The 72,089-nt window shown below is 42.3% G+C and overlaps 1 pseudogene; it reads left to right on the forward strand.

Annotated features, from left to right (window-relative positions):
* Window positions 1–15,650: 15,650 nt before the first annotated feature.
* On the forward strand, window positions 15,651–36,620 carry LOC133785143 (protein TIC 214-like; annotated as a pseudogene).
* The last annotated feature ends 35,469 nt before the right edge of the window (window positions 36,621–72,089 follow it).

Below are 72,089 nucleotides of genomic sequence, written 5' to 3' on the forward strand. Positions count from 1 at the left end.
ACTTTTGAAAGTTGTAAATTTTTTCTTTAAACCCTGTTTTTGGGATCCCATGTACTAACCACTTATTTAAATGAAAAATTATCTGTTTATGACCAAAATCTTTTAACCCTAGCTTGATTAGGACTTTAGGGTCATTTTAAACTAAACGACTTGATTAGCGAGTCCTGCACAATTATAAACACACAATGTAATGATCTTGGTTATCTAGGGCGTTACAACCCCCCTCGCCTCAAGCTCATAGGAAAGAAAAAGTTGAACCCACTCATAAGAGAAAGATGACTCACCAAGCTTCCGAGCTCATTCATGTCTCGAGGATGGACAACGATTTTGAGTGTCACGGTGCTCGAGGACACTGCTAGGTCGCTAGCATCTACGGAGCGCAGGGCCTTCCGCCCAGGATTGTTGTGACAGATCACGCCACGCTTAGAGGTGGTATCCCACCAATGCCTAGACGACCCCAAAGGAACCTCGAACAATGGGATAACAAGAGAAACGTCTCTGCTAACCAAGGACAAGGAATTAGCATCTCAGTTAATAATGAATATGGTGATTCTGAGGGAGAAACATAAGTTGGATTCCCCAAGGATTGTTGTCCTTGCAATGCACAACCCGACCTGCGAGATGACTTGAACGCTCATAGGAACAGAGCAACTCCCGAGGACCTCCCCGGGAGACAACTGCAACTGGACCTTCGAGACAATCTTAATGCTCGACCAAATGGGCATATCTGACACAGAGCGCCAACCAAGACTACCTGTAACGACCCAAAATCACTAATAAGGCTTAAGGGCCTTGATTAGTGTGCCAGGAGGGCATAATTAGTTTATGTGTGATTTAAATGATTAAATGCATGATTATGTGATAAGCATACTTATATGATTATATGGGTATGTGAAATGCATGTTTATGAGTATTAATATGCATGTGGGCACTGTTTAGCTTATAAGGGCATATTTGTAATTTTTGCCCGTTGATGGCATAAATGTGATTATTTGTGGTAAATTGTTGAGACCACATTATTATGTGGATATATTTGCAGCATATGGCTCGAGACGGTCCTAGTGAGCAGTTTGGTGAAATAGTCACAACGGGGATTTATACCCGGCTTGGGGGAGCCTGGGGGTATTTTCAGGAATTTAGGAGATATATTGAGGATTATTAGACATTGGGTAAATAATTGATGATTAATTGAATGACAGGATTTAGGTGGTAAATATTATAAACACTTGAGGAATTAGTGGGAATTGGGAACAAATGACTATTATACCCCTAGATTAAGTTATATGTTAGTTTTATTTTGGGAGGGTAAAAAGGTCATTTCCTAAGACTAAGGGTATACTCAGCCTTTTTGTTAGAAACAAAACAGAAGATTATAGAGTAATCTAAGAAAATAAAGAAGGGAAAAGACTCAACTCACTCACTCTCCCATTCCCCACGTTTTCTCTCTCTCACTCCACCTCATTGAAGTTGAAGCTAAGCTTGGGCTGGGGAATTTTCAAAGGAAAACATAAGGAATTGAAGAGGAATTAAGCTGGGACTTGGAGGAAATTCAGCTGGGATATTGAGCTGTAAATTGAGGTAAGAATCTGGCTTTAATTTCTGTGTTTTGTTGCTGAGTAGGTTAGGTTGATTTTGAGTTTTTGAGTATAGATTGAGTGTTGAATTTGGCTGATGGTTTGAGTAGGAAATTTCAGTGGTTATTACTGTGATTCTTGTGGCTGAATTGAGGTGTTGGTTTATGTTTATATTGCTGGGAATTATAGGATGAAAATATGTGATAATGGGTCCAAATTTGTGGTTGGTTTAGTGTTGAATTGAGGGGAAAATTTTGGGTATGTTTGAATGTTCTTGGCTAGGAGAAGGAGGAGGAAACCCAAGTTTTCTCTGGGTTCGCAGGGCGCGCCACGACCCAGCCTGGGGGCGCCCCGGTGCGTGTGGCCCTTCTGGCTGAGGTAGCTCTCTGACTTGGGGGTGCGCCGCGACTTTCTTGGACAAGTCGCGACCCGCCTCCCCTTTCGCTTGGGAGGTTGCTCTCTGACTTGGGGCAAGTCACGACTTCCTTGGCCAAGTTGCGACCCGCTTGGAAAGTTTGGTCTTGGAGGTTTTCAAGTGTTCATAGGGCTCAGGGGTTCGGCACAATTTATACTACCAGGTTTAGTAGAAATTGAGGTCTCGGAGGCTAGTTTTGTTCTCTAGGTATTTTATTTCTGATTTGAAGTTGATGGATATCAATGGCCCTTGTGACTAGGTTTATCGCCAAGGCTCGAGGCTAAGGACCGTGCTCGGAACCTGTGCACCATCTCCGCTCAGAATCAAAGGTAAGAAAACTGCACCCGTTTATGTGGCTATGTTGGGACTAAGGGTTCCCTATACTTGTATACAATGTTGTATGATTGTATTATGCCATGTGAGCATGAAATAAATGGCCTAAGAGTGCCAAAATTGATATTTGTGAACAGGACGCGACTCGGCCATTGGTAGTTGAGGTTAACTATATAATCACTAAGCTCGACCTAAGTGAGCCGGAGTCAGTGGGACAAACAGAGGGTGCAGCTATGGGCGCCGACCCTGGATATTGTATGATATGTTTACTATTGTTAATCTGATGGTTATGACATGTTGATTACCTGGATGATAGATTGTTGGTTTGTTGATTGATATCATTGATTATGTGAACGTTGCAGTCTGTTGAGTATCTGGTTAAGGTTTTGTGAATTATTTGATTACTGTATTGGTTATACTCTATATTATAGTTTTCTTGATGGGCCTTGGCTCACGGGTGCTACGTGGTGCAGGTAAAGGAAAGGGTAAGCTGGACCAACCTTGAATTGGAGAGCTCTAGGGGCGGAATGTACATAGTCGGCTGCTCGGTCACCACGGCCGATGGATGGTACAGGGACAAGAGAACCTAAAATGCTTATTTTGCCATTAGAGTGGCTTGTGGTTGTACATAACCTTTAAAAATTTTGTAAATTGTTCCTTAACCCTATTTTTTTGGGATCCCATGTATCAAACGTTTATTTAAATGAAATTTATCTTTTATGACCAAAATCTTTTAACCCTAGTTTGATTATGGTTTTAGTGTAACATTTTTAACTAAATGACTTGATTAACAAGTCTTGCACCTTTATAAATACACAGTGTAACAGTCTTGGTTATCTAGGGTGTTACACTACGACCCTCTCCGCACAGAGTTATATAGTTTAAAAAAGATAGTGTTGAAGATAGCCCAGAGACAAGGCCACGACTCAGAATCGAAGGATGAAGATGGGGAACTGTATGCCCCACACATTATTGATGTCCCAATACCTTGAGGCTTTAAGATGGCATATATCACTCCATACATCGGGGTCACAGACCCTTCCGACCATCTCTCTAAGTTCAACAGATTGATGTCAGTCTCGTTAACCTTGATGGGACTAGCAAATGAGTGGTTTATGAAGCATCGGCCAGGATCCATCCATTCTTGGCCCTAACTCTCCCCCGCCTTTCGAAGACAATTCATAGCTGCTCATTAGGTACACTTCGAGGTAATCCTTTGGCCAATATAAAGAAAGGACCTCTCGAGACCCTTAAGGCGTACATTAAGTGCTTTAAAGAGGAAGCATCTAGGACCAAGAGGGTTGATGATGGCCAACAGTTGATGGCCTTACATGCTGGCATCCGGGAAGGTCATTTGCTATGGGACGACCTTCAGCGGAGAGGATTCCATAGGCTTGATGACTTCATACGTTGGGCCCAAGAGTATATTCACTAGGAAGATGCTCAAATTGAAGCATTCAGAGGACCGATTTCCTTCTCGGCTCCAACAGTCCCAGCTGCTGTAGCTCTAGGATCACAGTTCACACCATACACTCCCGTACATACAAGTGTTATGAGTGCCCCGCAATACAGCCCAGCTGTTCCCCAGGATAGTTTTAGTGTTGCTCCTTCCGGGTATGGAGCAGCTCCCACTGGGTAGAGTGATTTTTAGCCTGCGTTCAGTGTTGGAATAGTGGTTCCAACCCAGTCAACAACACTCTACGAAGGCCCAGCAGGAGCAAACACGAGGGGGAAAGGCAAGGGCAAAAAGCCCAAGAGAACTGGCGCTCCAGAAGAAAAGTATACTCCTTAGTACTATGAGTACACATATTTGTTCGACACTTGGGAAAACATTTTCCTTGCCACGGAGCAGAAAATCCACTATTGGAAACGTAGCTCATCCGGAGGGACTAGGAGCAAAAAGACTCAATGAAGTTATGAAGATTCCACACCAACGAGTGCAAAAAGCTTCGAGATGATATTGAGAATCTCATTAAGTTGAGACATCTTCACCAGTATGCAAGGGCTGGAGCACGCCCTACTCAAGCTCCGGCCATGGCCATGCCTCCTCCGCAACAGGTGGCACCTCCTAAGGCCCCAAGCTAAGTACCTGCTGCCCCGTAGCAAGCAGCCCATGGACCTCATCCGGTGAACGGAAGAGTAGGGAAAATATCTGGAAGACCCCACTTGGGTGACACATCAAGGGGCTTGCATAAATTGTTATGCGTGGGCCCTAAATCATGAGGATGAAGTGTTGGCGCTGGCCTAACTCTCAGCACAGATGCCTCGAATGACAGACCAGGTCATCAACTTCTCTGAGCATAATGCTTGGAGAGTGAATTTCCCCCACCATGATTCATTTGTGATCGAGAGCCAAATTTACAATAAGATGGTAGCTCAGATCCTGGTGGACAATGAGAGTTTTGTGAACATCCTGTACAAGCCACCCTTCGAGAAGATTAGGTTGACTACAAGAGACTTTTCCCCGTGCACCTCCACACTCTATGGGTTCTCAGATGAAGGTTTGATTCCAATGGGGAAGATCACATTTCCAGTGACACTTGAAAAAGTGCCTCGCCAGGCCTTCAAGTATTGCACCTTTGTGGTGGTGGACTGATCCTCCGCCTATAACACCATCTTGGAACGTCCAACTCTGGTGGAGTTTGGAGCAGTCACTTCTATTCGCCATTTTTGCATAAAGTTTCCCACGGAGGCGGGAATAGGCACTGTCCGCGGGGACCAGAAAAAGACATGCCAGTGCTACAAGGTGTCACTAAAGCATCCAGTGATGGTTGTTGAAGCGGTGGCCCCCGAGCAGCCTCCTCCAGTAGAGATAAAGGTCCAGGATGTTCAACAAGAGAGGGAGTCCAATGAGTTGGACCCCAGTGTCGGAGATGAGAGGGCTATCGAGCCCATGGAGGAAGCTGAAGAAGTCATCCTTGACAGCTCCAACCTCGAAAGAAAGACGAAAATTGGGAAGAATCTCAAGGCGGAGGTCCAAGAAGCTTTGGAAAGCTTTCTTAGGGAGAACGAGGACGTCTTTGCCTAGTCTAATGTAGACATGACAGGTATTGACCCCAAAATTATCTGCCTCACCTTGAATGTAGATTTGAATGTTGCCCCGGTGCAACAGAAGAGGAGGAAAATAGACCCAACTAGGGTAGATGCATTAAAGGCGGAAGTTGACAAGCTTCTCGCGAATGGTATCATCTGAGAAGCCCATTACTTGAAGTGGTTGGCAAACCCAGTGTTGGTGCCAAAGCCTAACAGCATCTGAAGAACATGTATCGACTTCTCTGACCTCAACAAGGCCTACCCAAAGGATTGCTTTTGTTTGCCAAAAATTGATCAGAAAGTCAACGCTACCTCTGGGTATGAGCTATTGTCATTCATGGATGCCTACTCGGGATATAATCAAATCTCCATGCATGTCGCAAACCAAGAACACACCAGCTTTCGAATAGACAAAGGTTTCTTCTGTTATAGGGTGATGCCTTTTGGTCTCAAGAATGCGGGTGCCACGTACCAAAGGTTGGTAAACAAGATGTTCAAAAACCAACTGGGCCGAAACATGGAGGTATATGTTGACGACATGCTGGTAAAGTCTATAACGGCCCCCTACCTAAACGATTTGGCAGAAGCATTTTCAGTCCTAAGTAAGTTCATAATGAAGTTGAATTCCCAAAAGTACACGTTTGGGGTAGCCTTTGGGAAATTCCTAGGATTTATTGTCAGTGCCCAATGAATAGAGGAAAATCCCGAGAAGATCAGAGCCTTAATTGAGATGCCATCCCCCAGGAAGCACAAGGACATGTAGAGCTTAACTGGTAAGACAACAACTCTCAGCCGCTTTGTCTCCAAGGCAACCGATAAGTGCATTCCCTTCTTTAACACCCTCCAAGGAGGTCAGAGGTTTGAATGGATAGAGGAGTGCAAACAGACATTCCAGTAGTTAAAAGCGAACATGGCGAACCCTTTGATTCTGTCAAAGCCCGTAGACGGAGAACCACTCCTCCTCTACATGGCTATCTCTGAGAATGCCATCAATGCTGTTTTAGTTCGCGAGGAAGGCCACGTCCAGCACCCCATCTATTATGTAAGTAAGAGACTCCTTGGAGCAGATTCCATATACTCGTTTATGGGGAAGGTAACTTTTTGCCTGAGGGTAGCTTCTGGGAAGCTCAGGCCCAGGGTCCTCACCAACCAGCCTTTAAGGCAAGTCCTCCAGAAGCCGGAGTCCTCCGAGAGACTCCTCAAGTGGGCAGTCAAGATGAGCCAGTTTGACATCACTTATCACTCGAGGACTTCCATAACAGGACAGGCGTTGGCAAACTTCATTGCCGAGTGCACGGGAACACATGAGAGACCCAAGGAAGCATAGATTCTTGGGTCCATATGGAAGTTGTTTGTAGATGGGTCCTCCAACGAGAATGGAGCCGAAGCAGGCCTTATTTTGGTATCCCCGAGGGGCATAAGGTTCATAGTACCTTAAGGTTTGGCTTTGATGCCTCAAAAAATGAAGCTGAGTATGAGGCTTTGATTGCCAGTCTCCGAGCTGCCTTGGAGCTCAAAGCTGAGGGCCTCATGATTTTTAGCGATTGTCAGCTTGTCATGAACCAAGTCCTCGGAGAGTATCAGGCTCGAGGAATAAAGATGGTTGTGTACCTGGCCAAGACCCAAGAAATGTTGCACAACTTCAAGAGATTCACCATCTGACAAGTGCCACAGGAGCAAAATTCCACTACTGACGCCCTGACCAAACTTGCCACCACTAATGTAATGCCCCAAAATCTCTAATGTGGTTTAATGGTTGGATTAGTAGGCCTGGAGGGCCATAATTGATTTATTATGCCATCAAACTAGTATATGCATGTTTATGTGAATTATATTATAATATGATGTTAAATGCATGCATGTGGGTCCACATTTCATACAGGGGTATTTTGGTAATTTGGCCCATTAAGGGCGTAATTGTATATTTGTATGCATGTTGGTGATATATTGTTGAGGCCACATTATAATGTGGATTTGTTCGAGCTATTCGGCATGAGACGATCTTTGAGAGCAGATTAGCGGTTTAGTCATAACGGGATTAAGTTCGAGGCTCGGGGTGAGTCTCGGAGTAATTTGGTGATTAGAGCGTTGCCGGGAATTAAAGGGTAACAGGATGTGAATTATTGGTATTTGAGAATAACGGGAATTGGAGGGTGTTATTTTCAATTAACGAAATAGGTGGAAAAGGACGGTTTTACCCTTGGGAGTCTTTAGAAACCTTTAAATGACCTAGGGGGAAAATAGTCTTTTCACCCCTAAGATATATATCAAGCATGTAGACTATAGAAGCTTACCAAAAAACAGAGCTTCCTCATCCCTTCTCATGATCATCATCCTCCTCCTTCCTCCTTTGGAATTTTTGACCCCAATTTGAAGAACCAAGCTAGGAAATCAAAGTTTGGAGCTTAGGACTTTAGTTCATCCATTGAAGAGGACTTAAATCTAGCTTGAGGTAAGAATTCATCCATGAAACTTTAGCTATACTCTATTTTTCTAATGAATTTCAGTTGAGAAATTTGAAGTGTTTAGTTGAGAATCAATGGAAGTTTTTGAGGAAATTTACTTAGGTTTTGATGTTTGCATGGTGGGTAAATTGTAGTAACAATTGGTGGCTTTTCTTGGTGATGTTGGGGGAGTTTTAATGAGGTTTTAGAATGAGTTCCAAGGGGAAAAAACAAGGGTTTTGGCTGAGTTTCAGATGGGGTCACAGCTCTGTTCTAGAGCGTCGCGGCCCAAGTTCATTGAAGAGGAAGGGTGGTGTTGGTGGGTGCCTCTGTTTTGGCTGAGGGTTGCGACGCTTGGGGAGGCGGGCCGCAGCGCTTGAGGGAATTTGTGGCCAAAATATTGTTTTGATCATGGGAACTCAAATCTTAGGCCTCAGGATCGTTCCTACTACCTGGTTTAGTAGGGTTCGATGTCCCGGAGGCTAGGTCTTGGTCCGGGAACCTTTTATTACTTATTTATTGATGGATTCCAATTGGTTATGACTAGGTGACCGCTAAGGAACTAAAAGACAGATCTTTCTCAAGGGTCGTTCTTTTACTAATTCTCGCTCGAACCAGAGGTAAGAAAACTGCACCCTGTGTTTATGACATGCGTGGTTATTATAGAGGCATGTTGATTGTTAAATGTGGACATTGATTTCATATTAAATGCTTAGCAAATCTTACTTACTTGTGTATGGCACTGACTAGTCAGAATCGATATTGGTTGCGTGTTACTGACCTAAGAGTCAGAAACGGCATAAGCGTCATAAACGCAGAGCCGATAAAAGATTAGATCTAATCGACATCTGCATTGAATGACTCATATGGAGCATTAATGCTGGACCGACCCTAAGTTTGATGAAAAATTATAAGCGCTTGTCTAGTCTATGACTAGTTACTCAGAGCCAAGGCCAAAGGCCTAGGTGACTGCTTTGTCACATGGCTAAGGGAACAAAATCCCACGTTAGGTGACTCTATGGTCACTCGGTAGGTTTATGTTGGTGACTATTTCATCAGATACCTATCTTGTTTAAGCTAGTGAAAGGATCACTTATTTGTAAAGGGAACGGAACCCACCTTAGTGACTTTTGCAACTGTCACCTCTATTTTGGACTAAAAGTCCCGGATGGTTATTATGACCATCATTTGATATTATATTCTTGCAGTATTGAGTTTTCTTGCTGGGCTTTGGCTCATGGGTGCTATGTGGTGCAGGTAAAGGGAAAGAAAAGCTCACCGAGCCTTGAGTGGAGAGCTTAGGTGGTGATGTATACATATGTGGTCGCTTGACCACCACAGCCAAGGAGTTCTCAGGGGAACTTGGGGGTTTACCCTATTTTTGCTGCTTAGATTGGCGGGTTGTAAATTTTATACTGTAATGACCACTTTGCATTGTAAATAACTTGTAAACATTTTGATGGGCCCATGAACAATTTTATGTTTTAAATAAAATATATCATTTCCTTTTGATTGGTTTTCCACCTCAACCTATTAATAACACCTAGAAGCACGTTTTTAACCAAAGTACCCGGTTAGCGAGTTAAATCACGGTTCAAAGTTCACCATAACTGTCTTGGGGTAACCAGGGCGTTACAACCAAAGACGCAAAGTTGCTTAACATGGTCTCCATTGACTACTTGGATTCTCTAAGCATCACAACTCTTGAGGAGGTAGAAGTGGTCCAGCCCCAGGACAATTGGATAGGACCAATTGTGAATTATCTTGTCTTCGGAGAGTTATCACATGACAAAAAAGTGGCTCGGAAGCTACTTTACCAGGTGCCTCGATACATAATCATGGAAAACATGCTGTACATACGAGGATATTCGTTGCCCCTACTTCAATGTGTGTCCAACCAGGAAGCCAGACTCATCCTCCGAGAAGTGCATAAGGGTTTCATGGTGACCACGCTGGGTGTAGAGCCTCGCCATGAAAATTCTAAGACAAGGGTACTTCTGGCCTTCAATGAATGGCGATTCGATGGATTATGTCAAGAAGTGTGACAAATTCCAATGTTACGCCAACATCCCCCGAGCTCCACCAAATGAACCCACTCAGATGATAAGTCCTTGGCTTTTCACAGTATAGGGCATTAACTTAATTGAAGCCTTACCCATGGGAAAGAGATGAGTAAAGTATGTTATTATGGAAGTCAAATACTTCACAAAGTGGGTTGAGGCCGAACTTCTCGCTACGATCATTTCCAAGAAGGCACTGGGGTTCGTCATCAAAAACATCGTTTATCATTACAGGCTCCCGAGGAAGATAGTCTTCGACAACAACCTGCAGTTTGAAAGTGAATTGTTTAATGTATTTTGTGAAAGGCATGGAGTCATGAATAATTTCTCCTCCGTAGCTCATTCTCTGGAAAACAGACAAGTGGAAGAGGTCAATAAGACTTTTAAGGCCACTTTGAAGAAAAGGTTGGAACAGACAAAAGGTGCCTGGCCCGAGGAGCTGCCTAAGGCATTGTGGAGCTACCGTACCATTGCCAGGACTTCCACTGGACATTCGCCATTCTCCATGGCCTACGGGTATGAAGCCATGCACCTAATTGAGGCAGCAATCTCCACACACCGAAGAGATACTTATGACCCAACCATGAATCATGCTTTACTTCAAGAATCACTAGACTTTGTTGAGGAGCTCTGAGAAGCTTCATAGCCATGTGTAGCATCCTACCAACAAAGGTCTCCAGATACTTGAATTCCAAAGTGAAAGACAAAAAATTTGAGGTCGGAGACTTGGTGTTGCGAAGAGTTTTCTTGGCAACCCGAGATCCAGGGGCTGGAGTGTTGACTGGGCAGGCCCGTACCAAGTCGAGACATCGTGTGTCCCAGGACATACAAACTGGCCCGATTGAATGGGGAGCTAGTGCCCCACGCTTGGAATGTCGAGCATCTTCGCTAGTATTACTAGTGACATGAACAATTTTATTTTCTATGTTTTGTAATCATTTCTAGTCCCCGGGCACATTAATTGAAATCATGTCTACAGAAAACACGATAGATGAAATTCAAAGAATTTGCTTGTATTATTAATTTTTTAATTTTTATTTATTTAAGCTTCACTACCCAAGGAGACACCTGCTCGATGGCCTGGACAAGTGAATGCAGACTAGTCTCCGATCACTTAGGGGACATAGCTGGGTCACCTCGAAAGGTAACCACTCGTGGAGCATGACCTAGGGAACTAAGCTTATTATGAGCGGAATAAACATAGAGTCGAGGCTTGCAAGAATGAGAAAAATGACTTAGGGAACTAAGCTTGTTAAGAGGGAGTAAACCTAGTGTCATAAGAACCTAAGTAGCATGAGGACAGAGAACTTGACTTATCTCCCAAGGAATGTGTGCCTGCGGAGCAATAATAAGTTCCCAACTTCCAAAGGGTGAAGAGTAAGAAACCCGAGTCACATGTACCTGTGTAATGTCCTACTAATCCAGGACCGTTACACTGTGTGGTTAAAATAGTTCTTAACTCGTCAAGTGAGTCATTTGGACTTAAACACGTGATTAAAGTTAATTAATGTCTTAGGTATTAAAAATTTTGGTAAAAAAAGTAACACTTTTTATTAAAAAGTTTGAGAACATACACGGGACCCCAAAAGGGTTTATAAGTAAAATACAAATGTGAAAAAAATACAAAATTCCATTTCTATTTCCAAACAAATATATACCTCATATAACATCAAAACACCACAACCAAACATCCAATCTCAGTCTCTAACTCAAAACCCAAGTCTTAGGTCAATTTTCCCTAATTTCCTAAAATATGAAATTCAATCCAAATCCCTGGTTTTTAATCAAAGTTTAAGGCTTGAAATCATTACTTAACACATATATAACCCCCATATGTCCACACAAATCAACTAGAATCATAAATTACAAACATTTAACTCAAAACTTCAAAATTCCTCAAGAGCAATGAAAGAGCCAATGAAGAATAGAAAGATAAGAGTTCATACCTCTTGAATTTGAAATTTCCTAGGGATTAAGGTTGGTTGGTAGCTGCTATCACTCCTCTTGATGCTCAAATCCTCAAAATCTTCAAACTCCAGTGCTTAGTTTAAGCTAAAACCTTAGTGTGCTCCCTTGTGTTCAAGAAGGCTTTCCTAAGGAGAAATAGTATAAAGACTTAGAATGTACAAGAGTCTTCACCATTGGGTTTACTCTAATCTTTTGATCAAATGACCAATATACTAAAGCGATCTTGCGTAATAGCTTACTAATCGAGTGCTCTTGCGCTGAAGATGAATGGGGTTAAGCGATCTTCTGAAGCTATGGGATGTAAAAATGCATTGGTAGGGGAGCATTCTGCCTAGAGGGAAGCACCCGTACGAATAGTGGTAGATGAAGCGGAAGCGAGAATGTCAGCTTGAGTAATGCAAACATTGGTGAGAATCCAATGGCCTAAAAACCTGAGGGTTCCTCTGTAAGTTTCATCCATGGAGGGTGAGTCACGAATTAAGATTAGACTGAAAGGCGTAGTTGATGGAAAATAGGTGAATATTCCTGTACTACCCCTTGTTGGTCCCGAGGGACAAAGGAGGCTAGGTTATTCAAAAAATGGTTATTAGTTCAAGGATGCAAGGTGCCCCTATTTTTTCAGGGTAAGAATGGGTAGAGAAAATGTCTCGAGCCAATGTTCGAGTACCAAGGCGCTACAGTGCTGAAGTAACCCATGCCATACTCTCAATAAAAGCTCGAACGACCTTCAACAAAAGGGTACTTGTACCCGAAACTGACACATGTAGGTAGGTAGAGAATACCTAGGGGCACAAGACAACTATCTCTAAGGAACTTAGCAAAATAGCCCCGTAACTTCGGAAGAAGGGTCACCTCCTCACAAAGGGGGTCCCAGTGACCAGGCCTGGGCGACTGTTTACCAAAAAAACAGGTCTACCCAAAGTCGTAAAACAATGTATGGGGGCTGACGCCTGGCAGTGTCGGAAGGTCACGGAAGTTGGTGATCTGATGATAAGGGAGTCGGTGACCGAAGCCCCAGTGAACGACAACGGTAACTATAATGGTCCTAAGGTAGCGAAATTCCTTATCGGTTAAGTTTCAACCTGCACGAAAGGAATAACATTCTAAGTACTGTCTCAGAGAGAGGCTCAGTGAAATAGATATGTCTGTGAAGATGCAGACTACCTGCACCTGGACAGAAAGACCCTATGAAGCTTCACTATTCTTTGGGATTGGCTTGGGCTTTTCCTTTGCAGCTTAGGTGGAAGGCAAAGAAGGCCTCCTTCCGGGGAGCGTGAGCCATCGATGAGATACCACTTTGGAAGAGTTAGAATTTTAACCTTGTGTCAGGACCAACGAGCCAAGGGACAGTCTCGAGTAGATAGTTTCTATGGGGCATAGGCCCCCAAAAGGTAACAGAGGTGTGCAAAGGTTTCCTCGGGCTAGACGAAGATTGGCCCTCAATTTCAAAGGAAAAAAGGGAGCTTGACTGCAAGACCCACCCGTCAAGCAGGGATGAAATTTGGCTTTAGTGATCCAACGGTGCTAAGTGGAAGGGTCATCGCTCAAGAGATAAAAGTTACCCTAGGGATAACAATTTGATCTTCCTCAAGAGCTCACATCGACGGGAAGGTTTGGCACCTTGATGTCGACTCTTCGCCACCTGGGGTTGTAGTCTGTTCCAAGGGTTGGGCTGTTCACCCATTAAAGTGGTATGTGAGCTGGGTTCAAAACGTCGTGAGACAGTTCGGTCCATATCCGGTGTGGGAGTTAGAGCATTGAGAGAACCTTTCCCTAGTACGAGATGACCAGGAAGGATGCACCTCTGGTGTACTGGTTATCGTGCCCACGGTAAATGCTGGGTAGCCAAGTGCAGAGCGAATAACTGCTGAAAGCATCTAAGTAGTAAGCCCACCCTAAGATGAGTGCTCTCATATTCTGACTTCCTTAGAGTCTTTGGTAGCGTAGCCAAGACAATAATGGCTTTCTACCCTTACAGGGTGGAGTGACAGAAGTTTTGAGAATTCAAGAGAAGGTCATGGAAAGACGAGCCATTTATCATTACGATAGGTGTCAAGTGGAAGTGTAGTGATGTATGCAGCTGTGGCATCCTAACAGACTGGTACACTTGAACCTTGTTTCTACATGACCCGATCAATTCAATCAGGCACTCACCATCTATTTTCATTGTTCTACTCTTTGACAAAAAAAAAAAAATTGTTCAACTCTTTGACAACATGAAAAAACCAAAATCTTGGCCTCCCTCTCTATCTATCCAAGGGATGGAAGGGTCGTGGCCCTTGGTGTCCCCACTAGTCAAGAATTGGGGTGGGGCCTCACAATCACTAGTCGATATGATTTTCTCTCATGCATTTCTTTGTTCATGTTTTGATATTCTGGTGTCCTAGGTATAGAGGATCCACACCAATCCATCTCGAACTTGGTGGTTAAACTCTACTGCGGTGACGATACTGTAGGGGAGGTCCTGCGGAAAAATAGCTTGATGCCAGGATGATAAAAAGGTTAACACCTCTCATTCTTATTAATTTATTTTTTAACCATGAAAAAGAAAAAAAAATGAAAAATGAAAAGGTTTTCTTATTCAAAACCCCAATTATGAAATACCTTCTCTCCCACTTCACACCCCAAAACGCACCGTTCTTATATAGAGAGAGAGATGCGCTTTCACATATTCTTAAACTGAAATGTCTGGGCAAAGGAAAGTTTCTCTTATTTAGGGTACTCCCGGGAACAGATCTAGTGGAGATGGGGTGTGTCCTGTAGCTCAGAGGATTAGAGCATGTGGCTACGAACCACGGTGTCGGGGGTTCGAATCCCTCCTCGCCCACAACTGGCCAAAAGGGGAAGGAACTTTCCCTTTGGGGTAGGAAAATCATGATCAAGATTGCGGACCCAAAGCTATAGAATTTGGGCGTGGGTCTTTTGTCGAAATGGAATGGCCTTACTCTTTCTTTTTCCTTCTTTAATCTTTAAAGGTTGAAAATGAAAATCAAGTATGCCCGACCCGAATCAGCATATTTTTTTTTTGTTTTACACCCCGTAATTCTTCCTCAGCTAGGTGCGAGCAGAATAGTGGTGCAAGTACAAGTATTAGTAGCATAGCCAAAATGCTTTCCTCGTCATTAATATGTTTGCTCGCTGTAAATGTGGCCTCTCGGGCGAATCGATGACTGCATCTTTGATGCACTTGCTAGTACTAGTACATCTAAGAAATCTTAATTGGATAGTTGTAAATAGCCCCAGAATGGGGAACAAAGGATTATCCCAGACCTACGCCGATGGATTGATGAAGATTCTCAAATATCGCAGAACAGAATGTGATACGATGAGATATAATGCAATAGAAACAAAGACACAGGGAACGGGTTACCAACTCTCTTAACGGTCAAAGTGAATCCTTCCATTTTGAATTTTTTAATTCGGAATGAATCAAATCTCCCCAAGTAGGATTTGAACCTATGACCAGTCAGCTAACAAACGATCACTCTAACACTGAGCTACTGAGGAACAACAGGAGGTTAGATCTCATAAAGTTCAATTTCCGCTCTCAACACATGACCCATATGAGCTCAAAGTTTCCTTTGTAACTCTCGAAACTTCTTCTTCGTCGCTCTGTTCCATGCCTCATTTCATAGGGAACCTCAAAGTGGCTCTATTTCATTATATTCCATCCCTATCCCAATTCCATTCATTTAAGATCCCTTTGGTGACATTGAGATAAGAGATGTCATTTCTAGTTTATCTCTTTCTATATATGGAAAGTTAAAAATCATCATATAATAATCCAGAAATAGAAATAGAAAAGAACAAGGGGAGGTTTGGGATGATTTTTGAACTAGGTAATCTAGTATCCTTATGCATGAGGATAATAAATTCGGTCGTTGTGGTCGGACTCTATTATGGATTTTTGACCACATTATCCATAGGGCCCTCTTATCTCTTCCTTCTTCGAGCTTGCGTTATGGAAGAAGGAACCCAGAAGAAAGTATCAACGAAAACTAGTTTTATTATGGGAAAGCTCATGATGTTCATATCAATCTATTATGTGCTTCTGCATCTAACATTGGGTGGACCTCATACAATAATTGTCCTAGCTCTACCTTATCTTTTGTTTCATTTCTTCTAGAACAATCACAATCACTTATTTGATTATGGTTCTACTAACAAAAATTCTATGCATAATCTTAGCATTCAATGTGTATTCCTGAATAATTTCATTTTTCAACCATTCAACCATTTCATTTTACCAAGTTCAATGTTAGTCAAATTAGTCAACATTTATATGTTTCGATGGAAAAACAAGATGTTATTTGTAACAAGTAGTTTTGTTGATAGGTTAATTGGTCACATTTTACTCATGAAATGGGTTAGATTTGTATTAGTCAGGATTCATAAAAATAATTCTATTAGATCTAATGTACTTATTAGATCTAATAAGTACCTTGTGGATACAACAAAACAATTCTTTAGTATTCTTTTATTTATTATCTGTATCTACTATTTAGGCAAAATACTGTCACCCATTGTAACTAAGAAATTGAAAGAAATCTTAGAAATGGAAGAAACATATGTAGAAATAAAAACAACTTCATAAATGAAGGGGACTAAACAGGAACAAGGGGGGTCCACCGAAGAAGATCCTTCTCCTTCCCTTTTTTCGAAAGAAATCGAGGATCTGGACAAAATCGATGAAACGGAAGAGATACGAGTGAATGGAAAGGAAAAAACAAAAGTGCATGAGAATCAAGAAAATTATAAGGTAGAAATATTGAACGAAAAAAGGAGTAAATTAATAAAAATATTAATACATAAGATACATACACTAAAAGATAAGAAGAAAGTCGACTGCCCCCTACATATTTTATACCTTCTCCTACAAAAAAAAAAACTTGAAATACCGACCCCATTCGTAATTCCATCAATTATTCATCTATAAAAAATAAATAAATTAGTTCATCCAATCTTCTTATACCTTGAATTTTGAATGTTTCATAACAAAATCGATATAACCACGATTATATGCCCAATCATATATCACATTGTTGACCACGTTTTTAGCCAACGACGTGAGAACGTCAAATACGACAAGCCTTCAAGAGAAATCAAAACGACAACAGACGGTATCAACAAGAAAAGTAAAGAACACAGGAGATTTTTATAGTGGTTCAGCCCCGATTGTCGGTAATAGCCTAATCCACTTAGAGTTTTGATTTATAAATCTATACTCAAGATCAGATGGACTATGCCAACTGAGTTTCTTCAGTATAAATTGTGAAAATACAAGAATTCTCTCTAATTTCAGCACTTTCTCTCTCTAGAATAGACAGACCCAATTTTATCTCTCTAGAAAGAATAAGCAGAAGAAGTCCCTCTCTCATCTCATAAGCTCTCTATTTATAGAGATGGGATCCTCAACTGATATCCCCTTATAATAGGGATATTTTACTATATTTATTATATTTATATTACAAATAAACATTCAACATTCAAAATGTAACAAACTTCCCATTTGTGGGAAGAATGAGAGATTCTCGCGCATGTTGTTGAAGTTGTATCTGACTTAGTCTCCTCTAGCTAGTTGGTCCACCTCCTACTCGCTACCCATGCAAGGGCTGGTTGAACATGCATGGTGGTAGGTTGAACGTGCATGGTGGTAGGTTGAACGTGCATGGTGGTAGGTTGAACGTGCATGGTGGTAGGAGATGCACTTCTCTCCTCTAACATGAACTCTCCTCTAGCATGCCATGTTCCTCCTTGAACCAATCTCCTTGGCTTCTCCTCGGACTAAGGTGGTCCGAGGCAACCTCCTTGGCACCTCACCTTGAACAACATTGAGGGAACCTCACCTTGGAAAATATTGAGGGAACCTCACCTTGGACAATATTGAGGGAACCTCACCTTGGACAATATTGAGGGAACCTCACCTTGGACAATATTGAGGGAACCTCACCTTGGACAACATTGAGGCAACCTCACCTTGGACAACATTGAGGCAACCTTCTTTAGCATCTCCCAAACATGTCCGATCGAACATTGTATAGACTTTCCTTATGAAAGTCTAAGTCTCCATTCTCTTGCATGAGACTCCTCCTCCTTAGCTATTTACCTTGGACACGTTCGAGCCAACACTTAGAAAACCTTGGGAGGCTTGCCTCCTACACACCCTTGGGGTCTCCTAGGACCACACCCTCCTTGGGGTCTCCTAGGACCACATCCTCCTTGGAGTCTCCTAGGACCACTCCCCTTAGCTCTCCTAGGAGGCACTCTCCTAGATGCATTCTCCTTAGCCTCCTAGGATGCATTCTCCAATTTTTGGGTATAACATTTGCCCCCCAAGTTTATTATACGATTTCCCTCGTATGATAAACTTTTCTTCTAGCAAAATGCTCTCGAGGTCATCCCAAAGCTCCTATCCGGTTGATAACTTTCACGTAAACTCCCATGACAGAACTTGTCTCGAACTTGCCTTGTGATTTCTTCAAACTCTATATTTCTTGATGTAATGAAAACATAAGCTCCCTTTGTATATGTTGCAAAATCATCATGGCATAGAGATAGGTCATTGAATATCCTCGATTTGGTTGCGCTAGGATTAGAATTTCCTTGTCTTCTCCTCCGAGGCAATTTCTTGGCTTCTCAGACTAGGGTCCGATCGGGCATATTTTTGCAATCTCCTCGGACCAAGGTGGTCCGAGCCACACATCTTGGAAGTTCACCTCGGACATGTCCGAGCCAAACGCACTAGGCTCCTCCAACTATGTCCGATCGGAGCTTTCATGATATGGTCCGATCGGAGCTTCCATGGCCTTTCCTCGATCTAAAATCTAAGCCAATGACTTGGCTTCTCTTCGGACACGGTCCGATCGAAGCTTGTGTGGCCTCTCCTTGGCCAAAATCTAAGTCCAATCTCTTGGCATCTTCAACCATGCTCGATCGGATGAACACTTTTCTTGGCATCTCCAACCACGTCCGATCGGAAGAACACTCTTCTTGGCATCTCAGATTATGTCCGATCGGACATTGCATACCCTTGGCCAAAAACTAAGTTCATCTTTTGGGTATGCATGGGACTTCTCCTTGGGCTTGGTCCGAGCCAACCATCTTGGAACGGATGCACGGTCTCCTCGGACTGAGCTTTCATGACATTGTCCGATCGGACACATGCATTAGGCTCTTTGGATATGCTCGGCCTGCACCATGCAAAACATGGTCTCCTTGGGTGTGATCCGATCAAATGTAGGTACTCTCCTCGGGTATGGGTCCAAGGCAATCACTTTGGCTCTCCTCGGACATGTCCCAGCTACATATTTTTGGAAGTTCAAACTAAGGTCCGATCGGACACTTCTTGGCTCCTCCAATCATGTCCGATCGGATGCATATACTCTTAGACACAAGGCAGGCATGCATTGGACCTCTCCTTGGATTTGATCCGAGCCAATCTTTTAGGAAGCTCACCAAGCTAAGGTCCGATCGGACCCTTGGCACACATGCATGGCCTTCTCCTCGAACATAATCCGATCGAAGCTTTCATGACCTTTCCTTGAACCAAAGTCCAAGCCAATGACTTGGCTCCTCCTTGGACATGGTCCGAGCCAAGCTTTTGGCTCCTCCAACTAAGGTCTGATCGGTCACTTCGTGGCCTCTCTTTGGCCAAGGTCCAAGTCTATCTCTTGGACGAATGTAGCACCTTAGGCACACTTCTTGTCCGATCGGACACTTCTTTTCTTATGGTGCCAAAGACCTAGGTCCGACTGGATACTTCTTGTTTCCTCTTGGTCGGATGTAGCACCTTAGGCACCAATATTTCTAGCCTAGATCCTTGGACGTAGGTGAGATGCTCCTTGGATCAACATGCATCCGATCAACCATCTCAAAGTATGCTTGGACACCAAATTTTTCAAACACTTTAAGCACCTGTATCGATCGTGAGCATGGACAAACAGGCATAAGCCGTGTTAACATGAATGCAATGCAATGCAATGCAATGCATGGAACAGTAGCCAGCCTTCTAAGCATGCACATCCGATCGAACATAGGCAGCATCACCATTTGGACGCTTCTCCTTAGACACACCTTTCGGACCAAACATGGTATACTCCATGCTATAATTTTTCCAAACATTTCACCTTTAGGCACTCTTAGGACCTTTTAAGAAAGACCATCGAAGCACCTTTGTTCGAGCCTCCCAAAATTATTTTGAGAGATTGATTTTTCTCAATAAATCTTGGTGAAAACTTGACTTCTCCTCCCAAGGAGAAATTTTCACCATGTAGCATTTATTTTGCACGTATTTGTTTGATTTACTCCAGGGAAGTCGATTGGTGATACATGCTTAGCCTACCAGGGAAGTTGTATCTGCTCTCCTGAGCAAGAAAACTTTGCACCTGGTGAGCTAAACTTGTAGCTGTTGGCATTTAGACTTTACTTCTCCTTGTTAACTTAAAACATTCTAAGTCTCCTCTAGACTTAAAAAGTTATAAGTTTTTTGTGAAGAGTAAAGTCACTCTGGTGTATGCCTTAGATTTTCGCATGAGTACTTAGTTTTCTAACTTAGAAATTCTAGACATTTCATAAGTCCATGCTAAGTATACTTTCTCACACTCTTATTTCTCTAACATTTTATGAGCATGATGTTTATGGTCACACGAATATCTGCTCCTAACTTGAGATTTTTAAAAAATTCCAAGTTACTTAAGCTTTGCCAAGCAAGTTAGCTTAATGGCCTTTTTGGACTTCGAAAATTTACAAGTCAGCCTAAAAACAGATATATTACCTCGTGCTCTTATTTCCTGTGTTAAGTTATATACCTACATACCCCATGTGCCCCCCAGGTGGTTGGAGGTTGAAAGATCCTTAGTCACTTGCTACCTGACTGAATCTGTTCGAGCAGTTAACTACTCGTGAAACACATAGAATATATGGAAAATACTCAAGCAGTTGAACACTGCTTGAACATATCGACCAGTTGAACACTGCTCGGATAATTAACACACATGCATATTTGTAGCAAGAATCGACCACGCTGCGCGTAGTCTCTTTTATTACTCGTAAATTAAAAATGACAAAACATGTCTAACAACGAGTCTTAAACAACCAAAATTGTTCAAAATAAAATGACTGGTTAGCAAATAACCAGTTCATACACCAAACTTAAATAACAAGTCTAAAAAACTCGAAACCAAGCTACCACTCTGAAAGCGGTATTTAAAAATAATATCTCCTTCAACGCTCTATGTGCACGCCACTCCAACGATTCCTGCTCCTAGCACTCCTCCTCAGCATACTCCTCCTCTTGCTTCGTTGCTCTCCTCAGCTAAGGGTGGACCTCCACATATAGTGTCTACGGTGAAGTCCCACGTAGTAAGCCCACTGGGAAATCGAAGAGTACGGTGTTTGATCGGGTAGGAGAGCATGCTTCTCAGAAGGATCTGAGGGACGTTATCACCAACAAGAGGAGGACCAAAATGTTGACCGCGTTTTTAGCCAACGACGTGAGAACGTCAAATACGACAAGCCTTCAAGAGAAATCAAAACGACAACAGACGGTATCAACAAGAAAAGTAAAGAACACAGGAGATTTTTATAGTGGTTCAGCCCCGATTGTCGGTAATAGCCTAATCCACTTAGAGTTGTGATTTATAAATCTATACTCAAGATCAGATGGACTATGCCAACTGAGTTTCTTCAGTATAAATTGTGAAAATACAAGAATTCTCTCTAATTTCAGCACTTTCTCTCTCTAGAATAGACATACCCAATTTTATCTCTCTAGAAAGAATAAGCAGAAGAAGTCCCTCTCTCATCTCATAAGCTCTCTATTTATAGAGATGGGATCCTCAACTGATATCCCCTTATAATAGGGATATTTTACTATATTTATTATATTTATATTACAAATAAACATTCAACATTCAAAATGTAACAAACTCCCCATTTGTGGGAAGAATGAGAGATTCCCGCGCATGTTGTTGAAGTTGTATCTGACTTAGTCTCCTCTAGCTAGTTGGTCCACCTCTACTCGCTACCCATGCAAGGGCTAGTTGAACATGCATGGTGGTAGGTTGAACGTGCATGGTGGTAGGTTGAACGTGCATGGTGGTAGGTTGAACGTGCATGGTGGTAGGAGATGCACTTCTCTCCTCTAACATGCACTCTCCTCTAGCATGCCATGTTCCTCCTTGAACCAATCTCCTTGGCTTCTCCTCGGACTAAGGTGGTCCGAGGCAACCTCCTTGGCACCTCACCTTGAACAACATTGAGGGAACCTCACCTTGGACAATATTGAGGGAACCTCACCTTGGACAATATTGAGGGAACCTCACCTTGGACAATATTGAGGGAACCTCACCTTGGACAACATTGAGGCAACCTCACCTTGGACAACATTGAGGCAACCTTCTTTAGCATCTCCCAAACATGTCCGATCGAACATTGTATAGACTTTCCTTATGAAAGTCTAAGTCTCCATTCTCTTGCATGAGACTCCTCCTCCTTAGCTATTTACCTTGGACACGTTCGAGCCAACACTTAGAAAACCTTGGGAGGCTTGCCTCCTATACACCCTTGGGGTCTCCTAGGACCACACCCTCCTTGGGGTCTCCTAGGACCACATCCTCCTTGGAGTCTCCTAGGACCACTCCCCTTAGCTCTCCTAGGAGGCACTCTCCTAGATGCATTCTCCTTAGCCTCCTAGGATGCATTCTCCAATTTTTGGGTATAACACACATTTATTATTTTATTTCCAAGAATTTGAAGTTTATTAGGAATACTTTTACCAAATGAATTCAAAAAATTCAAGTTTTGTAAAGATGAATAAATAGGCTTATATAAAAAGGATGCTATAAGAATTCCTAACAAAGCTATATTGACCGAAAAAGTTGCATTTGTTAGAAATTCATACTAATTCCAAACCCATCAAATTTTCTTTCTTTTGATGTAAAAGGTTTATAGATGGAGTTAACAATTTTGATAATATATCCAATTGCATTCCTTCTTGATTGATTTGAGTGAAGAAAGAAATTCCAATGACTCCAATTAACAAAGTAAATATACCTAATACAAACATAGGAAATAACATAGTATTGTCTGACTCATGAGGATACAAAAAAAAATGTTTTTAGTACCAAAATTTGGAATAGTAATAAAAGGCGCCACCATAAATTTTACATTTGTATTAATATAATATTTCTTTTTATAAACAAAATATAAGTCTTTTCGTTATTGTTCATTGTTAATAAAGGTACTAAGCGAAAATTTGTTTTATTCTTCTTTTTCCATTCGCTACCTATAAATAAATCGAATAGACCGAACTATTTTTTTTTGCCACTGTAAGTTTGAAACTGAACATTTAAATGGCCCTCAAAAGTTAGTAAATAAATATGAAACATATAAAAAATGCTTAATCCTGCCGTGGAACAAGCTATTGTTGCAAAAATGGGTGAATACAACCAACTATCAGTAAGAATTTCATCTTTTGACCAAAAACAGCCAAGAGGTGGAATACCACAAAGAGAAAGTATACCTAATAAAAAAGATGTTTTGTAATTGGTACGTGTTTTCTTAAACCACCCATAAGAACCGGATTCTGGCTTTTATTTGGGGAATATCCAGCAATAGTTTCCATCGAATGAATAATGGATCCAAATTCTATAAACAACAGCGCTTTAGAATAAGCATGAGTAATCAAACGAAACAAAGCAGTTTGATAAGACCTCATACTTAGAGCCAACATCATATAACCCAATTGAGACATTATAGAATACGCTAAACCTCTCTTAATATCTTTTTGAGGAAGAGCTAAAGTAGCAGAACCTCATAGACCCCATACCTTGCCTTTACTTAACCTCTAGGTCAACCTCAAGGGGCAATTTGGACATTTCACTTAAAACTCTAATCACACCTCAAATTTCTTAATTAATCCATCTGTCAATCAAACACCAATATTTTACCAATTTATTTCATTAATTCCCAAAATACACAATGTTATCCAGATTTCCGGATAGCGTTTAGATGGATAGCCTCGGGGAAGCAGAATTATAAAAGTCTTTCACGAAAGGTGACCAGAGCTCGCGGATGGATAGAAAGGCTTCGCCTCTCCCGTTTAGTGTCAAGCCTACTCACGGAGGCTCGTTAATTCTCCCGGACTCCCGAAGGGATATCCTTCGGGGAAGGTTTTCCTAGGAGAAGCTCTTCAGGCTACCTTCACGGATACAGTCCCGTGCCTCACACGAAAGAAGACCAAGCGGCCGAGTCATGGAGGAGGCATAGTTGGAATGATCTCCACCTGACACAGGATCCCGCCTGACACGCCTGACAGGTCGAGGCCGCACACATCCCAGCACGCCTAAAAGTACCACTTCGCCTACTGTTCCGCTGACAGCCTGGAAAAGACAGCTGCCTTTGTGCATTCCCCATACTTTCATGTAAATATACCCACCTAGAGCCTGGTAGCCAGGCGACTACGGTAATTGTATCCCCTATTTATGGCTGGTGTAATTAAAGCTCAGGAGGGCAGAGTGAAACCCTAATCCAAAACCCTAGCTATAAAGATCCCTTCATTTTACGATAGAGGGGACGGCCAAAAAAGATTACATAGCAAGAACTCTGCTGAAATCTCTCTAGCTTCATCTTCTTCAAGAGAACCCGAGAGAAACAGTGTGAGTTTGTGAGGGTCTTATACACCAGCCATTTCACTGTAATCCACTACAAGTATAATAACATCGACTCGTGGACTAGGGCTCGTTAACGCCTGAACCACGTAAAAAACCTGTTTGTTTATTTATATTTCCGTACTTCTACAGTTCTTATCTTTTTATTATTTTGCTTGTATTCGTTTCCGAAAAACTCGGTAAACATTTTGGTGCTTTCATTGAGAGCTGTAGGGAGTTGTTAGTCAGCTCTTTTTCTGTGTACATTTTTTGTATTCGCTCCGTACTGAAAAGATGGTGACTATGAGAAAATCCGCGGTTGACAAAAATGCTAGGGTCAACCCCGATACTATAATGGAAGATGCGGTACAAAACGAACCCTCGGACTACCAAGGTGAAGACCCGACGTCCCGCCAGAATCAGGTCAGTACTGAAGATACGACATAGTTAGAAAGCGAAGAAGAGTATGTCTGAGACGGTTACTACAAAGACGGCTACTACTACGAGAAGGATCCAGAACTGGTCCAAGTAGCTGAGGAACTGGTGGCCACTAAGGCCAAGCTTGCTGAGCAGGAGCGCGTCTCCGAAAAAATGCAGCGCATGATGGAGCGTCTCCGAGGAAAGCTTGGAGATCTAGGCGACTCGGACGAGGACGCCTCTGTTTTAGGTGGTGCTGATGCCACCATGCCGGATCCAGCCGTTGCTGGGCCATCCAAAGCCGCCCCTAACAAGGGCAAAGAAAAAGTTGGGGAGCCTGTGCGCACTAACGCCCCTGCACCTCCTAAAGGCGCGAATCACCAGGCCAACTGCCCCCCCCCCCCCCCCCCCCCCGCGCAAAAGGTCTCTGGCGCTCCTAAGCCCAGACGTCCTTCAGCCCCAAGGGGGCACTCTGTGCCTGAAGGGCCCGGTGCTAAGGCACCCAGGCCTAAGGGAAGGAACAACCGCCCCAGTGATTCCGTCAACCAGGACGTTCGAGCTGCGGACACGCACTCCGAGGATAGCTGGTCCACGGTGGACCTAAGAAGAAGGTTGGAGGCCAAGTATGAAAAGGCCAAAGGAGAAAAGGCCCGGCCTCGCGGAGATGACCTGCGAAATCATCTCAACGACAAGATCCGGGGACGTGACCTCCCGGAGAGTGATACAAAGAGGCTCGAGGAACAGATAGCCGCCTTGACCAAGCTGGTCCGGAAGCAAAGTGGGGCCCTGTCAGACTCTGAGGAGGAAGACCCGGAACCATGTATTCGGAGGATCGCGGAAACGCCCCTCCCAGAGAACTTCAAAATGCCTCATATAGAATTATATGAGGGGAGGACAGACTCGCGCACCCATCTAGCTAAATACAACAAGATGATGCAAGTGGCGCGCGTCAGTGAGGATGCCAAATGCATGTGCTTCTCACTCACCCTTACCAAGTCCGCAGAGGACTGGTGGAAAAGATTAGCTCCCGGATCCATCCATAGTTGGAAGGAGCTACAGTCTGCGTTCAGGAGGCAGTTCATTGCTGCCCGGGACCACGACATGGAGGTTGGTTCCTTAACCAACATCAAGCAACTACCCAATGAGAGCCTCAAAGCTTTCATTCAAAGAATGATGGAAGCTGCTGCTAAGACTAAGGTCAGCGATGATATGAAGCTGATCGCCCTTCAATCGGGGCTTACCGTCGGTTCCCTGCTATGGGGGGAAATGCAAAGGAGACGGGCAGAAACTCTGTCCGAATTCATGTCGAAAGCTCAGGGAATCATCAACCTTGAAGATGCCTACCAACAGGCCTTTGGAGTTCCCCCAGCTCCGACGCCCTCCGTGACTGCACCGAGCTTTGCTTCGCAAGCTCCCGCACCAGCCCTCACGTTTCCAGGAGCCTAGTTCACTCCAAGCGTGTATGGGCCTTCCGCGTCTGCTCAGACGCCGAGTCAAACCCATTTTTCTGGGTACGGAGCTGCACAAACCGGATGTAGTATCGCTCCCGGCCGGTCGCAATCGCAAGCGGAAGGCTTAGAACAAAATCTGAGCCAATCGCGGAATAAACGAGGAGGAAGAAACTCCAACCGGGGGGACCATTCAAAGAAACCCCGGAAGGACTATGAGCCCAAGTTCACGGAGTACACCAGTTTGATAGACTCACGAGAGAATGTCTATCGAGCGACCTGTAATATGGTCAACTACAGGAAGCCCCCGAAAGTGTCTCACGGAGGAAGGCGTTCGCGAGACTCCAATAAAAGGTGTGAGTTCCACGGAGACGTGGGGCACACCACAAACGAGTGCCTTCAACTGAAGGATGAGATCGAGTCCCTGGCAAGAGCGGGACACCTCGGTCAATGGGTGAGGATACCCATAATCTATCTCGGACAGGGAGTAGTTCACGGAGCTACGTTCTCTCCGGGACAGAGGGGGACCGCTAGCGCTCCTGGAGCTAGTCACCCCCAAGCTCCTGGATCCCAGTTCCCAGCACTTCCTGCTTCGACCTCTCCGGCACCCATTGCCATGTTGGCTCCCGGACCCGGAAATCCATATCCGCCTGGCCTTGCTCCGCCATCCGTTGACGGACACGTAGCCACCATTTCCGGAGGACCACACCTTGCCGGAAGCACCCGCAACTCCCAGAAAAGGTACTTGAGGGAGTTAGAACACACCGGGGAGATGTGCGCCTTGGTTCAGTCACCTGCTCAGCGTCCCTGAATGATGGATCTTCCCATCACCTTCACGGAAGATGACGCCCGACATGTGCACTTCCCCCACAACGATCCCCTCGTCGTGGAAGCCCAGGTTGCCAATAAGAAGGTGTCACGGATCCTCGTCGATAATGGAAGCTCCGTAAACATCCTCTTCAAAGCTGCCTTCCACGCGATCGGATTAACCGAGACTGATCTGACCCCATGCCCCATCCAACTTCAGGGGTTCAATGGGGATGCACTCATGCCCTTAGGCAAAATTCAACTTCCAGTCACCCTCAGAGGAGACAGCGACGCTTGTGCCTTCAGGCACTGCACATTCGTGGTGGTCGACTGCCCCACGGCGTATAATGCCATCCTAGGCCGACCGGTCCTAATCGATTTTGGGGCATCAACCTCGATACGCCACTTATGTTTGAAGTTTCCATGTGACAACGGGCGTATCGGCACCCTCAGAGGGGACCAACGAAGTGCACGAAGCTGTTATAACATCTCCGTCCGATCCGTCTACACGGTCCAGGAGGCGACTGTTGCCGCTCCTTTGGCGGAGAATCTTCCAGAAAATGGGGGTGCCCAAGGGGCATATGTTGACGAACTCGACCCTAGATTGGGGGTCGAGAGGGCGATAGAGCCGATGGAGGAGGTCGAGGAGGTGATCCTCAACCCGGGAGATCCCACCAAAGTCATTCAGGTGGGGAAAAACCTTCCATCGGCCATTCGAGAAAAGATCGTGGCCACTGTGAAGAAAAATCAGGATATCCTGGCATGGTGCCACGCTGATATGACGGGGATTAATCCTAATGTTGCGTGCCACGCACTCAACATCGACCCATCTGCAACTCCCGTTCGCCAAAAGAGGAGGCCGTTAGACCCAGTGAGGGCCGAAGCAGTCAAAGCTGAAGTGGACAAGCTGATGTCCATAGGCTTTCTCCAGGAGTCACACTATCCCGTGTGGTTGGCCAACTCGGTTCTGGTCCCGAAACCCAATGGGTCCTGGAGAATGTGTATTGACTTCACGGACCTAAACAAAGCCTGCCCAAAAGACTGTTTCCCTCTTCCGCGAATCGATCAAATGGTAGACGCTACTTCCGGGTATGAACTCTTATCCTTCATGGATGCATACTCCGGGTACAACCAGATCAAGATGCATGTCGCGGACCGGGAACACACCAGCTTCCTCACGGACAAGGGTGTCTACTGTTACGTGGTTATGCCTTTCGGGTTGAAGAATGCTGGGGCGACATACCAGCGCCTAGTAAACAGGATGTTCAAAGACCAGCTGGGGAGGAATATGGAGGTTGTAACGACCCAAAATAGCTAATAAGGCTTAAGGGCCTTGATTAGCGTGCCAGGAGGGCATGATGGAATTTATGTGTGATTATTTTATGAATTAAATGCATGGTTATGAGTTAAAGCATGTTATATGACTATTTGTTATCTGAGATGCATGACTATGTATATTAGTATGCATGTAGGCCCGGATCGTGTTAGAAGGGCATAATTGTAATTTTGGCCATGTTGGGCATAACTGTATTGATATGTGTTGATTGTTGAGACCCCAGTGGTATGTGGGTGTATCTGTGCTTTGTGACTCGAGGCGATCCCAGTGAGCAGGCTAGCGGAAAGTGATGACGGGAATTTATACCTGGCTCGGGGCGAGCCTGGGGGTATGAACAGGAATTCAGAGAATAGATTGAGATTTATTTTGATGATGGGGGATATTTATTTGGTGGTTTATCGGGTGTTGGAGAGCAACGGGAAAATACTAGAGACACTTGAGGATTAGCGGGAATTGGGTGAATGACTAAAATGGCCCTACTTGAACAAAAGGATTTAGAATTTATAGGGAGGGCGTTTTGGTCATTTGGCTTTTGGAGATAGGTTTTTATAAGGCTTTATAGAGAGTGGGAATGCTGAAAGAAAAGAAAAGAAAGAATAAGGAAAGAAAGAAAAGAGAGAAAAACTGATGGGTTTTGCAAGGGTCGGTTTGTGCATTCTTGCACCATTTCGCTCCATTTTTCTTGGAGCAAAGCTTAGTGGAGAGCAAGGATAGGCTGAGCATCAAGGATCTTGGGTTAGACTTGAAGATTTGGCAAGAACACATCAACTTTTGAGGTATGTTTTAAGAGATTTCAGTTTTAAGGGTTTTGATGGTTTGAGCTGTGTTTTGAGCTGAGTTGATGGAAATTTTAGGGAATTTTTGAGCAAGCTTTGATGATGAACAAGCTAAGGAGGTCTAGGGTTGAATCAAGGTCGAAATTTGCATCAATGGTAAGAATTCTAAGCCTTTAACTTGTTGTTGACTGAATTTCTGAGTTTAGGGTTGTTCATGGTAGATTTTGAGATTTGGGATAAATGTTCTTGGGATTTGAGGATTTGGGATGCTTGGGATGGATGGAGAGTGTTCATAAGCTTGATTTTGAGTTTGGTAAAGATTTGGGGAAGTTTGGTTTGAGATTGGGTGAAAGAAATCGCAGAAATGCGATTTTGGGATTTCTGGGCTGCAACTAGCGCTACAGCGCTAGTCAGTGGGCGCTGTAGCGCTAGTCCCTGTTTCTGGGGGGTGCATTCTGCTTGTAGCGCTACAGCGCCCTCTTTAGAGCGCTGTAGCGCTGCACTGTTCACAGAAGGGAATTATTTTGGGTTTTGATGAGGGATTTTGACCTAGGGTTCGGGGCTCGGTTCCGCCACTTTGTTTTGGGGATTTAGGACTTCCCGGGGGCTCGGGATTGGTCCCGAGGCTAGGCATTCGGACCTGGGGTTTGGTGTTGACTTTGACCTATGTTTGTGCCTAGGTGTGCGCTAAGGCTCAAGTGGGATCGTGCTCAAGGAGTCAGGTGATCTAAGCTATTGAAGGGAAAGGTAAGAAAACTATAACACCCGTAGTATAGGGCGTGGGCCCATAGTGTGATTGCCGGGCATGGCCCTATATTGCATTACATGTTAGGGTGTAGACTTACATGTATTGATAATTGTATGATTGTTGTTTGATTTATGCTTTGTATGATTATAATGAAATGAACGGCAAGGGCCGAGTGCGGCGTAGGCCGGGTACGGCAGCGGAGCCGGAAGTAACACCTAGCACATGGGATGCTATGGTCAGGGCAGGGCCCGGGACCCACAGGATATGTGTAAGATCCTGCGGTGAAGACCGAGACCCCAGGCTTCGGTAAGGCTTCGGGGACGGCATGGCCGTGTTTGCTTAGTCTAATGGTTGACTTGTTTACGTGTGGATTATCTGTTAAGATAAATTGTATAAATTGCATATGTTATGTTCTGCATGAGTTTTCTTGCTGGGCTTCGACTCACGGGTGCTCCGTGTTGCAGGTAGGGCAAAGGCTGAGTCAACCAACCATGAGTACGGAGAGCGTGAAGCGACGCGTACATGTTTGGCCTGCCCGACTGCTTTGGTTGGGGGTTTATTTGAAAATGGCTATAATAATCTATGATTTTAGAATTTATCAACTGTAAACTTATTTCAAGATGTAATTAGTTTTCAAACCTTATTTTGGGATCCCAATTGTTTAATACTAGAAGTTTTATTGAGTCAACGCATTTTCAAAGATTACAGCCTTAACTTTCTTTATTAGTCACACTTTTGTTTCAAAACCTCGGTTAGCGAGCTCATTGCACTGTTTTTCCTTAAAACTCACTTAGTAACGGCTCTAAGGAAGTAGGGCGTTACAGAGGTGTATGTAGATGACATGTTGGTAAAATCCAAGACCTCCGAGGACCACAGCGACGACCTTGAGGAAGCTTTCACCGTGATCCGAAAGTACGGAATGAAACTGAATCCGAAGAAATGTACTTTCGGGGTCTCGTCGGGGAAGTTCCTCGGTTTCATTGTCAGCTCCCGCGGAGTGGAGGCCAACCCTGAGAAAATTCAGGTGTTCATAGATATGCCTTCTCCCCGAAAGCATAAGGATGTCCAAAGCGTTACGGGAAGGATAGCTGCTCTCAGCCACTTTGTATCTAAGGCCACTGACAAATGTGTCCCCTTCTTCAATGTTTTGCGAGGAAACAAGAGGTTCGAGTGGACCCCCGAATGCGAAGCAGCCTTCCAACACCTCAAGGAACATCTAACTCAAGCTCCCATACTGTCCAAACCTGTCGAAGGAGAGGCATTGTTCTTGTACTTAGCTGTAACCAAGCATGCCGTAAGTGCCGCTCTCGTCCGGGAAGACGGCCGTCTCCAGCTCCCTGTGTATTACGTGAGCAAGAGATTACTGGACGCCGAGTCCAGATATTCAATGATCGAGAAACTCTCCCTCTGCTTGCTAATTGCTTCGCGAAAGCTAAGGCCCTATTTCCAGGCGCACACCATCAGAGTACTCACCAACCACCCTCTCCGGCAAGTCCTGCAGAAGCCCGAGTCTTCTGTAAGATTACTTAAATGGGCCATGGAACTGAGCCAGTTTGATATCCACTACCAGCCCCGTGTTTCCATAAAAGGTCAAGCTCTCGCGGACTTTATTGTGGAATGCTCAGGAATGAATGACCTCCCGGAAGATCCTGTCCCGGAACTTCCCACATGGAAGGTCTATGTAGACGGAGCCTCAAATGAAAAAGGAGCTGGAGCAGGGGTTATCCTAATTTCTCCCCAAGGACATCAGCTCCAGAGCGCCATCCGTTTCGCGTTCCCAGCATCCAACAACGAGGCTGAACACGAAGCCATGCTAACTGGGTTACAACTGGCCAGGGAAGTCGGAGCCCAAAAAATCAAAGTATACAGCGACTCCCAACTTGTGGTAAACCAAATATCCGGAGAATACCAGACGAAAGGCGAAAAAATGGCTGCCTACGTGTCTCTCTCCCGCGGCCTCCTGCAGCATTTCAAAGGCCACCAAATCCACCAGGTCCCCCGGGACCAGAATTCACTCGCGGACACACTGGCCAAGCTTGCAACAGACCCGGAAATTGAACAATATGGCCTAGTGCCCATCGGGCACTTAGAAGCGCCTAGTACCGAGACACGGAGGGTAAATGCCATCATCGACCATTCCCATTCCTGGATAGGCCCATCCTCATATTTCTCACCACCGGAGAGCTCCCCACTGATAAAGCTGACGCAAGAAAGCTCCAATATCAAGCTCCCCGATACGTGGTTATGGATGGAAAGCTTTACCGCAGGGGGTTGTCCATACCCTTCCTTAGGTGTGTTGCCGGAACCGAAATCAGCACCATCGTCCATGAGATTCACGGAGGCTTCTGTGGCGACCATACCTCCGGTCTGAGCCTCTCCAAAAAGATCCTTCGTCAAGGATACTTCTGGCCCACCATGAAGAAGGATTGTGTGGATTATGTCAGAAAATGTGAGCAGTGCCAGAGGTACGCCAAGGTTCCGCGTGCGCCGCCTACAGAAATTACCTTAATGACCAGCCCCTGGTCGTTCGCCGTTTGGGGCATTGACCTAGTAGGTTCCCTCCCAACTGGGAGGGGTGGAGTGAAGTATGCCATAGTCGCGGTAGACTACTTCACCAAATGGGTTGAAGCTGAACCTATGAACACGGTCATCTCTAAGAAAGCACTGGACTTTGTCATCAAGAATATAGTGTGTCGTTTCGGGCTTCTGCGAAAAATTGTGTCCGACAACGGAAAGCAATTTGACAGTCAGCATTTCACGGACTTCTGTGCTTCGCATGGAATCATCAAAAGCTTTTCCGCAGTCGCCAGACCTCAAGCCAATGGGCAAGTGGAAGCAGTGAACAAAATCTTAAAGACCACGTTGAAGAAAAAACTCCAAGCATGCAAGGCTCACTGGCCGGAAGAGCTTCCGCGAGTACTTTGGGCCTATCGCACAACAGAGAGAACTTCGACGGGGCACACATCTTATTCCATGACCTTCAGTTGCGAAGCCGTCATCCCAGTAGAAACTATGATGCCCTCTCACAGGCAGGACACCTATGACCCTACCCGGAACCACGCCCTTCTCCAGGAGTCCCTGGACATGATCGAAGAGCTCTGGGAGCAGTCGCAGGTCCAACTAAAAATGTACCAAGGCAAGATAGCCCGACACTTCAACACAAGAGTCAAGAGCCGTACATTCGAAGTTGGGGACCTTGTCCTGCGGAGAGTATTTCCTGCTACGCAGGATCCGGGAGTGGGAGTCCTCGGACCCAACTGGGAAGGCCCCTATGAAGTCCAAGAAAAAGTGGGCCATGGGACGTATCATTTAAAGAGACTCGACGGATCTAAAGTCCCTCGCGCCTGGAACGCGGAGCACCTCCGCCGTTACTATCAGAAGGCCCCGGACTATCTAGTCGGAAGTCCTTGGTAGATGTAGCCAAAATGTAAAATATGGAGATAATCCTCCCAGCTGTAAAACGAATGCCTAACAGGCTAATTTAATAAAACACGGAGAAATTCACTCCGCTTTTACTGCATTTTTTATCCCTTTGTTCCAAGCTGCGTTTTAACAAGTGACCACGTGGTCCGGAGACGTCCGGACCCCACGCTCACTTGGGGGGGTATACATGGCTAAGGCATAGCCATACGCCCCTTGAACAAAACATACAGAGAGCACCACTTATGTGTTAGCATTGTGTTTGAAATTTTTAAATTGTTAAGCTTAAGTTGATTTGTTGCCATGAACATAAATGCATTATGTGTCATATGTGCCCTTATGTGCCTTATGTGGTTATGTGAAAATTACCATGCAAATGTCTGCCATTATGCATCATGAAAATTATCTCCTGTGTAGCCCATCGATGAACAGGACTGGGGGTTGAGGCACATTCAGAGAGCTACGCCGAAACACCCCCAACTCCCTGACAAGTCCTTCGCAGAATACTCCGCGACCGCTGTAAGCTTTGCTTCGCAAGCTCCAGCTCCGGGTCCCGCAAGGCGAAAGATGGCAAGATCCGCGACCGTTGTAAGCTTTGCTTCACAAGCTTCAGCTCCGGATCTCACAAAATAATGCATGGTGAGCTCCTCGACCACTGCAAGCTTCAGTTCCAGGAGCAGATATGATCGATCCCCCACTTACAGCAGGCCTTGCTTCGCAAAGCCCCTGCTCTGGGATCGCACATGGTGGGCGTGGCAATTTCCCCGACCGCAACGAGCCTTGCCTCGCAGGGCTCCATGCCAGGTCCCTGAAGTCAGCCACCATGAGGTTCGCAACGACAGTTAGTTTTGCTTCGCAAAGATCTAACCCTAAGTCTAACAACGCTCACCAAAAGAACTCCCGTTCCGGCACCATGGAACGGCTCACCTTAGCAATCCCAGCGAACGGTATAACTACAAGTCCCGGGATTGGCTATTTGCCGTAGGAAAGCTGAAATACGGTGAAAGGAGTCTGGCCGTTGGAACTAAGAAACCTTCGTAACCTAGAAACTACGTGGGAAAAGACATTAGCCGTTGGAGCTTCAAATTAGAACTGCATAGGTTCTGGCCGTTGGAACCAAAACCTCATGCGCCCCTACAGCAGTTTCTACCGTATAAAAGCCTACCCTAAACGCAAAGTTAAACAAAGAACTCGGCAGAAAAGGAAAGAAAAATGCTATAATTATGGCAAATATGTCTGCAATGAGAAAAGAGTACAGGGAGCTTCGCCCCAAAGAAAAATACAAATGAAAAATAATAATCAGTAAAGAATATTTTTTTACAAAAGATAAGACCCCTTCAAGCACTGGGGGTGGCAGCGGCATCCACGACCGGGGGCTCGGAGACAGCGGTCTCAACTGGGGCTGGCGGAGTCAGTTCATTGGAAGATGGAGCGTCATCAATGGAAAGTTCAGAGGTCCCCGCCTCTTCGGGGTCTTCTGCCTCAGGGACTCCAGCAGGCTCGTCGATGTTATAAGTCTGGACGTACACCTCTGGGCTTTGATCCCACGCCTGTATCTTTTCCCTCATTGCGGCGGCGTCCTCTTCCAGGTAGCCTACTACCTCCGGGTTTATTTTCCAAAGTTGGTGCATGAGGACCACGTGGGATAGATTAATCATTCTGTTCAGCACCACCTCGGCATCTTCCTTCTCCTTCAAGCGCTCCGCCTCAGAGGTCGCCAGCTTTGCCTCCGCGACAGCCAATTGAGCCCTCAGTTTTTCCAGCTCGGTCTTGGATGCATCCCGCTCTCCCTTAAGGGAATCAATCTCCTTGCGCTGCACCCTATTTTGATCCAGCAAGGATTGCCTCTCGGTCAAATGCCCCCTGACAGTAAATTGCAAGGCTCCAATCTGTTTATCCTTCTCAGCAAGTCCCAACTCCAGCATAGACGCGAGATCCTTGCTCCTCTTGTGATCTCGCTCCTCCTCGTGCAGCTTATTCTGAAGAATGGCGTATTCCTCGTTCTGCTTAAGGAGGAGATCGTTTTTCGATTGCAAGAGGGCATCCAGGGTGTCTTTCTCCCCCCTGGCCTGGGATAGCTCTTCCTGGAGCTTGGAGTTCTGGGCCTTCAAGTCATCCGACCGCTGCTTGAACTCATTCTCCGCGCTGGCCCGGTACTCTCGATATTTGGCAAGATATTTCTTATCCGCCTCTTCCTCGGCCGTGCGCCGGGCCTGGCTAATCTTCTCCATAGCCTCCCCCTTCATGCCCTCGACCTGTTGGGTCAGTTTCTGCTTCTCTACCTCCAAGGCCTGGCGACCCGCCTGGCTCTCCTCCAGCTGAACCAGAACTGTACCCACCTCCCGGAAAGAGCGTTCCGCGATAAGAGAGGCCTGCAAGGAAAAACAGCAGAATAAGTTAAGCAGAACCAAATGTACTAAGACCAATGACCCCAGAACACAGTAACTGATAGCTCACCCCAGTAAGTTGCTGCTTTACGGCATGTGTCAGCAACAGCGGGTCCTTACTGCTACTGATGGCCCATTTCTCAGAATTGAGCTCGCACAAGCTCAAGGCCATGTCTTCCATCATCTCCGCCCCGAACGGCGCCAAAGCACACCCGAGTCTAGGCACCAGCCTCTTCTCCAAGGCCAGGCCATCCAGAACCGCTCCCGCCGGGTGAAGGGATCTCACCCCTTCCGCCAGCTCAGCTCTCTTCACGGCAGACAGGTTGTCTGCCCTTCCCTGAGTAACAGCCTTCTCGGCCTCCAACCGCCTCTTCAAAAAGTTATCAGCCCGTCTTACACCCTCCAGGAGGGCAGCGGAGAAACGGGTTGGTTTCTGAGGGAATTGGAACTTCAGGCCAGGCTGAGGAAGGCTTGTTTGTTGAGAAAGTGGAAGAGAAGGAGAAGAAGGAGACCCCGGAAGGGTGGACTCCCTTTGGACTGAAGGAGGAGGTAAAAGGGGTATTAGGGACGGTAGGGAAGACACTACCGCCCCGGTTTGTTGTTGCTGCTGGTGTTGCTGTTGTTTTTGCTGCTGCGGTGGCGGAGGTGATTGCCTTTGTTGTTGCTGTTGCTTTTGCTGTGGCGGTGGCGGAAGTAATTTCCTTTGTTGTTGCTGCTGATTTTGCTGTTGTTTTTGCTGCTGCTGTGACGGTGGTGGTTGTCTTGGCTGTTGCTGTTGTTGTTGTTGTTGTGGTTGCTGCTGGGTGACAGTAGTCTGGCGAGGACTGCGCGCAGCCTGGAGGTCTCCATCACCTCCGGGAGAAGAATGTCTGAGGCGTTTCTTCTTGTCGCCCTCAGCCTCTCCTCTGGGGCGCTTGCTCGTCCCGGTCGTCTTCGCGGGGAACACAAGCCCTTCCCCGTCGCTGCTACTACTCGAGGCCGCCATGGTCTCGGAAGGCCCTTTGGCAGGAGACCTCTCCACCGCCGGAGACACTTGCGCCTCGCCACCTGTCTTCTTGGATGTGGCAGCTTTACCTCCCCTACCAGCTCTGGCTTTTCGTCCTTTCACCTTGGACTGGTCTTGGCTGGTGGCGGCTTTCTTGATGAGTAAGGTAACTCTCCCCAACATCTTTGCTTCGGGATGTTCTGCAAGCAATGCACGAAGCAAAGTTAACCAACCGGCAAGCGATGTGAAGAAAGATAAGCAGAAAACAAAACATGCAACAACATAAAAGCGCAAACAAGTCCACCAGCGGGGAACAAGAAACAAGCAAGAGAAAAGTTTGAAAGGGACAAACATGCACGAGAAACGTGGATGGCCTTCCCCGAGCAAAACAAAACATCGCTTCCTGCTCCAGGAAGCTCCCGTGCTCCTCGAAGTCCGGGAATAACATGCTGAGGGAAGAATGGTCAACCATGGTGACACCTTCTGGCAAACTATCGTCACTCAAACACCCGAGGAGCTCATCTACCCTATCGCAATATCTGTCAAAGGGTATCCTACGCGGATCTAGCCTAAGGAAGCAGGGATCGAACCCCGCCTGAGAAGTCCGGGAAACCTCAGACAGGCTGGGGGTGTGGATCAATCGAAAACTAGTCTTACCTCTCCCGGAGGTGCCAGCTCCCGGAGTCCCTTCATTGGGGCAAGCTGCGGCGTGGCGAGCCTCGATCTCTTCTTCCTCCGGCTGGGGGTCGGGGAACCTCTCCGCCCAACTAGGAGATAAATTATTCTCGTCCCAGGCCGCTTGGCAGATCACCTTGGATAGCTCCAGGGCAATCTGCTCCCGGATGTCAGCTGACACCTGACTTTGCCCCCTGCCACTCACTGGCTCAATAGTTTGGAAAGAGGCGAGTAGCCCATACTCCCTCAAAGATTCGGTGGTCATAAGTCCTTCCACCTTCAGCTCTTCCTCCGAGAGCCCCTCGTAGAATTTTGACCTCCTTATCATCTCCGCACAGCGAGGTGTCCGCGGGACGACTTCTGCAAAATCCAAATACGAGCATTAGAGATCCTCCCGAAAGGCAAACCAAACGTAAAGAAACAAAGTTAAAAAGGAGAGGAAGGAGCACTTACCAGGGACTTTGAAGTCCAAAGATAGGGCTGGCACCCTCTTCAATGGGAAGCCGGTCGTCAGGAACCAGTACTCCCGGAGATCTGGAACCCTCGCGGTATGACAGGTGGGACACATCACGTCCGGGTACCTCTCCAGCCTGTAAAACCCCACCTTGTCTGGATGACCTCTCATGGGTTGAGACTTCAGCCCATAGAAGTATAGCACCTCCTCCGGGGTAGGGGCCTCCAGGTCCCGGGACTTGCAAAAGATGTACCACCCCGCTAGGAGCTTGTAGCTGGGGGGAATCAACTGGAAGGGGGCAATCCCCGCCTTCACACAGAAATTGGCAAAATAACTTCTTAGGGGAAAGTGCGCCCCACACACTATGTGTGCCCAGCTCCAGGCACCAAAGCCCTCGTGACTCTGACTAGCAGACTCACCCAGCACCGACAGACGGTGCCACATCAGGCCTGGGATGTTCTTCAGGCCTGCCTCTGAGGAGTACAACTCCAGCATGCCGTAGTTCCTGAACAGGTTCGGCTTCTGGTCCATCTCCCAGATTGAACTGTTGATAGTCGGTGGGCTAGCCGCGACCATTTTAGTTTTTCCTTTCCCCTTTGCGCCAGCGACAGGGGAACCTTGCTCCTGGGCAGATTCAACCTCTACCGCAGCGATGATTTGTTCCTTTGAGGTGTTCGTCACTGAACAAAAGAAACAAAGAAGAAAACACTCTAAGCAGTCAGCACCCTTGTCATACCCTAACGGTATCAAAGGCGTCGGGGAGACCCTCCCCGAAAACTGCTTGGAGAGGCTCCCACCGAGCTTGCCGAGGGGTTGGCACCATGCCACCCGAAGGACAGCAAGGAACCAAACTCAAACTCCGAGCCTAAGCCCGCCAAGAGAAGTGTTTTTCCAGAGAAAGACACCCTAAAGGCGCTCACGCTTATGCCCTAAAACAGCAAACCAGAACAGCACAAGCAAGACGAGGAACGACTTTCCAAACGCAAATCGTCAAAGCATGCAAAGAGATTACTTATTGACTCACATCAGTCACATGCCTATCAAAGCCCTATTCACGTATGCATATAGACGACACCGGCAGAAAACTCAACCCTAACAACTACCAACAATCTAAGGATTGGAAGGAAAGAGCAAAGTAGAAATACTTACTGGTGTTCGGGTAGTTGAAGATTGAAGGAGTAACCGGATCACTGCACCGCATGATCACGTGAAGTAAATGCTGCCAAGACAAGGCAACGATTCAGACTTAGAGCTTCGGCGAACAAACCTACGGTCAAGTTGAAAGAAAAGTTTTAGGATTCCTTACCAAAAGAAGTGGCGAATTCGCAGGAAAGGAAGCTTGACAGCTTGAGAGTTCGAAGATTTGAGAATCTGAAAATCTGAAAGCTTGAGAATTTGAGAGTGTAAAGAGGAAGAAAGGTCCGTTCCCTCGTTTTTATAGCAGGAACGAAGTCCTTTCGAATTCTACAAATGGACGGTCCTGATCTTCCCATACCGCATGCATCAGATCCGACGGCTGGAGATGAAGCGCCGGTCCTATTTATGACTCCTCGGATGGGAATAAAGTATTTATTTCCCATCATCATACCATCTCGGGCCCGGTGTACCATTAAATACCATCAAATCACTACTCAGATGCCTGACGCACGCATACTCAGCCAGTCGCCTCACGCACACTTCTTAGTCACAGAGCCATACCCGGCATGACGCGTGGCCCTTTGCCACACTTGAGTACTTGAGTTCAAACAGAAGAAATTTCCTTTCTTTTTCATACTAACACTCAGGCGGGAAAAAGGAACCCTTCCAGGAACACAGGAGGTGACCCCTCGCCTAATCTAGAAACCAGAATACCCGGAGGGCTGTACAAGCTCCCGGACCTCTCAAAGCTCCGTGACTTTGGGGGGTAAATGTTATCCAGATTTCCGGATAGCGTTTAGATGGATAGCCTCGGGGAAGCAGAATTATCAAAGTCTTTCACGAAAGGTGACCAGAGCTCGCGGATGGACAGAAAGGCTTCGCCTCTCCCGTTTAGTGTCAAGCCTACTCACGGAGGCTCGTCAATTCTCCCGGACTCCCGAAGGGATATCCTTCGGGGAAGGTTTTCCCAGGAGAAGCTCTTCAGGCTACCTTCGTGGATACAGTCCCGTGCCTCGCACGAAAGAAGACCAAGCGGCCGAGTCATGGAGGAGGCATAGTTGGAATGATCTCCACCTGACACAGGATCCCGCCTGACACGCCTGACAGGTCGAGGCCGCACACATCCCAGCACGCCTAAAAGTACCACTTCGCCTACTGTTCTGCTGACAGCCTGGAAAAGACAGCTGCCTTTGTGCATTCCCCATACTTTCATGTAAATATACCCACCTAGAGCCTGGTAGCCAGGCGACTACGGTAATTGTATCCCCTATTTATGGCTGGTGTAATTAAAGCTCAGGGGGGCAGAGTGAAACCCTAATCCAAAACCCTAGCTATAAAGATCCCTTCATTTTACGATAGAGGGGACGGCCAAAAAAGATTACATAGCAAGAACTCTGCTGAAATCTCTCTAGCTTCATCTTCTTCAAGAGAACCCGAGAGAAACAGTGTGAGTTTGTGAGGGTCTTATACACCAGCCATTTCACTGTAATCCACTACAAGTATAATAACATCGACTCGTGGACTAAGGCTCGTTAACGCCTGAACCACGTAAAAAACCTGTTTGCTTATTTATATTTCCACACTTCTATAGTTCTTATCTTTTTATTATTTTGCTTGTATTCGTTTCCGAAAAACTCGGTAAACACACAAAATTACCAAAATACCCCTTGGCTTACCCCGAGCTAGGTATAAATCCTCATTGTGACTTTTTCGCTAAATTGCTCAAAAGAATCGATTCATGTTGAATATCACAAATATACCAACATAATAATGTGGTCTCAATCACATACCATATAAAATTACAGTTATACCCTCAGCGGGCCAAAATTACAAAAATGCCAATTTTTAACAAAAGCGGGCCTTTAAACACATTTAATACACATAAACATGCTTAAGCAGTCATATCATAATATAACTCATATAATTCACATAATTACAAATATATTCAATTAAATTCACATAATCCACAATTAATTCCAATTATGCCCATCCCATCACACTACCCATGGTTCTAAACTTGATTAGGAATTTTGGGACGTTACAACTATCCCCTCTTATTAGAAATTTTGTCATTGAAATTTACATGAATAGCTCGGGATACCGATCCTGCATATCCAACTCTGAGGCAATAGTCTTATTCCTCATGACTTTATCATTTCTATCCAGAATCTATACTGGCCTCTCCTCATAGGACAAATCTTGGTCTAATTCCAGATTCTCTTAGCTTAGCATGTGCATAGTATCTAACACAAACCTCTGAAGCATTGATACATGGAACACGTTATTAACTCCTGATAGATCTGGAGGCATAGCCAGTCTATAAGCTACTTGTCCAATCCTTTCCAGGATCTCAAAAGTTCCAACAAACCTAGGGCTCATCTTTCCTTTCTTTCCAAACCTTTTCACCCCCTTCAGTGGTGAGACTCTAAGAAAGACATAATCTCCCACTTGGAACTCTACGTTCCTGCGCCTCAGATTTGAATAAATTTTTCGTCTACTCTGTGATGCGAGCATCTGAGCTCTAATTTTCTCTATAGCTTCACTGGTCCTCTGAACTACCTCAGGACTAAGACACTTTCTCTCACCCATTTCATCCCAATAGATGGGTGATCTACACTTCCTACCATACAACATCTCATATGGAGCCACTTCGATAGTCGACTAGTAGCTGTTATTGTAAGAAAACTCAATCAAGGGGAGATACTTGCTCCAGGATCCCCCAAAATCCAGTACATAAGCCCGTAGCATATCTTCTAATATCTGGATCGTCCTTTCAAACTATCCATCTGTCTGAGGATGATAAGTTGTACTGAAATTTAGTTGTGTACCCATAGCCTTTTCTAAATCTGCCCAAAACTTGGAAGCAAAGGTAGGGTCCTGATCTAATACAATAGAATTTGAAGCCCCGTGGAGACGAACAATCTCCCTGACATATAATTCAACATACTGATCCACGGTAAAGTTTGTCCTCACAGGTAGAAAATGAGCTGACTTGGTATATCTGTCTGCAATCACCCATATCGAGTCATGCTGACCCACTGTCCTAGGCAATCGAACAACAAAATCCATGGTGATGTCCTCCCATTTCCACTCAGGAACACCCAAAGGCTGTAATATCCATGCCAGCCTCTTGTGTTCAACTTTTACTTGCTGACAAGTTAGGCACCTAACGACATACTCCACTACATCTCTCTTCATCCATGACCACCAATATAAAGATTTCAGGTCCTGATACATCTTTGTGGTGCCACATGCAATGAATAAGGAGTGGTATGAGACTCATCCATAATCTCTCATCTAATACCAGCATCCATCGGAACACATATCTGATCCTTGTATCTCAACAAGCCCATCTCAGAAACATTAAAGTCTTTAGCCACCCAGCTAGGACGTCCCCTCTATGCTTCGTCAATTAAGGGTCACTCATCTGGCCCTCCTTTATCCTCTCCGAGAGTGAAGATTGCAAAGTAATATTGGCTAAGCGACCCAGCACAAATTCTATCCTCGCTCTACTCATATCCTTTGCCAATTCTCTTGATATCTAATTTAGACTATACAACTGTCCTGGGCCTTTTCGACTCAGAGTATCTGCTACCACATTGACTTTCCCTGAATGATAAAGGACCTCACAATCATAATCATTCACCAGTTCTAACCAATGTCTCTTTCGCATGTTTAGGTCTCCACGACGGCTTGAGTGGCAGCAATGACAACCTCCTCCTCATGAAGGTGCTCTTCGAAGAGCAGCTTCATGTTGGGGTTGTTGGTGAATGTCAGGTCCATATCTTTGTTGCTTAGTCACGAGACATACAAAGTGTCCTAAAAAAGTATGTCGGCCTCCTGGTTCAGCTCCTCGACCTTGCTCCATAGGTCCTCCACCTCCACCATAGACACTCAGGCTCTCTTTGCTTCCTGCGAAGCTTCTCATCGGGCCATGATGGCCTTATCCGTAGACTGAGAGGCTTCTCCCAAGGCTCTGGCAGCCTCCTCCTGAGCAGCTCTGGCATGCTCCAATGCCTTAACTGTGGCCTCCTCAATGGATTTGCAACGGCCGGTCACCTCCTTGACCAGCTTGGATGTGGTATCCTCCACAGCTTGGGCTCGAGACTGCTCATCGGCAACCCGCTTCTCCAGATCCCGAGTGCGGACCCTCTCGTCCTCGAAGGCTTTTTGAAGCCGCGAGTGCTCCTCGGGAGAGACCGTTTGTTGGGCCTTCATCCCAGCCATCTCCTCATGGGCTTGCCTAAGCTCAATGGACCTCGCTATCACGACATCCCCTAAGCGCTGACACAAAGCCGCAGTCTGAACAACGAAAACAACAGACAAAGTTAGTATAAACCCATAAAAATGCAAACAAGCTTGCTAAAGTTTAGATGCTTATCAGGGAGGAAGAGTAGTGGCATGCCGCGAGGAGGGCATTCTTGTTATCGCCCCTGAACTGTGCATAACTGTGAGAGGTCATTTCCCAGAAGGATCCACTCACCCCTTGCAGTAGCTCCACCGCTAATGGAGTAGTATGGCGCCCAAGTTTCCCCACGAATAGGGACTCTAGCTCTGCTCGACCAATGAGGAGTTGGGGATATTGGCTCTTGGGAGGCATATCCTGGCGAAGGTACTCTGCCAACACCTTGAACTCCTCCTCAACTTCCGCCAGGCGCATGTTGAAGTTCTCAACCACGACCTGGGCAGCTCTTCCCCCTCGTATTGCTCGGGGAAAATCACTAGACGAGGAGTCTTGGCTGGAGGGCTGCTTGACACCTCGAGAGGCAGCTGGTCCATCTTCGCTCCAGAAGTCCCTTCTCCTAGGGTGGGGGACTTTGGACCATTAATGAAAACTACACATAGACCCTAATCCTTAATAGAACTTACAAGTGAAAAGATCAGAACTTTATTAAAACTTGTAAAAAGAAATGTTAAACTTACATAAAATTTGAAGTAGGATATCGGATCCCATTGTTTTAAAATCAAAACATAACATAATTGTAATTAAAAGAGATTACATAAATAAGTGCGGAAAAATACACATAAAAACATAAGTAAAGACTTCATCCTCGAATCGAAACTCTCGGCTCTTTGAATCCATTCCGCCTCAATACACATTCCCCAAGTTTCCAAGAACCTTTCCCGCCACTAAAGTTTTTTTCCTGCACATATAAACAAAATGGAGTGAGCCTAATGCCCAGCAAGGAAAATCTAACATATAACCATATACATAAAATTCATAAGGTAACATAAAACATACTATAACACTTATGTCACATACATACTATAATGGCCATTATTACTTGGGGTCCCATAAACTAAACAAGTCATATGCCCATTAGATTAGTGGGGTCTTGCTAGCTAAGCAAGTCATATGCCCATAATCTATTTGGGGCTTGTTAGTTGTATAGGTCATATGCCCAAGTCTACAAGCATACTTAACATAACATTTTACATAACACATATTCATAAGATAACATATAAAATCATATAACACATAAGTCCTATCCTATTTTCCTTACCAAAACAACCGGGATATGAGAGCTGATTTGGGACCTTGGAACACTCCTAAAAACCATTTATAATATGATGAGTATATTGAAGAAAATGGATGAAAGTGAAGAAGGAACTATACTATCAAAATATACTCACCAAAAACCTTGTGCTTAAGAACTTGGATTTCCTAACCAAGAAGAGGAATAAGGTTAGAATGAGTAGAAGACTATGAGAACTTTAAAGAATATAATACAGAAATGGACTAGAGTTTGGGATACATTGAGCACTTCTATGATCAATCTAAACCTTACACTGAAATGTGTATAGAACCTTACTTCCCAAGTGTTTAGTAAGCTTGTAGTGATCAAGCTTATAATTCCCAACCCAAGTGTTTACACTCTCACACTAACCTAGCAACTTGCAGCCTCTGAACTTAGAGAAATAGATGAATAAATGGCTGGGTACTAGGTCCTATTTATAGAGTTTAGGAATGAAAAGATCTTCATTTAACTTGAATAAAAATAATGGCTTTTTAAGTGAAAAACATTTGAACTATTGTTCAGCAAAGGCTGAAGACTCGTTCAAAAAGATGCTGGACTTATCAAGAGGTTGAAGGTTTGAATGGAGAACGTTTTTGAAAACTTTCAAAATATGCTGAGAGAGGCGATATATCTCCTGGGCCAGTATGCCCGGGGCAATCGTGCAACGTTTCGTGTTTTTCGTATCTTCGTGCTGCGATATATCGGCATACGCTGATTATTTAAACATGAAATTACACATTTTTAGCTTAATTTGAATTGAGTAAACAACCTTGACTAAGCCCTCTAACGTTTTCAAAGCTGCTGACTGACCTTAGGGTATTCAAATTTTAAATAAATTTAATCCTCAAAATACTTAATCATCATTAAACCTATACATGACATGTGCTATTATCCTATTGGTTATTATCTAAACCTTATAGTATAACAAATATTATCCTCAATATCAGTCATATTAATCAAACCTTAGGTTAAAATTAATATTCCTAAACTATAGGTTAAACTTAGAAAATCTACAAGTACTACTATGAGTGTCCAAATAAATCCCAGTCTGAACCAAAAATCCACAGTCATAAAGATAATACTATTATTACTATTATAATACTATCTAACTTAGCTAAGTAAAGTTCTTGGACTCTACACCCACACCGGAGAAGTAATGGAGAAGCCCACTCGTGCTCGGGACTTACCTTGTCTCCTACTTGCCTAGCATTATACACTATGATTGGGGATTCACCTTGATCAATGGATGATGACTCTATCCCTGCCTAGAGCTCCTCTTAAAGCTCTTGGTTCTCCCGAGCTTTGTCAGCTGCTCAGACAGCTTGAGAATTTTTAAAATGATCCTCCTGCATCCATTGGTTATATTGGAAACATGCCAGTCTATCAATATTATTGATGTGGCGAGATGCCTCCTCCCAGACTGCTTGGAGTTCCAGTACTGGGTGAGGTCGACATTGCTGATTAGCGTGTCGGGAGGGAAGTAATTGATTTAATTATGTTAATATGTGAATTTAATGATTATGTGATTAGAAATGTATGTTTAGGTGAATTAAATATGCATGTGGGCCCCATCTGGTTGTTAGGGGCATATTTGTAATTTTAATCCATTGAGGGCATAAATGTGATATATGTGTATATTGTGATTGATACCACAAGTGAGTGGTGATATATTTGCGATGCATGATCCGAGATGGTCCTAGGGAGCGGTTTAGCTAAATAGTCACTACAGGGTCGAATACCCAACTCGGGATAAGCCTAGGGGTATTTTGGGAATATAATGTGTTCGGGAATTACCGGGTAACAGGTAGTAATTTAGAAATTACTTGGTTATGTTGGGATTAAATGGGGATTTATAGGGACACTCGAGTAATTAGCGGGGTATGGAAAATGAGGGGATTTCCCTTGCAGGCATTAAAGGGTTTAGGATAGACATAGGGGCATTTTGGTTATTAGGTAGCTAGAAAAGACTTAGGCAGCAGAGGGGCTTTGAGAAAACACTAGAATTAAGTAAAAAAAAAAAAACAGAACTTTTCCTAAGGCTCCTCTCTCTCTATCTTTCTCGGTTCTCTCTTCCTCTCATTATTGCTTGGTGGCTGATGAACTTTGGGGACCTTAGGCTAAGGAAAATTGAAGGAGTGGATTTGTTAAAGCTTGAGGATTAGCTCAGGGTGAAGATATCTGTAAGGTAAGGGTTTAAATTTGAGTTGTTTCTGCTTAATTCTGCTGGGAATTGGAAATTGCATGTGAGCTAATTTTGGTTTGACTTTGACTATTCGAGTGGTTATGAAGTTGTTCATGGGATGATTAGGATGCTTAGGCTATTTGGAGAGGGAATATGGGCTTAACTCTGGGTTTAATTGGTGATTGAGGGTATGAATTTGGGGTTTAGGCTCGAGGAAAAAGGCAGAAAAGAGTTTGAATTTCTGGGTTTGGGGGCTCAGGTCACGAGCCGTGTGCTTGAAGAGGCTGGAGAAGCCTCTGATTTGCATAGGCACGCTGCGGCCCTGGAGGGCATTTCGCGACCCGTGTCGTCCAGTACAAAGGGCTTTGCACTCTGTCTTGTAGCGGGCTGCGACCTTAAAGGGCATGTCGCGGCTCTGAATGGAAAGTAAGGGGAAAAAAGAGGTTTTTAGCTCGGGAACTTGAATGTTAAGGCTCGGGAAGTATTCAATAACCCAGTTTAGTAGAATCCAAGGACCCGGGGGCTAGATTAGTATTCTGGAGTTATGTATTGGTTTGAGGCTTAATGAATGGTTATTATGAATGCATTGTGACTAGGTTTTCAATAAGGCTCGGATTAGGGGACTGTGCTCGAGATTGCATTAACTTATCGGCTCGGGACACAGGTAAGAAAACTGTTGGACCCGTAGAGCAGGGCACGACCCTATTGTTTGTATTTCAGGGCGCGACCCCATTGTTTATGCTTGATATGTTTGTGGATATATGTCACTATTATGATATGATATGCAGGTTTGTGAGTGAACAACGAAGGCCAGGAATGGCAAAGGTCGAGAACGATGAAGGCCGAGAACAGCAAGAAGCCGGGTACGGCAAGGGGCCGGGATCATCGTTGAGCATGCTGAGTGCAAGCCATTAGGGCGAGACCCTCCTAGGATTCTATATCCACCCGCTCGGTGAAGACCGCGAACCCAGGGCCTGGTAAAGCGGTTGGGATGACGTAGGCTGCTATGTGTTTAGCCCATTGGCTGTTTTGTTGTATACTATGGATTGTTATGTTGTATGTTATATGTTGAGTTTTCTTGTTGGGCTTCAGCTCACGAGTGCTCTATGGTGCAGGTAAAGGTAAGGGGAAGGTCTACCAACCATGAGTACGAAGAGCGTGGAGCGATGGGTACATGTACGGCCTACCTGGCTACCACGACCAGGGTTATTTTGGGAAAAGTACTGTAATAAATCGCTTTGTCGCTTAGGTCGACCTTAATTGTATTTTTGAGTTGTAATGTATTTTCTAAACAATATTTTGGGATCCCAACTGTATAACTTTTTTTGATTTCAATGAATGTTCAAATCTTTATAATTAATGTCATTAAACGAATTTTATTTCAACTTAGCCACACTTTTAACCTAAAACCTCGAGTAGCGAGCTAATGGCACATTTTTAACTCACATAGTAATGACTCTAAGGAAGTATGGTGTTACAACTTGGTATCAGAGCGTGCCAAGGTTTATGGTTCTTGGAGATCGATCGAACATGTACGCTCGCTGCCAGTGACAAGCCCAACTCAGGGTTGGTTGGTATTTAATGAATTATATGCTAAATTGTTTGTTTAAGAACCCTGTTTGTCTGAATATACAGATAGAGCATGATAAATGTTTGATATATGCATGATGCTAGGGCATGGCCCCCTTGATTGTTGTATGCTATGTGTGATATTTGGATTTGCTGGTTGTAGTTGATTGATGGGATTGGGAGGTGGTTTGGATGTTTTTATCATGCCTGATGTGCGACGTCATTGATTGCAAACATATTGTAGTGATGCCTCAGTGATCAATTAGACTCCACGGGGCCGAGGATGACAACCAGGGTCAGAACCCTCCACCTGCCCCACCGAATCAACAACAGTTATTTACCGAGATGGAAGCTAGACTTCATTGAACAGAAGAAGAACTTCGACAGTTAAGGCAGCAGGCCCCTCCTTGGGGCATTGGGTTACAGGTTCCACAGGCTGTGGCACCAGTGCCAGCCCAACCTGCTATGGAAAATAGGTGGGAACATTTGTATGAAAGGTTCAGGAAGCAGCATCCTCCCACCTTCGAGAGTGGTCCAGACCCACTGCGAGCAGAGCACTTGATGAACATGATTTCTTCCATCCTGGATTTCATGAGGGTTGAAGGGAATGAGAGAGTAACTTGCGCTAGCTACATGCTGAGGGAAGATGCCCGCATCTGGTGGGATGTTGTGTCTTAGAGAAGAAATGTGGTAGTCATGACTTAGGAAGAATTCAGAAACATTTTCAATGAAAAGTATTACAGTGTCACAGTCTGAGCTGCGATGGTTGATGAGTTCACTAATCTGACTCAGAACTGAATGATAGTTATTGAGTATGCCTTGAAGTTTGACCGGTTAGCAAAGTTCGCACAGGATTTAGTGCCTACTGATATGGCACGGAGAGATCGATTTGTGCAGGGATTGAACGTTATGATCGCTCGTGACGTCAAGATAATTTTGGATCCGGGAGCTACCACTTATGCACAGGTAGTGGAGAAGGCCCTTACAGCTGAGGGGACCGAGGATCATATTTGGCGAGAGGGCGCTGCTTGGTGCGATGCTCGGAGGATGGTACCTCCTTTCACTGGATCTAGCTGGGGTAGTGGCCCCAGGGAACAGAAGAGAAAGGCCCCAAATTCTTTTGTTCCTCCTGGCTCAGATAGGAGGGCATGGGGTGCTTTCAGTGGCCATCAAGGCCGGGGAGACAACTGGAGGAGTTTCCCATTGTGTCCTCAGTGCAGACAATGACATCAGGGAGAATGCATGATCAGGGCCTGCTTTACTTGTGGGAGACTTAGTCATTTGAGGAAGGACTTCCACAAGCCAGGAAGGATAAGCCAAAACAAAGCGACAACCTCAGTCCTGCTATTATATTTACCTTGACCCAGACTGAGGCTGAGGCTAGCCCTTCGGTCATGACATGTCATATTTCTAGTGCTGGTTCTTCTTTTACTACATTGATTAACTTAGGGGCTACTCATTATTTTGTATCTACTAGAGTGATAGATAAACTTTGTAGACCTAGTGATTTGTATGCTAGGGGATTTCAGACTTTGTTGCCAACTGGGGAACTGGTAGTCTCTATGAGATGGGTTAGACCATTGCCAGTAGAGATAGACAATAGGGAGCTGTCTGTGGACCTGATTAAGCTAGCAATGGATGACTTTGATATGATCCTAAGTATGGATTGGTTATCAAAGTACGGGGCGATGATTGATTGCAAGCGTAGGATGGTGACCTTTGAACCAAAGGGGAGGTACCTTTTGTGTTTGTGGGGACAGTGAGTGTACCGGGAGTACCTATGATTTCGACACTGAAGGATAGAGACCTAATGCAAGAAGGTTGCACAGGATTCCTAGCAAACATTGTGGATACTTCTAGAGTTTTTTTGGTTGGATCGGAGGAGACTAGAATAGTATATGAGTTCCCTGATTTGTTCCCCGTAGACTTGCCAAGGTTGCCACCAACCGAGAGATCAAGATTGTCATAGAGTTGGCGCCAGGGGCGGAGCCAGTATCTAGGTAGAATAGCTCTGGCAGAGTTAAAGGAACTGAAGATTCAATTGCAGGAGTTACTGGATTTGGGATTCATTAGATCGAGTTTTTCATCGTGGGGTGCTCTAGTGTTGTTTGTCAAGAAGAAGGATGGATCCTTAAGGATGTGTATTGAATATAGGGAGTTGAACAAGTTGACCATCAAGAATAAGTACTCACTACCTAGGATCAACGACTTGTTTTACCAGCTACAGGGGAAGACAGTGTTCTCTAATATTGACCTTCGATCAGGCTACCACTAGTTAAGGATTAAAGAGGAGGACATACCGAAGACCGCATTCTACACGAGGTATAGACACTATGAATTCTTGGTTATGTCCTTTGGATTAACCAACGCCCCAGCAGCCTTTATAGATTTGATTAATAGGGTCTTCAAGGATTATCTGGACAAGTTTGTGATCGTATTCATTGATGACATACTGGTGTACTCTTAGTCAGAGACAGAGCACGAGTAACATCTATGCCTGGTATTACAGCGATTGAAAGAGCATAGGATATATTCTAAGTTTAGCAAGTGTGAGTTTTGGCTACCCCAAGTAACATATATGGGTCATATTGTCAGTAAGGAGGGGATTCTGGTTGACCCAAGTAATATTGAGCCAGTGAGAGATCAGCCCAGGCCGAGCAGTGCACCAGAGGTTAGGAGATTTTTTGAATTGGCAGGGTAGTATCGGCAGTTCATCGAAGGATTCTCTGTAATAGCCACACCATTGATAGAACTGGTGCGTAAGAAGACTAAGTATGTATGGACAAACAGGTGTGAGAACAGTTTCACGGAGTTGAAGCGGCAACTGATCACTACTCTAGTATTAAGTCTGCTATCAGACAATGAGAAATTTGTAGTCTAATGTGATGCTTCCAGACAAGGTTTGGGGTGTGTACTGATGCAAGCTGGAAAGGTAAAAGCCTATGCATCGAGACAGTTTAAGGAGTATGAGCAGATGTATCCCTCACATGATCTGGAATTGGTGGTAGTGGTATTTTCACTAAAGGTTTGGAGACATTATTTGTATGGCTAGAAGTGCGAAATATACATCGATCATAAGAGTTTGAAGTACTTCTTTACTCAGCAGGATCTTAATATGTGCCAGAGGTGTTGGCTGGAATTGGTAAAGGATTACGTCTGCGATATTCTATACCATCCTGGGAAGGCCAATGTGGTGGCCAACGCACTGAGTCAGAAGGGCCCAGGACAGTTATTCAGTTCGAGGCATATATCAGATATGTTAGCTGAAGAAATGACTAGAGCATGTATTGAGTTGGTAGTTGGACAACTAGCCAACATTACTCTTCAGTCTACGCTCCTTGAGAGGATCAAGCAAGCATAGGGGGAAGATCCCCAGTTGAGGGAACACACAAAGGGAGTCTTAGTTAGGGCGACTAAGGACTTTTCTATTTCAAAGATGGGTTTATTGAGGTACAAAGGTCAGATTTATGTTCCGATGAATTCCGGTTTCTGGCGAGAGATTTTAGATGAGTCTCATACCACTCCCTATTCTTTACATCCGGGTACGACAAAGATGTACCAAGATTTGAGAATTTGTATTGGTGGTCAGGAATGAAGAGGGATGTGGTGGATTATGTGGCCAAGTGTTTGACCTGTCAGCAAGTAAAGGCTAAAATCAGAGGCCAGCAAGGTTGCTGCAGCCTCTAGGGATTCCAGAATGGAAATGGGAGGATATCACCATGAACTTTGTGGTTGGATTACCGAAGACAGTGGGACAACATGATTCAGTGTGGGTGATTGTGGATAGGTACACCAAGTCAGCCCACTTTTTGCCTGTTAAGACAACTAATATGGTGGAACAGTACGTTGAATTGTATGTGAAGGAAATTGTGCGACTTCATGGGGCTCCGAGGTCGATAGTGTTCGATAGGGACCCCACCTTCACCTCCAAGTTTTGGGAGAGCCTGCAGAAGGCTATGGGTACACAGTTGCGGTGTAGTACCACTTATCATCCTCAGATGGATATACAGTTTGAGAGCACTAGAGGATATGTTGCGAGCCTGCGTGCTGGATTTTTGGGGATCTTGGAGTAAGTATCACCCTTTGATTGAGTTTTCGTACAATAATAGTTATCAGGCAACTATCAAGTGGCTCCATATGAAATGTTATATGGGAGGAAGTGCAAATCACCCATCTATTGGGATGAGACGGGTGAAATGAGGTATCTAGGTCCTGAGGTTGTTCAGAGGACCAATGAGGTGATTGAGAAGATTAGAGCTAGAATGCTTGCCTCCTAGAGTTGGCAGAAGAGTTACTCAGACTTGAGACACAGGAGCGTGGAATTTCAAGTCGGTGATCACATGTTTCTTAGAGTTTCTCCCTTGAGAGGGGTGAAACGGTTTGGAGTAAGGGGCAAGTTGAGCCCTAGGTTTGTTGTGTTGGGGTTTTATGCCCTAATTTAAACCTAATTTCTTTGTAATCTCATTTATTATCAATAAAAGAATATAAATCATTTTTTAACTTGGTCAATCACTTTGCTCACATGTTTTATTTTCATGATTATTTGTTGAATATAAACTTCTATTAAATCCCGAACATATAGCTAATTGTATTTATAGTGACGTGATCATAGTATAATAAAAATTTGATTATATGTCCAAACATAAGTTAGTCCTAAGATTAGTCAGTGCACAAGATTTACACTGACTGGCCAATCTACGATATGATCTTCTTACACACCGCAGTGTTATGTTATTTCCAGAACATTAGCAAAGTAGATAAGATCAGATGTATTTGTTACATCAGACTGGACTGATATTGACAGTTGATAGGATAAGTAAACATACTTTATTATCTATTCTAGTATTATCATATAGTTGACCATAGGACAATTCAATCTCAATTCTGAGTGGTTAGTATTCTAACTGATTGTATTATTTGAGTTCTTTGACTTATTCATTACCAGCTTACCCTATGGACTAGCCCATACTTACATCTTGGGAACTCGGTAGTATAATTGAGTGAAAGTGTTAATCATAGATATGAACATCTATAGCTTCTGATGAAGAAGTGAAACGATGGTTTCCTTTTAGTTTGGTTCAAGGTGCTAAATGATAGAGATCTCATTTCAGTAATTAATAATAGTTTACTGAAATATCATTTACAAGGAACTAAGTGTTTTAAGGATAAAATACAATGAGGGGTAAAACGGTATTTTAGTGCCATCTCATTGTAGACCGTCTATAGAGGATTGAGTGACAATTATGGTTGTAACAATGGATAATTAATAACGTATCTATATTTGTTATAGAGTGTTCTATGAATTCAAGAGTGCAATTCTGAGTCTTTAGTGGAGTCACGAGGAATTAATAAATTAGTAAATTTATTTGTTAGATTTATGATAACTTAATTGAGCTTGATTTCATAGGCCCATGGTCCCCACTGTACCTTGGATAAAATCATCTAAATAGTCTCATTTAATTGATTTAATTATCAATTAGAATTATCAAAGTTGACCAGGTCAATTTTGGATAGTTTCACAGAGTTATGTAATTTAGAGAAGAAAAGAGAAATTAGGGCAGATTTATTAATTAAGATAAATTGGTATCCAAATTAATAAATAAGTTTAAATTAAGGTTCAAATTATAAATAATCAATTTGATAAAGGATTTAAGTAATTATTCAATTAATTAAATCAATAGAAAATAATACAGACCTTGATTTTAAGTCCAACAGGCTTATAATTAAATGGGAAATTTCATGGGCCTAAAGCCCATGATAATTTCGACCTAGGGATGATTATTGGCTATTATTTTATTGATTTTTTAATTAAAATAAATTACCTAATTGAGTCTATAAAAGGAATGCTTAGTGAGAGTTGAAAACAGATGACAAAAATAAGTTTCTAAGAAGATCAGAAGATCTACCAGGTTTTAGAATCTCTCTACAAACATAAGTCCTTTTCTAAGCCTCATTATTCTTTTCTCTTCTTCTCTCTGTATCTATCAAATTTGTTGAGAATTGGCCACCCTAGTCTAGGTGATTCTAAGGATACTTTGGAAGACTGTGAAGAAAATTGAAGAACGGTTCGGTCTCTTGGTAATACTCTACGACAGAAAGGATACAAGGGTTATAGAAACTGATGGAATGACTCATTTATTCTGCTGCATATAATGAAAGTGTTCTTATCATTATTTCTGTTTGAATTCTATTTTAGAAATATGTTTTAGGTTGTTTCATACTAATTTGTTTTATATAAGATCTACATGAAAATAAATAAGATCCTGTATAAGTTTTCCCAACATGTTGGCCCCTTTAAGATTCTGGAAGGGGTTGGAGAGGTAGCTTACAGATTGGCAATGCCTCTAGCTCTACCAGGGGTTCACAATGTGTTTCACGTATCCATGCTCTGGAAGTATGTATCAGATTCTACGCACGTGCTGAGTTATGAGAACTTGGGGCTAGATCAGGATTTATCGTATGAAGAGAAGCCGGTTCAGATTCTAGACCGAAATGATAAAGTCTTGCGGAGCAAGACCACCGCCTTAGTGAAAGTGCTATGGAGGAACAACAAAGTGGAGGAGGTGACTTGGGAACTTGAGATAGATATGCGGGATTGGTATCCTGAGTTATTCAAGTAATTTCGAGGACAAAATTTCTGTAAGGAAGGGATAGTTGTAGCGTCCCAAATTTGCTAATAAGGCTTAGGGCCTTGATTAGCGTGCCGGGAGGGCAATAATTGATTTAATTATGCTAATATGTGAATTTAATGATTATGCGATTAGAAATGCATGTTTAGGTGAATTAAATATGTATGTGGGCCCCATCTGGTTGTTAGGGGCATATTGTAATTTTAGCCCATTTAGGGCATAAATGTGATATATGTGTATATTGTGATTGATACCACAAGTGAGTGGTGATATATTTGTGATGCATGATCCGAGACGGTCCTAGGGAGCGATTTAGCTAAATAGTCACAACGGGGTCGAATACCCGGCTCAGGAAGAGCCTAGGGGTATTTTGGGAATATAATTTGTGTTCGGGAATTACTAGTTAATGGGTAGTAATTTAGCAATTATTTGGTTATGTTGGGATTAAATGAGGATTTATAGGGACACTCGAGGAATTAGCGGGGTATGACAGATGACGTGATTGCCCTTGGAGGCATTAAAGGGTTTAGGATAAACATAGGGGCATTTGGTCATTAGGCAGCTAGAAAAGACTTAGGCAGCTGAGGGGCTTTGAGAAAAGACCAGAATTAAGTAAAAAAAAAAATAGAACTCTTCCTAAGTCTCTCTTAGTTCTCTCTTCCTCTCATTGTTGCTTGGTGGCTGATGAACTTTGGGGACCTTAGGCTAAGGAAAATTGAAGGAGTGGATTTGCTAAAGCTTGAGGATTAGCTCAGGGTGAAGATATTTGTAAGGTAAGGGTTTAAATTTGAGTTTTTTCTGCTTAATTCTACTGGGAATTGGAAATTGCATGCGAGTTGAATTTTGGTTTGATTTTGACTATTTGGAGAGGTTATGAAGTTGTTCATGGGATGGTTAGGATGCTTAGGCTGTTTGGACAGGAAATATGGGCTTAACTCTGGGTTTAATTGGTGATTGGGGTATGAATTCAAGGTTTAGGCTCGAGGAAAAATGCAGAAAAGAGTTTGAATTTTTGGGTTTGGGGGCTTGGGTCGCGGCCCTGTTCTTCAGGCGCCGCGGTCCGTGTGCTCGAAGAGGCTGGAGAAGCCTCTAAATTGCCTAGGCGTGCCGCAGCCCGTGTCCTCTACCAGAGAGGGATTTGCCCTCTGTCCAGTAGCGAGCTGCGACCCTAAATGGAAAGAAAGGTGAAAAAGAAGGTTTTTAGCTTGGGAACTTGAATGTTAAGGCTCGTGAAGGATTCTACTACCCGGTTTAGTAGAATCCAAGGACCTGGAAGCTAGATTAATATTATGAAGTTATTTATTGGTTTAAGGCTTGATGGATGGTTATTATGAATGCATTGTGACTAGGTTTTCAATGAGGCTCAGATTAGGGGACTGTGCTCGGGATCGCATTGACTTATCAACCCGAGACACAGGTAAGAAAATTGTTGTACCCATAGAGCAGGCATGACCCTATTGTTTGTATTTCAGGGTGCGACCCCATTGTTTATGCTTAATATATTTGTGGATATCTGTGATTATTATGCTATGACTTGCAAGTTTGTGAGTGAACGAAGAAGGCCGAGAATGACAAGAAGCCGGGTACAGCAAGGGGTCGGAATCGGCTAGAGCTGTAAATGTGGGCCGGGCCATGCCATGCCCACATTTTCATGCCTCCAAATAATTTGGGATGGGCCGGGACGGGCCCATATTTAAATTCTTGCTAGGCCGGGCCGACCCATATTTGAAAGAGTAAGCCCAACACAATCCATAGGCCCGACCCATGTCGTGCCGTGCTCGTGCCGTGTCTGGCCGGCCCACTTTCCTTATTTAGGCCCAAATTCTGGCTCATTTTATTATTGCCAAAAAATGTGAGGATGTGGAATTGAACCCTCCACCTCCTCTTTAACAATCAATGGACTCACCACCAATCTAAATACAATTCTTTGTATAAATTATAGTTTGAGATATTTTTATATACTTTTCAACAATACTTCACACAAAATTATATCATAGATAATTATTAGAATTTGAATACCTACTAATAAATTCTAAAAATTTTAACTCACAAATCTTAAAATAAAATAATATAATTATAAAATTATAAACATTGGGAAAATAATAGACTTTTATTATCATTTTAATTTATAGATAATTGACATTATCATTATTAATGTCAAAATATCGGGCTTTTTATCGTATCGTGCTTTCGGGCTAGTTTGTTTGTGCTTTCCTGTCATGCCTTCGGGCTTGTCGTGTCATGCCATGCCAATTTTCAATTCGTGGCGTGCTTGGCCCAAGCCCATATTTTTTCGTGTTGTGTCATGCTCATGCCTTCCGGGCTTGTGCCGGTTTCGTGTCGTGCTAGAAAGCCCGACCCGTATTTACAGCTCTAGGATTGGCGTTGAGCACGCTGAGTGCAAGCCGTTAGGGCAAGACCCTCCTAGGGTTCTGTATCCACCCCCTTGGTGAAGACCGCGAACCCAGGGCCTGGTAAAGTGCTTAGGACGATGTAGGTTGCTATGTATTTAGCTCGTTGGCTGTTTTGTTGTAAACTGTGGATTGTTATGTTATATGTTATATGTTGATTTTTCTTGTTGGGCTTCTGCTCACGGGTGCTCTATGGCCTAGGTAAGGGAAATAAGAAGGTTAACCAACCATGAGTATAGAGAGCATGAAGTGATAGGTACATTTTCGGCCTACCTGGCTACCACGACCATGGTTATTTTGGGAAAAGTACTGTAATAAACCGCTTTGTCGATTAGGTCGACCTTATTAGTATTTTTGAGTTGTAATGTATTTTCTAAACAATATTTTGGGATCCCAACTGTATAACTTTTATGATTTCAATGAATGTTCAAATCTTTATAATTAATGTCATTAAATGAGTTTTATTTCAACTTAGCCAAACTTTTAACCTAAAACCTCGTGTAGCGAGCTAATGGCACATTTTTTTAACTCACACAGTAACAACTCTAAGGAAGTAGGGCGTTACAATTTTGGCCCTCCTAAAGAAGTCAAACAGCCAAAAAATTCTTCTCCATCTCTAGGAAGCTGAGCTCCATCTCCACTTCCGGCAAGCTCTTTATCTCTTGCAAGACATTATCGTACGCTTGAACGAAGAGTGTTTGATGAAAGGGACCTAACAAAAACAAATTGCTAAGTATGGGCAAACAACTGGCAATGGAGGACAAAACAAAGAAAACTAAGATACTTACCAACCATGGAGAGCTCGTGGAGAAGGGTTGGGTTGGTCTGCATCGGGAAACCATTCGTGAAGATAAAATGGTCTTTGTAGTCTTGTGCATGGCTCTCGTTGTGGCACGGAGCCCTGTACAACATGTTAGGATGGGTGTACTTCATTAGGGTATATTACCTATCGTCATTTTTCTTCCTTGGGTAGGCCCAGAAACTATACAAATAAAAAATCTCGGCCAGAGAACGCACGAGCCAATTCCTTCTTCGGTACAAGATACACAATCCTACAAGGACCTGATACCTGCTTGGGGACAGCTCAAAAGGGGAGATGCCTACAAACTTTAGGAAGTCCACAAAATATTGGTGCAGGGGTAGCGCTGCCCCTGATTAGAGGTGAGATTGGCTCAAAACCCTGAGGTCGTTCATGTTCTGTTGTGCCCTCTCTATGTGCCGGCAGAGGCGCATAAGGATATCCTTGCCTATCCCATAATTGGTTATGATCCGGTCCAAGTCCCCGCGGTGCTTCAACTTGATGGGGAGTTGCTCCGCCTTGAACCCATCTACCTCGTAATGCTAGGGGGCGTTAACGGGGCCCATGTTGACCTCCTCCCCTGAGGCACCCTGTCAGGTTGACCTCTCCACCGCTAGAGGCTCCTCTCTTACTAGTATTGCCCGGTCCTGCACCGAGGCTAGTGCTCTCCTCGTCTCTAGTCTCTGCCCACCTTCTTGGACCTTAGCTAATATTTCCTCGTCAAATGTATGACAACCTTGTTTTTGTAGTTGGTAGAACTCCTCGGACATCTAAAACAAAACCAAGCAGTTAGCATTTTGACCAAAGGAAAATGGGCCAAAAAATGAAAATCCCTAAGAGAACTGCTTGGGGAGGGGAGGAGGAAATAAATTCTAAAGGGAAAAGAGTGTCCCTGAAACCCTAAATCGATTCCCAGAGAACACCACCAGAACTCAAGAACTTCCTCCGAATCTAGAAATCCTCCAAATTCCGGTCGAATGCCCAGAATGCAAAAAAAAAATGCTAAAGAACCTAAATGATCCATTTTGGCTAGTTATAATACTGACATAGGTTTATAAGGACACTAAAAGAGGTTGAAATGACCACTAAATCCTAAGAGCCTAAACAGGATCCCACAAAAACTTCAAGAGCGTCCAACTAGAAAGGGATAACAGAAACTTACTCAAGATGAATTGTCCGTATGTGTTGTAATGGGTCCAAACACGGATGTACTTCATGTAATTAACCCAGAAATAGCTCGATTCCCTCCAATATTTAAGGTTCACGAATGAAGAAGCTCTGGTACGAAAATGGAGTTCTTGGTTAGTAGGAGTTTTTTCAAAGCTCTGGAATGTAAGAATTTCAAATGCTGGTGTAAATGGAAATGGGAGCCATATCCTGATATTTATACTCGAGAACTTGGAGGAGGAGAAACTCCTCCGCAGTCGTTGATCACCTACAGAGTAGGCACTCAAGCATGATCCAATGATCATGAGTATAAAGGCACGAATCATGATCATAGCATGGGAAAAGGATGCCTAGGGTATGGATTAGACGTCTTGGGCATGGAAAAGACTCCTCATTAAATGACACCAATTGATCAGCCCAACAATAGGGAGTCAACACGTGCATCACCTTTTTGTAGGTGTCACACCTCGAGAAGCCCAAATGTCTCCCTTCAAACATGTCCCTCAAAATTACTTCTCGCAATCTATGTCTCCACTCTCCGAGGATGAGTAAAGACTTGGGGGGAAAATATTGTTCGTGTTTTTTATAAGTGACATGTGGAAGTCATAAGGAGTAATTATGCTTCGCAAAAGATAATGAAGCCCTTTGAGTTTGCCTAGAGCTCCTCGAAAGGAAGGTCTTACCTGTGTTAATCGTGCATCACCTTAGGAGAAGTATGTCCTTGAGGAGAGCTACATCTCAAGGACTATGGTTACGACATCCTCTAGGTCTTTTCCATTCAAAGAATTTGGGTCTGCGAGAGTCGTCTTTGGGGCCTGGGATATAGTGCCAGGTGTCAAGTGTAGTGACCCAAGACCACAAGCAGCTGTCTGACATGTTACTGTTACCCAAGTCCTGGTCTCGAGTCCATACAAGCAACAAGCAGGATGTCTTACGATGACGCTTGACATGGGAAAATGTGCAGCTACCCCCTGACACTGTCAGGAGTGTGTTACCCCAAAAAGTTTTGGGTTGTAACCTCGTAAATGAGCCAGAGGAGATACACCCGGGCCCACTTGCTCCTTAATTAATGGAATTTGTATTTATTAGTATTATTACCCCATTAAGGAAGAATGTTTGTGATAAATCCCTATTAAGGGAGTTAATTGCCCTCAGCCATCTATAAATATGGCTAATGCACACTTTGCAAAGGATCTGGAATGCAATCCTCACTTTTGTATTCAGAGCATTTTTAAAACACGACCTAAACTCCATAAAAGCTTGGGACCCCCAAGCTTCCCAAATATTAATACAAGTGACTCGTGGACTATGGTTAACTAATAACTTGAACCACATAAAGTCACAGTGTTTTGTATTGCATTTTCTTTATGCTTTATTTAATTAGCTGATAGCAACAAAGGGAGACAGCAATACTTATTAAAATTTATAAATCAAAACTTAAAAAATAAATAAAAATAAAATCGTTCTCTTCCTCTTCCTATTCTTCATCTTCCCTTTTGTCTCCTATACTGCTGGTTCAAGGCTAGAGCTTCAAGGGCATAGTGGAAGGCGGTGGAGATTAAGAGATCTAGGTTGTGTTAGTTGGGTGGCTAGGCAATGGAACCAAGCACGAGATCTGGTTGCATCGGTGTCGGGCTCGAAGATTTGCGCTACTAAGTGTCGTGGGTAGAATTCTGGGTTGCGTTGACTGGGGTCTGGGTCAGAGATCTAGACTGCTTGGTGCCAGGGACGAAGTTAGAGGTGAATCTAGGGGCTAGAGACGACAACAGAGGTCTGACAAGCTAGAGAGAACATTAAACTTGTGAAAATATAGGTTTCTAAAACATCCATATTTGTTATGAAAATATGGGTATGAATGAGTATGATTGGCTATAATTCTACTGTCATTATTGTGGAAGTATAAGAAGGTATCTCACTGTACTAAAAATCTACACCAATATTTTCTTCCTCAATCACATTCTGAACGTTTTTTTGTTAGGATTAATACCCTAAAAGTATGTAAATACATTTTATTGAATTAAATAAAAAGAAATTTTTTTTTATATTTGAATATTTTAATTATTGTTTGAATTAATTATATATAATATCAAGAAAATTCCTTATTCATTCATGAGAATATGATCTTGTATTAGCACGAGAGAATTAAGATCATATGTAATGAATAAAATAGTCAGTAACATATTAAAGTAAGGAATCTTTAATGAATGGTTACTAGTGCGGTTTACTAAGCATACGAGATGCAAGTGATCTAGATTCGGATTCCTGATGTGGATAGAAATCTTAGTAAATGTGTTATATATAATTGAGATTATATATGATAGGATCGATAAGAATTAATTATCTTTATAAACTTTCTATTTGACATAAAGATTTGATTCTTATCATAATATATGATCATTTGTTGATCAGTCTAAATCCTGAGTATTCATGAACTTTTGTTTGTGTTTATTGGATCTTTTGATTCACTCGTTAATGTCTCTTAGTATAATGAGGCTAATGACTTTTGTTTTGGAGATTCAATATCATGAATGGCTAGGAACATGAATTACAATAATGGAATCCATACTTTCCTAACAGATCGAATATTGGTTCCCTTAAGAGTTAATTCTGGGACTAAATATTTATTGAGCTCAAATTTATAATTTGAATATAGATTCATTATTTGCTAGCTAATTAATGGTACTTAAGGATCAAGAGGTAATTAGAAAGGTAAAACAGTAATCTTGACTAGCTCTAATTAACGAACCAATAAATGGAGGACAAAACTATATTTATTGATTTTAAATGGATTACAAGAGAAAACTCTGTAAATATATTTCTATAAATACCTAGAGTGCAATTCCATATTTATAGTGGAGTAATCATGGAATTAATAAATAAGCTTATTGGATTAAAGAGTTTAATTAATAATCTGGTTTATTGGAGCTTCATATTATAGGTCCATGGTCCCCAGATCACCTCTGTCCTACACTGTCAAGGGTAAGGATGTCAAAATAAAGATTTGTAGAGAGAAGGACTTAATTGCAAATGAATTAATTTTCCAGGGAAATGAAATAATTATGTGATAGTTATGGGCAATTGATTAATTATGAATTAATTAATTATTTAACTATATAGTGTTTATTTTGAAAAACTATAAGTTAAAATAAATATTAATCTTGTTTGGATTAATATATAAAGAGAGATTGATAATTATCTTATTTAGAATAAGATATTTATTTAAAACTGATATTTTAAGATAAAGTTGATTTTGAATTAATTGGTATTTATTTTGGGATAAATATATTGTCGTAAATATTAATTAAATAAAAAAAAATTAGGGATAACCCTAATGGTGTGATCGACACACTCACTGTACAGTGAGTGTGGCGCTGCACACAGGGATTTCCTATCCCTGGGATTTGAATTTTGAATTTCAAATAATTTTTTTTATTTATTTATTCTTTTTTAAATATGATTTAAATTAAATAATTAAATAAGGTTATAATTATTCAATTATATTTTTAATAAAATAAAGATTAATTAGATTAGTTAATTATCTTTATAAATCTAAAAACAAGCGATACTTTTAAGGAGGTCATTGTTTTTCATAGAATGTCAGACTATCTCTCTAAAAAAGATGCAATAGTTTTCATAAACCTGAAAACTATTCAATTCCTCATCTCTCTATCAAACCTCTCTAGATCTCATGTATTGAGTACATCTAGAGAGTCAGAAATCATCCTCTTGAATCCTACGTGCTCACACACGTCCTTGTGTGTTTGGGGATTAGTTTGGAAGATCAAGGTGTGCTTTCAGAAGTTAGATAGGAAGATTGTTGATTTTATACAAAAAGATTCGATGACACTTGATAGGCTACAAGAGGTAATCTCTAATCTGATTGTATGTGATTTAATATATATATGTGTGTGTGTGTGTGTGTGTGTGTGTGTGTGTGTGTATGATCTTCGCCGGTATTAATAGTTATTAAAAAGGACCCATTCCCCGTTGCGTATATTTGATTTTCTCTTTTAATACCAATATTTTTGTTGTACTGCAACCATGGCTCTTCCGGCGAACAAGCTCGAGAATCCAAACCCCATAATTGAAGATTCTTCTTCTTCCATAATAGACTCCCCAATTCCAGTACTGCCTATTAGGCCATGACATCGATCATGAATCTTTTTCATCCAAGAACAAGATCTCGTTTTTTGTTTTCTTATAATTTCCATTTGTTTAAATTTTTTCGTTTTGTTTTAACATAATGTATAACTTTTAATAGATTTAAGTTTGTAAATGAATAGAATTTTATTCATTTATTTTTTAATTAATTTATATATTTTTGTTTATTTTAAAATATTAATTTTTAAATAATTTTAAAAAATATTTATGAGTTAGACCAATCACGAAGTGACACGTGTTGGTCTAGTCAGCACCTAACAGAGTGTAATGAATGGAGACTAATAGAATTACTATTTTAGTGAGTTTGGGTACTTTCCCCACTAAAAAAAAAGATTGGGTACATGCCTGTTACAAACCCAAAAGGTTAGGTAGTTTTCCGGCAAATATCTCTTTGAGAAATATAAAAGAAAATGTTGAAGAGAAAATGAGTAAATGAGTTATGAAGCTTTCCAAGTTGCCAAGGCGTACTGCAAATTGCTCAAAGACATATAGGCAAAGAACACAACAATATGTAATAGAGGAATTCTAGAAGAACTCTATATTACCAGACCACATCTATTTGCCAGAAAATACAATCACTTTCTCAATTACCTGCTTTACTTCGACAAAGAAGCGTCGTCTTTCTCGGTTGCCCCTTGGTCGAGTTACCACTATCATTCCTTTGTTCTCTCAGTCAACGGTGGTTCGAACACAATCACTTTGGAGACATTTCTCATCGACACACTCTTGATTGCGCAACCAAGTCTGCAACTTATATATATATTAATTACATTCATATATATATATATGAATTAATTGCATTCATATTTATAGATATATATATCTGAGATGTTATACTAATTTCAATCTTCTATGTATACTCTCGGTCTAGGAATTTTTTTTTCATTTTAGAAACTTAATTTTGTTTCATACACGACTACCGCTAGGTTCTCTGCCCTTTATTTGCAAAAAATACACTTTCTCACATGGATTTGAGGTTCCAAGTAATGGTTTTAGTGGTGGTCTGTTGCTTTTATGGGACTCATCTCTACATATCACAATATTTTCATCTAACATATATCATATAAGTTGTTCTATCTCCATAGTAAACAATGATAAAAAAAAATATTTCACTTCTGTGGTTTTTATGATGATCTGGTTCATTCAAAACACCATTTTTCTTGGGAGCTTCTAAGGAGATTATGAACAATCTCTCTTGGTTCTTGGTTATGTATGGAAGATTTTAACGAGATATTAAGTCATGATGATAAAATTGGTGGGCAATTATGAAGAGATTCTCAAATAGATCAGTTCAGAATTTCCCTGTCGGATTGTGAACTTGAGCCTTTGGATTATGATGGAGATCACTTTACTTGAAAATATTGTTCTCTTATTGGCGATATAAAAGAAAGATTAGATTGGGCTTTTGTTTATTCTTCTTGGATGTAGATTTTTCCCTAAGTTGTTTTACCTCATTTAGACTTTTATCATTCTGACCATCATCCACTAAGGTTGAATTTAGGGATTTCTTCATATCCAATTTGTCATCCCAATATGAAGCGTAAGCAATTTCAATATAAGTCATTATGGAAATGGGATAATGAGTGTAATGAGATTATCTCTTATAATTGGGAGTAGTCTTCAAGTAATTCAACTTTATAAAGTATCCTTACTAATATAGCATCTTGTTCAACTTAGATGTCTTTATGGCATAAACAAAAGTATGGTTTCTTACCAAAGTATATTAAGCATACCCAAAAGATGCTTTCTCAAGCTCAAAATTCATTGGGATAGAATGATTGTGCCAGAATCTTTCAATTTGAGTCACCTCTTGCTCAATTATTGGAAAAAGAAGAGTTTTATTGGAAGCAACGCTCATGAATTCAATGGTTTCAAGAGGGAGATCAAAATACAAAGTTTTTCCATAAACATGCTTGAACAAGATTCCAAACCAATTCCATAACTGGTTGCTATTTCGTATATGAATTTATAATAATTCTTTATACTTATGCTTTTTTTATGATATTTATGTTAGGATTGGTTAAATACATAGTGAAATAAGTCATGCACAAATAGATGCAAAATAATAGACTATTGCGCTAAAGTCAATGTTATGATTTGTTAAATAGAAATGATAAGTATTGTTATACAAGCTAGGTATAAAACACTTAGTCACTTAAAACAAGCTAGGTATAAAACACTTGAGTTTCAATTGTAGACACTTAAAAATTGTGTTAATACAATGAGGTACCTAAGGATGCCCAAAAAGTTTGGGAGCATTTGGAGGTGTTTGAGGTCAATTTTGAGAGTTTTGGCCTGCCTAGGTGCAATGCCACCTAGGTGGTGACACGTCGCCTGTTGCCTTAAGGTTTCAAACAAACCCAGCAGGCGAGTCGCCAGACGTGTCCGTACAAACAAGTGTTTTAGCTCCAAATATTGTGTTTTTTAGGCTCTAATCCTATTGGTTAGAACTAAGGACTATGCCTACTCTATAAAAGAGTTCTCATAGAGTTTTGATAGACATGTTCACTCTCTCAAATTGCTCTCTAACCTCTCTCTCTCTCCCCCTCTCTATCTTTCAAGATCTCAAGTTTTCTCCAAGAAACTCATAAAGAAAGTGCTTGACATTATGAGTTTAAAGGCTTACTCAATCTCGATTCCCATTTCCTCTTAGAAAAGCCTCAAGCATCCATGGAGGCTAGGAAATAGAGAATTAGGATAGTGATAAATCTTGTGTATAAGCCTTTATTATGTTTTTGAAAAGAAAGAAGAAGTTTCAAAGTGGTGTTCTATAGCAAGGGTTTGAAGCTCCAAGAAGACTCAAGAAGTTTTGCATCATCTAACTCAATCTTTTATAGGTCTCTGTCAAGGATAATTTAGTGTTGATTCATAATATCTTGGTGGTATAATCTCATTCTCCCCCAACAGTCAACTTGAGTGGGTTGACTTTGGTGTAGGCCTTTTAAAATTATCTTTTGGGTCCAAAGTGTTTCTTTGGAGTATATAAGAGTACCCAAAAAGTTTGGTGACATTTGTAGGTGTTTTGGGGTGATGTATGGGGTCAAAATTCAGTGCAACATGCATTACATCACTTGTTGAGAGGCGATGCATCGCCTAGCTTAAGACAACCCAAACAGGAGACGCATCGTCTGCATGCAAGAGGCGCATCGCGTGGGCTGTCCATATGGACCCGTACAGTTACATGTTTTGGTTCCAAAACTTAGTTTAAAATGATCTAATTTCATTGGTTAACACTAATGACGGTTCCTACACTATTTAAGGGATTCATTTTAGATTTTGGTGAACTAATCACTCTCCACCATATCTAACTCACAAATGTTACTAGTTTTCTCCAAGATCTTTATCAAGAAAGCTTGACTTGTTTGAAGACCAATGCTTGTTAATCCCAAGACTCGTTCCACCATTGTAGTAGCTTTGAGAAAATCTCTTATGGAAGGCTAGGAATATAGTTTTTTGGACAACAATTCAATTGTGTCAAGCCTTCATGTTCATCTCCATTGATTTATTACATTAAATCATAACTTCATGATTTTATGTAACCATGGTTTCTTTAAAGAAAATGTCAATTCTTTCCATTGTCTCAAATTGTGTTATACTTCCATTGTTTATGAGATTATTTAGAGTTTGATTCCTTTAATTATCATATTAATCTTGTGATATTAAGCCTTAATCCCAACAACAAAAAAACTATTCCCAAACCTTAGATTTCTCTTCTAAGATTGTTTATATCTAAGGTTCTTATTTCAATACTCTAACTTAAACATCATGGAAGAAAGTTCATCTTCCACTTGAAGTACCATTGGATACTTCTAGGTGTCTCCTTTGTGATTACCCTTTTCTAAGTAAAGAATATCCACTTGTGATTTTTTATCTTGTGATCTTACCTCTTTAATCCTTTGGCTTGTTCTAGGCAATAATGGTTGCTCAACAACCCTTGAAGGTAACTCCTCTTGACTTCCTTCCAATGAGATCGATGCTTGAGGTTTGTTGTCACTATACAAAACATTCTCAAAGAAGTCAACTTCTCTTGATTCAATTATGACATTAGACTCCAAGTCTAACAGTTTATAGGCTATATTATATTTGAGGCATAGCCAACAAATACACACCTTATCTCTCTAGGACCCAACTTGGTCATTTTAGGTTTCGTGCTCTTGTAATAAGAAAGACACTGCCACACTTTGAAATGCCCTAGGTTGGACCTCTTTCATTTCTATTTCTCATATGGTGAAATTTGGTTTTTCTTCAAAGGAATATGGTTCAGAATATAACAAGCGAATAGCAAGGCTTCTCCCTGTAATGCAAAACTCAACTTTCCATATAATAACATAGCGTTTATCATTTCAACAAGTATTCTATTCTTTCTTTCTTCTATACCATTTTGTTGGGTGTATAAGGGGTTTTACATTCATGTATTATACCACGAATCTCATAAAAAAATTGAATTCATTGGAAAAGTATTCACCGCCCCTATTACTTCTTATTATTTTGATTTTCTTTTCCAATTTTTTAACTTCAGCTTTATAGATTTTAAACATGCTAAATGCTTCATCCTGATTCTTAAACAAGTGAACATATGTGAATCTAGAAAAATCATCAATAAAGGTAATAAAATACCTATGTTTTGTTATCATTCTATTCAATTCACATAAATCACTATGTATAAAATCTAACAAATTAGTTTCTCTTTCAACATTAGGATAAGGTTTCATAATCATTTTAGAATCAGTACATAGTTCACATTTGTCATGTTCAATATCATTACATACAATTAAACCACATGTTATGACTCTTTTAATTGTACTATAACATATATGAGCAAGTCTATTATGCCAAAAAGTAATAAAATACAAGTCAAGCACATAACATGAAGATGTAGATGCATTATTATCAAAATTGGAGTCTTGAGTACACAACTTGATCATACCATCACAAACATACCCTTTTCCCACAAAATAATTACCCTTGGACAAAATTAGCTTACGAGACTCAAATATCACTTTGATGCCCGACTTGCTTAACAATTTTCCACTTACAAGAATTCTACTCATGTCTGGAACATACAACACATTTTTAAGAAGAACTTCTTTCCACATGTGAAGAAGAAATCAACATTTCCCTTGCCTATCACCTTGGATCTATGCTCATTCCCCATTTTAATTTCAGGCCCATCCTTGGTTTCTTCAAATATCTTGAAGATTCCTCTATCGTAAGTCACAAGAATGGTGGCACAAGTATGATACCACCATCATTGCACCTTCCCTTGGATGACATTCACCTCACTCAAGGTTGCAACCAACTCCTCTTTGGTTGTGTTGACCTTGGATCCAAAATGGGTAGATTTTTAGAATTTTCATTCCCTATCCAAATGGAAACTCTTGCGATAAACAAAACAAGGGTCTTTGACACCCTTGAATTGCCCTTAATTCTTATTTAGGGCAAAATAATTGTCCTTCTTTGATTGGGGCTTCTTGTGAGCGTTTCCCTTTGATTGAGAGGTTTTGTCTATGGCATTTGCCTTTGATGTCCCTCAATTAGACTCTTCCACACACTTGTCTCTAGAACGAGACTCATCTTCAATTCTTGGGTGCTTAAGGATTTCTTCCAAAGATATCTCCTCATTCTTATGGAAAATCTTCTTCCTATAACCCCTCAAAGATGAAGGAAACTTGGATACTATGGCACCTACAATAAAGGACTTCGGCAAGGTTATCTTAAGAGTGCTGGAAAAATCTTATACATGATCTTTATTTATTTTCATGTATATCTAATATTAAACAAATTAATACGAGATAGCCTAAAACATGTTTCTAAAATTGAATTCAAAAGAAACAAAGAATAGAATACTTACGGTATACGCAGCGGAATTAAGAGTCATTCCTTCAGTTTCTCTAACTCTTGTATCATTTGTGTCGCTGAGTATTATCAAGAAACTGAACCGATCTTCTAATTTCTTCACGATCTTCCAATGTATCCTTAGAACCACCTAGACTAGTGTGGGAAATTCTCAACACATGAGATAGATATAGAAAGAAGAAGAGAAAATAACAAAGTGGCTTAGAAAAGGACTTGTGTTTAGAGAGAATATAAAACTATCAGAAAATCTGACTTGTGACTTATCTGTCGTCTCTTAAATCTTAACTGATGACTTCTCTCTAAGCACTCCTTTTATAGACTCAATTAGGCCATTTAATTTAATTAAAAAATCAATAAAATAATAGCCATTTTGAAGCCCTAGGTCGAAATTATCATGGGTTATAGGCCCGTGAAATTTCCCATTTGATTATAAGCCCATTAAACTTAAAATCAAGGCCTGTATTATTTTCTATTGATTTAATTAATTAAATAATTATTTAAATCCTTTATCAAATTAATTATTTATAATTTGAACCTTGATTTAAATTTATTTATTAATTTAGATACCAATTTATCTTAATTAATAAATCTGCCATAATTTCTCTTTTCTTCTCAAAATTACACAACTCTGTGAAACTATCCAAAATTGACCTGGTCAACTTTGATAATTCTAATTGATAATTAAATCAATTAATTGAGACTATCTAGATGATTTTATCCAAGGTACAATGGGGACCATGGGCCTATGAAATCAAGCTCCAATAAGTTATCATAAATCTAACAAATAAATTTACTAACTTATTAATTCCTCGTGACTCCACTATAGACTTGGAATTGCACTCTTGAATTCATAGAACGCTCTATAACAAATATAGATACGCTATTAATTATCCATTGTTACAACCATAATTTTCACTCAATCCTCTATAGACGGTCTACAATGAGATAGGACTAAAATACCGTTTTACCCCTCATTGTATTTTATCCTTAAAACACTTAGTTCCTTGTAAATGATATTTCAGTAAACTAATTTAATTACTGAAATGAGATCTCTATCATTTAACACCTTGAACCAAACTAAAAGGAAACCATCATTTCACTTCTTCATCAGAAGCTATAGATGTTCATATCTATGATTAACACTCCCACTCAATTATACTACCGAGTTCCCAAGATGTAAGTATGGGCTAGTCCGTAGGGTAAGCTGGTAACGAACAAGTCAAAGAACTCAAATAATACAATCAGTTAGAATACTAACCACTCATAATTGAGATTGAATTGACCTATGGTCAACTATATGATATGACTAGAATAGATAATAACGGTATGTTTACTTATCTTATCAACTGTCAATATCGGTCCTGTCCGATGTAACAAATACATCCGATCTTATCTACTTTGCTAATGTTCTGGAAAGAACATAACACTGTAATGTGTAAGTAGATCATATCGTAGATTGGCAAGTCAGTGTAAATCCGGTGCACTGACTAATCTTAGGACTAACTTATTTTTGAGCATATAATCATATTTATATTCCACTATGATTACGTCACTATAAATAAGATTATCTATATGCTCGGGATTTAATAGAAGTTTATATTAAACAAATAATCATGAAAATAAAACATGTGAGCAAAGTGATTGATCAAGTCAAAAAATGATTTCTATTCTTTTATTGATAATAAAATGAGATTACAAAGAATTTGGGTTTTAATTAGGGCATAAAACCCCAACAAAGAGTAGATCATTTGTTCACAATAAGTTATAATTCATGTACTTGTTGAAGTAAGGATTTTTCATCAAAAAAAATTAACTCCATATATGGAGTTATGAGAAATTTCTTGGTGTCTTCTTCTTCAACTTTGTATTTCTTCTCAAGTGCTTCCCAAATATTCTTTGTAGATGCTGTGTTGGTATAGAGATGATAGAAATGATCTGAGAGAGCGTTAAGGATGTGACCATGACATATGAGCTCATCTTCTTCGTACTTTTTCTTTCCTTTGATCACTTCTTGAGAATCATCATCCTTTTTCTTAGGGTTTTATGCCCTAATTAAAACCCAATTTCTTTGTAATCTCATTTTTATTATCAATAAAAGAATAGAAATCAATTTTTGACTTGATCAATCACTTTGCTCACATGTTTTATTTTCATGATTATTTGTTTAATATAACTTCTATTAAATCCCGAGCATATAGCTAATCATATTTATAGTGACGTAATCACAGTGGAATATAAATATGATTATATGTTCAAGAATAAGTTAGTCCTAAGATTAGTCAGTGCATAAGATTTATATTGACTTGTCAATCTACGATATCACCTACTTACACATTGTAGTGTTATGTTCTCTCCAGAACATTAGCAAAGACCGATATTGACAGTAGATAAGATAAGTAAACATACCGTTATTATCTATTTTAGTCATATTATATAGTTGACCATAGGTCAATTGAATCTCAATTCTGAGTGGTTAGTATTCTAACTGATTGTATTATTTGAGTTCTTTGACTTGTTCATTACCAGCTTACCATACGGACTAGCCCACACTTACATCTTGGGAACTCGGTAATATAATTGAGTGGGAGTGTTAATCATAGATATGAACATCTATAGCTTCTGATGAAGAAGTAAAATGATGGTTTCCTTTTAGTTTGGTTCGAGGTGCTAAATGATAGAGATCTCATTTTAATAATTAATACTAGTTTACTGAAATATCATTTACAAGGAAC

Source organism: Humulus lupulus, chromosome 6 (assembly GCF_963169125.1).
Source record: "Humulus lupulus chromosome 6, drHumLupu1.1, whole genome shotgun sequence".
NCBI classification, from domain to species: domain Eukaryota; kingdom Viridiplantae; phylum Streptophyta; class Magnoliopsida; order Rosales; family Cannabaceae; genus Humulus; species Humulus lupulus.